The 72089-nt window shown below is 41.8% G+C and overlaps 1 pseudogene across 1 annotated transcript; it reads right to left on the bottom strand.

Moving 5' to 3' along the window:
• Positions 1-23134: 23134 nt before the first annotated feature.
• LOC309801717 (piwi-like protein 3) lies at positions 23135-57991 on the bottom strand (annotated as a pseudogene). The gene is made up of 15 exons: positions 57672-57991; positions 45866-46062; positions 43766-43877; positions 37456-37582; positions 37132-37249; positions 36301-36415; positions 34946-35124; positions 34432-34504; positions 28589-28773; positions 28360-28463; positions 26303-26373; positions 25790-25943; positions 24963-25083; positions 23951-24104; positions 23135-23269 (listed from the first exon to the last, which is right to left on the bottom strand). The product of its transcript is annotated as a piwi-like protein 3 (transcript).
• Positions 57992-72089: the final 14098 nt, after the last annotated feature.

Below are 72089 nucleotides of genomic sequence, written 5' to 3'. Positions count from 1 at the left end.
TTCCCTTGGAAGAGGTCGCATAATCAGGCTTTGTGTTGATTTCGCATTCTGTTCGTTAGAGACAGAACAAAGTAGAATGATTGGCTGGTACAGGGAAAGCAGAAAGAACTTTCTTCTATTTTGGTGATGCATCCCATAATAAGGGTTGAAAATGAGACTGGAGGTAAAAACGTGAAACTCAGAAGAGCAAAGGAGAGAGGATATTGTTTCTTTGAAAATATTCTTTCAGTGTTGGCCCAGATGAAATATGAAGCTGAGGAAATTTTTTTTAAGTGATGATTTTTGTGTTAACAATGTGAGTGTGGAATTAGTAAGAATCAGAAAGCAAGCATCCTTTTCCACCAAGGACTTGGGAGCAAGTGAAACCATAAATACTCCCTGCTCTTGGAAACCCTTTTGGAGCAGTAATCAGAGAAGGGTAAAGGCAAAGCCTCACAGCAGAGGTGTTCAGAGCAAAGGGATAGGAGGAGAACAAAAGGAGAGTGGATATTTTTAGAGCTGTCATTTTGAAATGTACCTGCTTCTGATTCAGTGCTGCTTTGCTACTGTGTTGATCCCGTGGAAATCCTCAAAGCAGGAGCAGCCCTATTTTAAAATAATAAGGTTAGAGCAAGTGACTTGAATCCAGGTCTCTTTAGCTCAAGAGCACAGAGGAGAGTGTGAGGAAAGAGTGAGGCCACAAGGAATTGTTCACTGGGTACATTTTCCCCAAACCTCACTAACTGGGAGAAACTGACCACTGGATTATGTGGCTTGAAGGAAAGCAAAAATGTTGAAAGCAAAGAGTGTGGAGCTTGTTTAGAAAGCAAGCTCTATCATTTGGTCACCTGCTGATGATAATAGCATCGGCTGAGTCCTGACCATTTACAATGAAGGCACTTCTGTAGGTCATAAGTTCCAGGAGGGCCAGAACTGAGTATGTCTGTTTCAGCATTTAGCATGGTTTAGCATCTTAGAGCCCGGTACATTATTGGCATATAGTAGACTTAAAAATGAATATTTGTGGATTGTCTGAATGAGTGGATGGATGTGTGTGATTCATATCCTATTTGCAGGTCCTATGCCCTACAGTGGATTTTCTGTGTCAGATTGTGAAAGTATTTATGACGGGGATTGGCATTGTTCCCTATTTTATGGATAAACATTACACATGAAAGGACTTTACATTGACATCCCAAAAACCTCATAGGAATTACTTAACAAAAAAATAAACTTGGATTCTGTATAATTTCTAATTTATAAGCTGGCCAGGACACTGGTATTTCTGCCAGTCCTCTGGTAGTTCGGATGATGTCCCCATGATGACCCAGGCATAATCAGAATGGCTTTAGGATTTGGGAGCCAAAATGTTCCTCAGTATTTACTGCTTTGCTAGTCCATTTAAGAAAATGGACTATGGATAAAATAGCTTCAGACACAATATGGCATTTTATGATTTAGCATGAACTTTGAGAAATATAGAGGTTATCTGAAGCCTGCAGTGGTAAAGTTCCCTCTGCTATCGAAGTTATTGTCTTTAAACAAAGATTCTACATCAGTATTTATATATATATAGATAGATATATTTTATGATATTCAGGTTAATTTCCTATTCTCTCTAAGGAAGTAATTGGTTGGTTGGTATGAGAGATAGTGTGGCTTCCAAAAGTGAAAAGTATTATTTTGTTGTAATTTCCGGCTACCTAAGGATGGGAGAGGCTCAGGACACTGCAGTCAGTATATTATGTGGAGCAGGTTATATTGTGGTTTATTTGTGACCTTTTACATGTTTATTTTCTATTCAAGTTTGTGTGCTCCTTTTTGAATTTTCGTAGATAAGTGTTTTGTAACTTTGGAATACTTGGAGTTATATATATATAACCTTTATATATATATATATATATATATATGTATATTTTAACATATTAGTTAAAGCCATGGAGAGTGTACTAGTCTACCTAGGTTCAAATTCTGGCTTTACCCTATGACTTCCCTGTGGCTTCCTCTGCTCACCTATTAAAAAGGAGTATAATAAGACCGCTGTGGTGAGTTATATACTAAGTGCTATTTAAGCATTTGCTATAATGATTATGTATACTCGAAGGCAAGGAACTTGCCCCTTGATCGTCTCTGTATTCCTACTGCTTAAGAATTCCTAGTGCTTTTCTAGTGCATTGTCTTAGGATAGAGATAGCTCAGTATAGTTTTTCTCACTATAAAGTACTGTTAAGTTGAAAGTCTTTGCTTGTGTACTAATAATCTATGACATATCTGCTGAGGAGAAGGAAAGGAATAGTTTTTAAACTGCAATGGATAACAAAAGATTGTATGATGTAATGCCTTTATTATGTAATTATAAAACTAACAAATGATCATTGTAGGAAATTTGAAAAACTCCTAGACAAAATAGAGATCAACAAAATTTGGAGTAACTTTCAGAGTGTAGAATTGTCCATGAATATTAGTGCTTTCACATTTTCCAGGACTTTACGTAGACTCTGTTTCTTAAGAGTCTATTCATGATATTTTATTTTAATGATGTTTTCATCATGGGGACACACACACACAGAAATCTGTTAAAAAAAAGAAAGACATGTAAATCACTGATCTTTCAGATAGCCACATGAAATAAAGTGAGAAAGGTCAACAAGCTGAAAGAATGTGGAGTAGCATCTCCTTAATCACTTACATAATTCTGATAATTACCTCTTTGTGGGTAAAGTAATTAATGGGGAATCTAATTCAAGAAAAATGTATGAACTTCAAGCCTTCTCGAAGCCAAGTATTTCTTTCCACAAAAGGTTACTTTCCACGGCCGTGCTTCCTTATTACCTGACAGGGAAAATGTATTGTATGGCAAAGGATCTTCCCAAAGGAGGGTGCTTCCCACACTGATTGTCATAAATGACTTTGGAATTACTGTTGCTGTATTACCAAAATCTTAAACTAGGATATTTTTTAACAAATGCGGTCCTTAGTTAATTTTTAGAGCTACAAACTGTCAGATGGCTCTGAAATAACAATTGTCTGGCTATTCTTCAGGGTGATCACAATATGGTAATGACCTTGAGGTATCACTAAAAAGCAGAAAGGTGTGAGTCTTCCTTTGGTTGCAGAGTGAAATGCGAGTTGGAGTTGGAGTTGGAAAAGAGGCCGACAACCAAGTGATACAGAAGGAAATGTGAGGTCATTAGTGAAAAACCAGGTTTAAGTTAAGGTGAAGAGGCATGAGGAAATGGTGAGCTGTTACAGTATTACAAAGATCATGAAGAAGCATATCCATGAATGTGGTTTGTATTGCAATCTGCTGAAAAAGAGACAATATCCTGGCCTGACCTTCATGGAGATTATATTTTATTGACTCTGATAATAGATTATTGTTAAAAAGGGCCTCCTATAAATTATAACCATGCAAAGGCAGCAAGATAATTTGCTTTTTCTTTATGTATGTGTTTCTCATTCCTACTCACTTCTCTCTTAGGTGAAGAGAAAATCACAAAACACAAAAATGTCAAATCTCAGCTATTCATTTTCAAAATAATTGTTTTTCAAAATTCCAATGGAGGCAATAGGTTAACTGTTAAGATTTGTAAGGCTCAAAAAGCTAGATTTTTACAAAGTGTAGCTAAATTTTATTCCATAAATAATAGATTTGGAAAGAATATGTGATGATGCAAAGTTGGAAAAAGCTGGTTTTTCTTCCGTAAATGACTTCACTGTGTTGGGAGAAGAGGCAGAGAAGAAATCAAAGTAATTTAACATGGGGTGAGATTTTCTGATAGGAGACTCTAGTGCTTTAAAATAGACTAGATAATCCTCGGGATAATCTGAGGGTAGAACAGACCAGTGCCTCATTTCCAATCTGGTACCCTGGAAGAAAACAGTTTATTTCCTTTGAGGTCTTGAGAGGTACTTCCTCTGCATTGTTTTGTTTTTTGTTCATTTTGCAATCAACCTTATTAAGGTATCATTTACACACAATAAAATGCAGACATTTTTAGTCAACGGTTCAGTGACTTTTAATTAATGTATACATTTGTATAACTACCACCCCCATAAAGATAGATAACAATTCTAAAACCCTAGAAAGTTTACTCCTAGGCTTTTGCAAAAGTATCCCCATCTCCCACCCCAAGGCAACCACGGATCTGATTTTTATCTTTAGAGATGAATTTTGCCCAGTTTAGAATTTCATGTAAGTTGAATAATACAGTAGGTGCCCTTTTGATCTGGCTTCACTTGCTCAGCATATGGTTTTTGAGATTCATTCATGTTGGGATGTTTTAAACCAGGACTTTAGCCTGGGTGGCTGATGTTGTCTGAAGGCACCTTATAGGTACATCTGAGTCTCTGGCATTGTCACTGTCTGTTCTTGGCTCAGTATTTTCAACTTTACTAAGAAGCACAAGGTTGAAGTAAGGAAGATCATTGTCAGTATAATGGAGGTGAAGTGGGTTCTGTTATATAATATTCTCAGAATAAATTGACCTGCTTGGAATCATTGTGTTGATAATTGACAAGGATACTCTTCCTCCAAAAACCTTGATACTATAAAACTTCTAAAGGACGCTGTCCTAGGACTCTTTTAGTTTTCATTTTTTGGGAAACATTTGTGGAAAATTGAAATGCTCACAACCTGAAAGAAGCAATTATTCACCTGAAGGCTAACTCTGCTAAAGTTGAGTTGTCCAACCTTTATATGCTGATAGAACCCAAATAGCCTTGCAAAACAATGCTCTCTTATTGGATATAAGCATATAGATTGTTTAAGATGGATGTGTATATGCAGTAAAGTGAAAAAACAAAGAATCTTTGAGTTTTCCTTGCTGTTTTTTTTTTTATTTTTTCACTTACACTTCTATATCATACGCTAATAGTTTAGGGTAACCTCAGGTTAGTTTTAGGTCCACTCTTTACATAAATGTTGAAGTACTCCATACCCACCTTTTTTCTACCTTCCTTCTTTTCTTCCATCTTTCCTTTCTAACTTCTTATAATCCATTATACTTAATCCTGCATTTGTTGAGGTGGCAATTAGTGTAGGAAAATTGAAAGCAGTGTGAAATTTTGTTGTTCAGAATGCATTTTGACCAAATTCTATATTGAGAAAAGGTCTGAATTTACCCACAGTAACCCTTTCTCAGCATCTTTGAATAAAGGCCATAGAAACTGGGCTTTATATAATATCCTGACAGGTATGTAGAATTCATAGCAATTGCCCTCAAAGAGCTTAACTAGCATAGATGCATATGAATGCATTTAATGATTACTTTATTGGCTGCAGTGCCAACATACACAGTCTATTTTGTTTTATATCATTATCATTACCTGTTTACCACTGTATACATTGCTAATGGTGTGATTTCTATGGCTTGTGAATTTCACGGACAAATAGTATGTAACTTATTACACACTTTAGTGTAGAAGATAGAGACTTCATAAATTTTCGTGTGCTCTTTGCCCCCTTTGGAATGTATTACACTGAGATCAGGAAAAGTAATAAATTTATTTCAAATGTACGTGATAGCTGAACATCAATTAGGACTGATGGGAAATATTTATTCTTCCAGCAACATAACAGTTTTTAAAGACTAAGCCATTGAGTGTGGAGTTACTGAACATGGGACTCAGTTCACTGGGATCCCTTCTTAGAAAAATAAAGGAAAACTTGAATTGGATATGTGTGGCTTATTCAAGTAGTAACTAATCAGCTACATCTTGGTTAACTTAATTTGTCACAATGATTTGGTATTTTATTAACTCCCTTCCCCTTCTTCCCCTGACTCTCCCTAGAATGGATCATGAGTATGTTAAAACATACTAAGTCGTCTTCTATCCCTGTTAATCTAAATACAAAAACACACTTTCCTTATCCAATGTAACTTACTGTCTTTTAGAGTAGCTGTGGTTTTAATTCTCTACAAAATTAAAACCAGCAAAGAGAAACATTTTCAAGGAGCCACCACATTGCAGAGCTTTAGAAAGAAGACTTTAGACTTAAGGGCAACTATATCATTTTATAGCTAAAGCACCTGAGACCTAAAGTAGGAAGGTAACCATCGAGGTGAGGGAAAGGGGTTGAAGATCAGGTTTCAAGCTGAGAAAGAGTCTACAGGGACTCAATCTGAGCAGGTCAAAAACTGAAATGAGACCACGAATGTTCTGGGAAGGCTGGCATCTGGCCTCAAGTGTGGGATTCAGACAGGAAGTGGGCCCGGGGTGAACTGAGCTTCTGCAGTAGGCAGAGAAGTCCACCTCATCTCTGGAAAGTGCCATTAACATCAGGGAGTTGAGGGGAAAGAGCAATGAATTCCAGTCCCCCTGAGAAAGCAGGCCAATCTGATTAACTCTGAATTTAGGCTTATTTCAGATACTTCTTGAGAAAGAACTTGGACAAGAGCAAATCCCGCACAGCCTCTTTAAATCCATGCCCAGTATTTTCTGGTGGAGCTGCTTAAACCCTCCAAGTGACTCCAGTATTTTAATTTCACGCTATATTTAATTCCGACAGTTCTATGATTGATTATTTAATGGGCAAATAAGTAGGGTCACAAAAGAGTGTGAATGTATTTTACAGGATGAGGATGGGTGGAGTGGAGCAGTCTGGAATAGGGCACCAATAAAAAGGGATCTTGGTAAATAAGAACGTCTATTAGAAATGGAGAGGAATTTGCAAGGAAATTAGTGCCTGACACCACGCCCTTCTCTCTGCATGTTTAGAAGCTAGTTTCTAATTTTATTTTCATAGGAGATGTCCCTGTGATGAATTGTCTTTTACCTCCACACTATTTATCACGTGACATATTGTGAAGTTTGTGTGAGAGAAAGTAAGTATTAGCATTTGTCTTGGAAGCAGCTATAAACATTTCCTGGAACAATCTAGGGTAGAAGGCAAAGGAAAGGAAGGTGGAAACAAAGGAGAAAGACAGCTAATGATGCTGGAGTCTCTCGCTGGGATTTGTGATATCTCTTTTTGAAACTAAGTACAGAAAGTCAGAACTTGACTGATTGTTTCTTGATCACGGTTTGTTTTCATTTTTGTTTTTTTCTTGCTCTCTCATCAGTTATTCCAGCCAGTGCTATGTCATTTTCAGTTTCATTAAGCATGCCTGTCTTGTTTCCATTTGCATTATTCATGCAAACGTTGATTGAACTGATGACCCCGAGTTATCACGGAAACATTAGATACACCAGTGGATACATTTCTTAATTTTAGAAAAAAATTACCGAGTGAAGGTTAAAATAACTCCTCTTAAATTTGTCATTTAAAAAAAACTTCTCCTAACATACAATACCTCATTGCCTAATAATGCCAGATAAGTGAAGAATACCTATGTATTCATGAATGCAGGCTAGTCTGTATATTTTTTGGCAGGTATGACCATTACCGAGGGTAACGGCCTGGTTTGCTAGCCATGTCCTGTCTCCTAGAAAGTTGTAGTTTCTGTTGTCTTTCAGTTGGTCCATTGGATATCAGAGGTGAATTTATAAAACTATACTTCCCTTTACACTTACTTTGTTTTGTTTTGTTTTGTTTTGTTTTTTACTTGAAGTATAGTTGATTGACAGTGTTGTGTTTCAGGTGTACAGCCAAGTGATTCAGATATATATATATATATATATATATATATATATATATATATCTTTTTCAGATCCTTTTCCACTATAGGTTATTACAAGGTATTGAATATACTTGCCTGTGCTATAGAGTAGGACCTCGTAGTTTATCTACTTTATATATAGTGTACACTTACTTTGTGTGATCCAGGCTGGTCAGACCACATAATTATTTTCACTTCTGATATAATTTTTTCAGGTTCAACCTCAAATCTTTGATAAGAAGATATTTTAAAACAAGGTTAGCATGTGTGTGCTCTAAATCCAACAGTAGTTATTAGAGATATGGTTTTGCACTAGGTATTCCTCTCTTTTTTGTTCTTGGCCAACCAATTGAAAATTAGCTTTTATTTTCTGGTTGGTTTGCTAGATGTTTATGACTATAATAAAAATCTTAAATTTTGTCTCATATCTTAAAACACAATCTGAATTAGCAATGGATATTGTGCTATACATAGGGGCTGTGATATAAATATAGTTTCTAACTTCAAAAACATATAACCTAGAAGGGAACACAGACACATATGCAGCAATTATGGCAACTGCATTTGTTTACTAAGTGAAGTAGTACTGAGATGGATAAAGTGCTAGCAAGCCTTGAACAGACAAATCAGCTTCAAAAATAGATGTGCAGTTCTTTAAAATATTTTAACATTTTTCCAGCTACATGTAGAATATAACTTAACATAAAAACGGTATGGGTTTGAGGATATGGGGAGGGGGAAGTGTAAGCTGTGACAAAGTGAGAGAGTGGCATGGACATATATACACTAACAAACGTAAAATAGATAGCTAGTGCAAAGCAGCTGCATGCATAGCACAGGGAGATCAGCTCGGTGCTTTGTGACCACCTGGATGGGTAGGATAGGGAGGGTGGGAGGGAGACAAAAGAGGGAGGGGTTATGGGGATGTATGTATATGTATAGCTGATTCACTTTGTTATAAAGCAGAAACTAACACACCATTGTAAAGCAATTATACTCCAATAAAGATGTTAAAAATAAATAAATAAATAAAAGAAGACTGACTCATCCAATTAAAAAAAAAAGAAATTCTCTCGTCCTGGATTCAAGAGAAGGGATGAAGTAAAAGGGTGAGGAAGAACAAGAAGAGGAAATGTGAGCGTGGAGAGGGTAGGAGGAAGAGCAGAAGGCAACTAAGTGTATGTGCTTCCCTTACCATCCCTGACTTTTTTTTTTTTTTTTGGCGCTTCAGGAAAACCCAAAAGCCAGAAAAGAGCACAGAGGTGGTCACCACTGCGTGTGAACAAAAAGGTGGAGACAAGAGAATGGTGGTAATCTGCGCAGGCAACTGGAGGATGACCTGAGTGCATCTCACCAGGTAACAGTCCCCGTTCCATAGAACCCCTGAAGATGCCAGGCTCTTATGTTTAGAGGGGGGCCGGAGGCGTCTGTGGGGTCACCACATACATCACTCCTGGTGGTGGTGTTCACATTGTGTTCTTTGTAAAGAGTGTCCCTGGTGAGGTTCAACATCTCCCTCTGCAGGACCCAGCCTTGCCCTCCCAACCCGCCAAGGTCAGCAGGCAACATCCCCAGTTAATCACCAGGTGTGGTGAGATATCTGGAGTGGCCTTGGTACCCCCTAGTTCAGGCCTCCTGGGGAAAGGGTGAGGAGGACAGAGGCACCGGGGCTTCTTCTCATGCAAGAAGACAGCTCACTTGGCCCAGCGCTGCTGCGTCCCTGTGGGCACGCGGTAGCCCTGGTATCCAGTAGGGGACACTGCAGGATCCACACCTGGCCGGGATTTTCCCAACCCCTGCGGACCACTCAGCCTCTGTGGAGCCCCACTGAAAGGCCTGGGTCACCTCATGGCACCATTTCTCAACCTGAGGTTCTATAGATTTTTCATAGATGTGTAAAAATTGAATACAACACACACAAAAAATGAAGGCAATTCAAGGCAATGCTCATTTAGGATGAATTGAAGGACCAGGATTCCAAATTAATTATGACCTTAAAATTAAATAACAAATACATCTGGTTTTATTACACTCTGAAAGGCAGTGTCTTCTGTAAACTTTTCATGTTGGGATATAGCAAAGCTATAAAATTTATGATTCTATTACCACAGCATCAGGATATTTTTATTTTTATTTTTTTTTCCTTCCCTCTTGCATCTCCCTCCCTCCCACCCTCCCTATCCCACCCCTCCAGGCGGTCACAAAGCAGTGATCATCAGGATATTTTTTAATTAAAAAGCACTGGCAAGTTTGGCTGGGGTGTTAAAGAAAGAAAAATGAGTATTAGGGGAAAAGGGAACATTACGGTTCTCTGCCCACTTCCACTGTGCTGGTCTCATGATGGGCCGTGTTGTGTGTGGGCTGGAGGGACAGGGTCACTACTCCCACCTGTGTCATCAGACCTCCCACTCCTCACAGTGCCTAGGTGAGAGGGACCCACACTTTTCACCCTGGAGCCCCAGGGCCTCCCCTTTCCTCTGCATCACTTTCACTGTTCAGGGGACCAGTCACTTGAACGCCGCCCAGCCAAATGCCCAGGTTAAATCGCCCCTGTAGGACATCTCTCTCTTATACCAGAACACACTTGGCAAAGAGCAGCAAACAGGCCTCAGTGCCCTGAGGATGTGAGCCCTGTGGATGTCAGGGCCCAAAGTCACTTCCAGGGTCTGAGTAGCCCCCTGGGCCCCACACACCGACCCCAGGGAGCCCACCTCCCCACTGATTCCAGTCCCTGCCTTTGTGTGGCAGGTTCTGGTCTGACACCTGTGAAGACCGTGACCTGGAGGCCTCAGCCTGAGACTCAGAGGGGATGGAGCTTGTGCAGCGTCTGGCAGCTTAAATGAGACACGAGGCCTAGGAAGGAGGGCCGCCTCTCTGCTCCCCCTCCGCTCCTGAGTCAGCTAGTGAGTGCCGGTTACTTCCTGTCAGAGCTGTACAGATTTAGCATTAATTTTAGATATATGTTTTATTTTTAACACTGGAGGCTCTTACATCAAGCAAAATTGATCTCCTCCTTGGTTTATTTTTTAAACATTTCTATGTAAAATAACACACAAGTATAGAAAAGCACTCTCCGCAAAGGGAGGGCTCAGTGAATTACAATGGGCGCTCCACTCTGGGGAGCAGTAGTTTTTCCCTCTGTAAAAGCCCAGATGCTTCTGAGAAGCTCCTCTCAGCTTCCTTACTCTGGCCCCAGACCTCGACAGCGGAAATCCCAAAGGGACTGGATTCTCCCAGCCCTCCAGCGCCCTCCACTACTTTCTGATTGTGCTGCCACACTAATTTTGAGTTATTTGTGTGTAAATCACTGCACTTGGAATATACACGGAGTAACTGATTTCATTCTTAGAACAGAATAAGTTAGCACTTATTCTTCTCCCCTTCTACAGGGGGCTGTGAGGGTGCTGGGGATGTCCTGTGTATTGAACTGGGTGTTGGTAATAGATGTGTTTATATTTACAAGACACCATAAAGCTCTACACTTAAGATCTGTGCCCTGTACAATACACCAAGTAAACTTCAATTAGAAAGAGATGCAAAAAAATTTCCCCGCAAAACAAACTTCAGGCCCAGGTGGCTTCCTCTGATTTCTACCAAACATTTAAGACAGAAATGATGCCCGTCTCCTACACACTCTTCCAGAGAACAGATACAGAGGGAACACACCCACACTGCTTTCATCAGACCAGGAGAATACTGATGTCATACCAGCAGCAGATATTACAGGACAGGAGAAATTACAGGCTAAACACTTCTGAATGTCAATGTCAAAATCCAAAAGCAAATGTTAGCAGTCTAAATCTAGAGGTTTTCAGAAAGGAAGGAAACTGGGATTTCATGGCAGTATTTCCAGTGGTTGATGTGGACAGGATCACTGGGTGTTTGCGTGGAGAGAAGGGACAGTGCCATCGGGTTAGTGGAATGAACATTTGGTGACAGAGATTGGGAGGGCCTGGGTCATCCTCAGAGACAGTCCTGGGATGGGATCTCTAGGCTGTGGCTATGGAGGGGTCCCTCTAGGAGGACATGGGCCTCTCTCCTGTGCCACTGCAGGGTCTAGGGATGGATGAGGAATTTGTAGGGGCTGGATTTTGATGAGGAAGGATGAGCAGGGAAGGTGCGCCCTCAGAGCCGGTGCAGCCACGGCCCCTCCCCAGCCGGGCTGTAGCCCAGGCTACTCAGACAGTTGCTCACATCAAGAGTCAGGCGACAGTGGGGCACGCCAGCTTCACCCACTAAACCACCAAGCACAGCCCAGCAGGCCACTGTCCTCATTAATCAGCACTAACTGTGCATCCAGGGCTGGTTGTTGAAGACCAAGCTAATTTGTTAGAGACGTGCCATGTGGGCAGCTGGCTTGGAGAGACCAGGCCTCTGGGCCACGTGGAGACAAGCCAACCACTGGTCAAACCACCAGGAGGCTCACCCGGTGTGTGAAGATGCTGAGGGAGGAGGGTCGTAGATGGGACCCCCTGATCCTTCAAGGGACCCTCTTTCAGGGATATTTAACAGCTGTGGAGTCAGGGATCAACATGTAAGGGAGGCAGCTGGATCAGGCATGGGCCCTCCTGTTGGCTCAGACCCCTCCTGTCCTTGGAGCAACCATGGGGCAGGCAGGAGGATTGGGGGGATGGAGGGAGGGGAGCCCTGGGCTCAGGAGTCCAGGGCACCATCTAGAGGATTCAGGGGTTCAGTGATTTCTGTCCCAGGGAACCAACTACATTCCTGTCCCACATCCATCTGTCATCAGCTTTGCGACTCTGGGAAAGTCACTTAAAATCTCAACATTTTAGTGCCATGTACCATAAAATATGGATCACAGCACCTGCCGTGAGTTCCCCACGGGGCTGATGTGGGGATCACAGGAGATGATAACAGATATTCTTCACAAGCTCTAAAGCATCACACCCATAACCTTCCCTGCTCCCCTGCCCTGTGGCATCCAGGTCCCCTCTCTGGAGGCAACACTACCACATTTCTTGCTTATTCTTCCAGACATTTACTATTTGAACACTTAGGTAGCACTTATGAAGTACCCATCATTTTTCGTCAGGGTCTACCTGATTTGTTGTATTAAGCTTCATCATATAATACTAGTAAGTGGGCCCTATTAACATTTCCATTATCACAGAACAAGGAAGTGAGCACAGAGGGTCTGCATAACTTTCCCAGGTTCACGTGGCTTCTGGTATGATTTGAATCCAGACCATCAGGCACCAGCCCCCACTCTGTTGGTCACTGTGCTGTGCTCCCTTTCTATATTATCTCACTAAATAAAGTCATGTCCCCGTGCAGTCAGCCTGCTGGCTAGTTTAAGTGCACACCACATTGCAACACCCTCTTCTCAAGCCCAGCTTTGATTCACTTGGCTCCCCTAAGAGGCTGGTGAACAAAGAGAACAGACGTGTGACCTGGGAATGAATTGACACCTCCTCATGGTCTTCTCCCAGCAACATATCAATAGTTCTCTCAATTTTTCTTGTGTTTTCCAGGATCATGACTTGGGTACCAAGAAGAAAAGGAAGATTATAAAGGAATCAAACACAGGATGCACAAGAATACCTTCTGCGATCAAGATAATCTGTTGGCCATCCGCAGCGGTGGTTCAGACACATCAGAATCAGCATCTGGCCAAACAACAGGGTACAGACACAAATAGCACCCCCACTAACCACTCCACCGAAGGTACTGTGGAAATAATACCAGTAAGTAGATTCAGGAGTAATGGCTGTAGTTTGTACAGCAGAGCCTGGATCTGGCTGAGGGAGGATTGGGCAGGGAAGGTGCCCACTCAGAGCCCATGCAGCCACTGCCCGCTCTTAGCCAGGGCTTAGTCCAAGCTGCTCAGATGACTGGGCAGTTTCTAGTCAGTGAGACCCTGGGGGGCTGTAAACTTCATCTGTTAAGCCACCAAAACACCAGCCCAGTAGACCCTGTTCCCAGATAATGAATATTAACTGCTCATCATCCAGGTTTGGTCAGTTGAAGATGATGCTAATTCTCTGTGCAACTGTCATGTGGGCAGTTGGTTTGGAATGTCCTGGGTTCTGAGTCGTTAGGGAGTCAAGTAGACTACTGGTTATTCAGGGTGGTCACCTGACCACCAGGAAGTCTCACTGCAAATCAGCTGCTAGAATCCAGTGCTGAGGGGGAAGGGAGGGGAGATGCACACATATTTGGATATCCCGCTCCATCAGGGGGTCTTCATTTGGGGGAAAGGCATTGTATTTGGGGTCAGGGATTGAAACGTAGAGCCAGGAGGTGGGTCCCGATTTGAGCCATTCTCTTGGGCCCGGTACCTCCTCCGAGTATCAGCTGTCTCCCTGCAGCATCCTTGGGGCAGGAGGATGTGGGAAAGGGAGTGAGGAGAGCTCTTGGTTTGTGTATCCAGGGCATGATCTCATGTCCACGTGTTCAGGAATCTCTATCCCCAGGGAATCAACTCCCTCCCCTGCCTCAGACCCATCACTCCTCAGTGTTGTGACTCTGGGCAAGTTACTCAATCTCTCTAAATTTCAGTGCCCTGAACCGTAAAATATGGGCCACAGCCCCTACTCTGTCCACCCCACAGTGCTGATGTGAGAATCCCAAGAAATAACAGATTCTCTCCACTACTGAAAGTTGAGTATTGACGTTTCTCACTATTATTGTTGAGGAGTCTGTTTCTCTTTTCAATTCTGTCAGTTTGCTTCACGTATTTTGGAACTATCTTGTTAAGTGCAAAATGTTTATAATGTTTCCTCCTTGAGAAATGGACCCTTTTGTCACTCTAAAATGTCCTTACTTGTCTCTAGAAAAAAATTGCCATAATGTTTTTTTTTGCCTTATATGATAAAGCCAGTCTAATTCTCTTTTGGTTAATATTTGCTTGATATACGTTTTCCCATCTTTTTTCTTTAGATCTCTTTGTATCTTGAATTTAAAGTGCAACTCTGTAGATGGCATATAGCTAGATCATAGCTTTTTATCCATTCTGCCAATGTCTGCCTATTGGAGTCTGTAAACTATGTATGAATACATTTAATTTAATCACTAATCAGGTAGCATTGAAATCTGTCATTTTGCCATCTGTTTTCTGTATGAGTTATATCTTTTTGTTCTAATATTCCTCCATTGCTGCTTTCTTTTGTGCTGGGTATTTTCTAGTGTACCAATTTAATTCCCATGTTGTTTCTTTTACTATAGATTCTGGGTTATAGACTTAGTGGTTTCCCTGGGGACAATTAACATCTTAATTTATAGCATTCTAATTTGGATTAATACCAAATTAATTTCAGTGACTTAAAGAGACTTTACTCATCTGTGGATCTGTTCCATGTACCCTTCTGTATACTGTTATTGTCATATAAATTACATATTTTATACATTGTGTGTTCAGCAATGTAGATTATTATATTCTTGTAAGCGTCCTTTTTAAGCAGATAGAAGAAAATAGTACATTGTTTATATGTTTGTACTATATACATCTTATGTACTTATATTTACACTTTCTTTTATATTTACATATGTAACAATTTCTTCATGTAGATTTGCGTTACTCTGTTGTCTTTTCATTTCAGCCTAAAGGACTCCATATTCCTTATAGGCCTGATGATAGCAATGGATTTATCTGGGAATGTCTTAATGTCTTCTTCATTACTGAAGGGCATCTCTACTAGAGAATTCTTGGTTGACAGTCAATGTCTTTCAGCACTTCATTTTTTTTTTTTTTTGGCCACGCTGCAGACAGCTTGTGGGATTTTAGTTCCCCAACCAGGGATTGAACCCGGCCCCTCTGCAATGAAAGCGTGGAGTCCTAACCACTGGACTGCCAGGAAATTCCCTGTTTTAGTACTTTTACTACGTCATCCCACTGCCTTCTGTTCTCCATGATTTTTAATGAAAGTCGACCCTTAAACTTAGTGGGGAGCCTTTGCCCGTGATTAGTCACTTCTTTCTTGTTGCTTTCATGATTCTCTCTTTGTCTTTGACCTTGAACCATTTTATTGTGATGTGGGCTTATTCAACTTGATGTTCATCGAACTTCTTGAATATTGATTGTGTTTTCCATCAAATTTGGTGAGATTTTGGCTAATACTTCACATGGCCTCCCTTTCTCTCTCTCATGTCTTTTTGGGACTCTTCTTTATGCATGTGTTGGTATGCTTGATAGTATTACCCAGGTCTCATAAGGCTCTGTTCATTTTTCTTCCCTATCCCCCCCTTTTTCTAACTTACTGTTCATCAGACTGGAACTCAGTTAACCTGTCTTCAAATTCACTGATTCTGTCTTCCTCCTGCTCACATCTGTTCAGCCCTATTGTGGGTTTGTGTCCCCCCAGTTATATATTAAATCTCTAATACCCAGTACCTGTGACAGTGTCCTTATTTGGAAATAGGGTCTCAAGTTAAGATATGGTTATATGGGATTACTGTGGGCCCTAACCCAATGGCTGTTGTCTTTATAAGAGCAGGGAAGTTTGGATACACAGACACAGAGGAAAGAAGGCCCCGTGATAATGAAAGCAGAGATTGGAATGATACAGCTGCAAGACAAGGAAAACCAATGAGTTCCAGAAAATACCAAAAGCTAGAAAGAAGCGAGGAAGAATAATTTTCTAGATCTTTCATAGGGAGCATAGCCGGGCCTACAGCTTGACTCCAGACTTCCACCCTCCAGAAGTGTGAAACAGTAAATTTCTGTTGTTTTTAAGACATGTGGTTGGTAGTAATTTGTTACAGCAGCCCTGGGAAACTAATCTAAGCCCCTCCAGTGAAATTTTTAGTTATTACTGTCCTTTTCAACTACAGATATTCCACTTGGTTCTCTTTTATAATTTTATCTTCTTTATTGCCATTCTCTACTTCGAGGAATATAATTTTCATACTATTGTTTAGTTTTTAAAATATGATTTCTTTTAATTCTTTGAACATACTCAAAAAATGTTCCAGGGTTCATAGCAGCACTATTTACAATAGCCAAGACATGGAAGCAACCTATATCTTCCTCAACAGATGACTGGATAAAGAAGATGTGGTGTATATGTGTGTGTATATATATATATATATATATATAATGGAATAATACTCAGCCATAGAAAAGAATGAAATAATGCCATTTGCAGCAACATGGATGGACCTAGAGATTATCATATTAAGTGAAGTCAGACAGAGAAAGACAAATATCATATGATATCACTTATATGTGGAATCTAAAAAAAATGATAGAAGTTAACTTATTTACAAAAATAGACTCACAGACATAGAAAACAAACTTATGGTTACCAAAGGGGATAGCAGGGGGAGGGAGTAGAGATAAATTAGGAGTTTGGGATTAACATATACACACTACTATATATAAAGTAGATAAATAGGAAGGACCTACTGTATAGCACAGGGAATTATATTCAATATCTTATAATAACCTATAATGGAAAAGATTCTGAAAAAGAACACACATATATATATATATATATATATAAACTGAATCTTGTTGCTGTATACCTGAAACTAACACAACATTGTAAATTAACTACACTTCAGTTTTAAAAAATGGTTTAAAAAATAGCTGATATAAAGTATTTGTCCATTGTCAGGAGTTTCATGAAGATACTGTCTACTAGGGCTTTTTTCCCCTTGTGTGTCAGCCTGTTTTGGGGGGTGGCGAGAACACCCCCAGGCTATGTGATTCTCTCGCCGCCCTCAGTATATTATCATACTAGCTGCTATGATTTATTACCATGACAGCACACGAAGCAAAATAAGCTAAGGGTAAAAGTGCATGAAGGAGGTCCAGAGGAAACCAGGCACAGGCTTTTAGGAATCCTGCTCCAGTGGAGTCACACAGGCACACTGAACTCCTCCAGCAAAACTTGTGACAGCACATGTGAAATGTTGTCTTCCAGGAAACCTCATTAGAGACTGTGTGCCCAGAGGTTGTTACTGGGGGCTGGTCATTTAGTCATCCTCTGCCTAGCACATACCTAAACTCAAGAATTTCAGCAGGAAAGAGATGTTCAACATAAAGCACAGTGTTTGCAACAACAGCTTGGGCACAGTGAGCCACTTTGACTGGAGAATGGTGGGGACTGTCTTGATTCCAAGTTCCCAGTCTCGAGCCAAGGGCCAACCTAGCAAGCAGGCCTTTCTAAGGAAAGCAGTCTCAGCCCTACTATGTCAACTCTTTTCTGGACCACGTAGGACACTTTTTTTACTTTCTTCTTTTTTTTGGTGGGGGGGCATAAACTGGACATTTAAATTAATATCACATGGAAACTCTGAGAATCAGATTCTCACCCTTCCCCAGGATTTGTTGTTATGCTGTTTTTTTGTACTTGTTTTTTTTTTTTGTTTTGTTTTTTGCAGTACGTGGGCCTCTCACTGTTGTGGCCTCTCCCGTTGTGGAGCACAGGCTCCGGATGCGCAGGCTCAGCAGCCATGGCTCAAGGGCTCAGCCACTCCGCGGCATGTGGGATTTTCCTAGACCGGGGCACGAACCCGTGTCCCCTGCATCGGCAGGCGGACTCTCAAGCACTGCGCCACCAGGGAAGCCCTTGGTTTGTTTTTTGTTTTGGGTTTTTTTTTTCTTTTGTTGTTTTTTTGCTATTGACTTTTCTGGGGGAATTCACTAAAGTGTATTCTGTGTCGTGTGTGACCACTGTCGTCCCTGTTTGGTTACTTGGTGGTCATTTGTTGACTGGATAGAGATTTCATTAACAGCCTGGAACCAAGAAGTCACCCAATCTTTACTGAGGGGCTCTGTGAGCATGGGGATTTTTGTCTTAACACTCAGCCAGGCAGTGGAAATCCCCACCTAAGCCTTCACTTCCTGCTTGTGCAGAATGGCAAGGTCAGCCAGAGGTGAGAGCTTAGAACCTTCCCAGGTCTTTCCTGAGCATGTGCACAGCCCTGAGTATGTGAGCCAATTCCTCATAATAAATCTCCTTCTATCTCTTTTTGTTTCTCTAGAGAACTCTGACTAGCTCAGGCTCCACATGACCTCTACAGCCAAATGCATACTTCTTAGAATGTGTCAACTTTACAACATGGCTGCACCCTTCCTTCATCTCATCCAGACACATCTAGAGTCACTTCTCCTGACCCTGTCCCTACCGCCATCTGCCACACTTAGGCCCAGTGCAAATTCTATTATTTACTTGGATGAACAACCAAAAATTTTTTTTTCTGTTGTTGACATATGCTGTTACCAACACCTAGAGCATTTCCCCCCTCATTTCTCCTTCTAGCTCATTTCCATAAATCCTAAAGATATCACCCTCTGGGGTCAGGTTTCTGTGTCCTAAATGCTTCCCCCAAGCCCAAACCCTCACTGGGGATTTAACTCAATTTGTGCTCCCAAGGCACCCTTCTAATTCTCACACCGTTGTGTTCAGGGACTGGTAGAAAAAGGTGAAGGTGGGGCTTTGGAGGCACAATTGAAGAGACTGACATCCAAAAACATAAGCTGTGTGAGAGCATTACTCTTCTAGCGTTAGGGACCCCAGGAAGTGGCCAATATATGCTGTAATGGTGGATAATCCACAGGACTGAAAAATTAGATCATTGCATGGAATTGAAAGATTGTTAGGAAGAAGTTGGGTAAGTAAATGTCCCTTTAGCTATTCTTGGCATTAATTGTTTACAGTTCCTTTATGGAAAAAAATCGGAGGTTAAATAAACATTTAACCTAGCTCCTCTTCATTAATAAATACATGTAATACACATCATCAAGTAGATCCCAGTAGGTTTAGAACTGTGCTGCATATAAATATTTTTGAATGAGTAATTCTAAACATCCTTAACTGGATTTATTGAGTTTTGTTGGCAGTCCCAACTTTAAAAAGCCCCTTCAAGTACCCAATATTGTCTACTCCATATCTCCTCAGGGATCCATTGCTCCCCGATGCTCTGGGCAGCGAGTAGGTAGCCTGAAGCCCAAAGGTCTTTCTCTCACTTCCCTGTGGACCTTGAGCACAATGCAAGCACCAAGCTGCTGTCCCATGCTGAGCACTAATAATTAGCCTCATCTCCAGGCTGGAGACCAGAGAGAGAGAAGCCAGTCTGCCTTGACCCAGAGCCCACGAATCTCTCTGTGATTCCTGAGAGTGGGTTAACATACTTGTGGGTCAGGAGTGTGAGGACACAGCCTGAGTGTTGCTGCAGCCAAGCTGCTCCCTGGTTGCCCACATTGTTGCTATTTCCAGTACAGGTGATGGTGGCCATCTGTCCTGGGCCCTTGGATGCTGAGGGTGGCTAAGTCAGCCCTGCCTGGGCCAAAGACCCTAGAGGGAGAGAGGGAAGAGTGAGCCAAGTGAATGAGGGTACAGGGCAGAACTGAGGGGTCCCCCACAAATATTCCACCCAGAACAGGTCAGCCCTCACCTATGCAGAGAGGGAGGAGAATGATGAGGAGAGGGGTGCAGGTCATGGGGCAGGTGCTCAAGAGCTGTGCTGCCTGAGACTCCAGTGGGTGCTCCCCTAAGTCTCTCTTATTCTGAGGCACCCATTGGAGGAAGGAGTTCCTACATTCACATGTGTCCCTGTTCCCCGACACGCTCAGCCCTGGACAATGTCTCTGTGGCAGGTTAATGGCCCCTCCAAAGATGTCTATGTTCTAATCCTTGGATTCTACCCAAATGTTGCCTTATATGGGGAAAGGGAATTAAGGTTGCAGATGGAGCTAGGCTGCCTATCAGCTAACATTAAAATAGGGAGAATATCCTGGATTATCCAAGCGGTCCCAACATCTTCACAAGGGCCATTAAAAGTGGAAGTGGGAGGCAGAAGAGTCAGTGTCAGTGGGATATGAGAATGACTCCGTTGGCCATTGCAGGCTTTGAAGATGGAAGGGGGGCCAGGAGGCAAGGAATGCAGACAACTTCTGGAAGCTAGAATGAAGGAAACAGACTCCTACAGCCTCCAGAAAGGAATGCAGCCCTGCTGATATTTATTTTAGCCCAGTAATGCCCACATCAGACCTCTAACTCAGAGTCAGGAAATTCATTATTCTTAGATTATATATTATATTGCTGCTTAGGCCAAATTCATTCCTAAGCTACTCAGTAACGTGAAACTTAGGTACTATGATACACTGGAGAAAGTTTATCTATAAGCCTTTGGAACAATAAAGCTTTCTCCTAGGAATATATTTTGTTTGTTTTGTTTTTTTGCGGTATGCGGGCCTCTCACTGCTGTGGCCTCTCCCAATGTGGAACACAGGCTCCAGATGCACAGGCTCGTGGCCATGGCTCACGGGCCCAGCTGCTCTATGGCATGTGGGATCTTCCTGGACTGGGGCACGAACCCGTGTCCCCTGTATCGGCAGGTGGACTCTCAACAACTGCACCACCAGGGAAGCCCACTTTCCCCTAGAAATATTTGATACCCAGTTTCCTTCATCTAATTTATAAAGGACTAGTAGGCTAATAAAGTCAGATGGTGTCCTGGTCACAATATTTCTATTCATCTTACAAAAGCAACAATTTTTTCTAATCAGTAGATTAAGAAGCCCAAGACCATATTTTTAATAACAAGACTGAATTCAGTGATTTTAACATGAATACCTTTATTGAATCACATTTTAAATTTATAATTCTAGACATTATAGTTTTGTGAATAAATAATATTTGTATTGCATTTATAAGAAATGTTCAGAAAGTTCTCATTACTTTGAATTTGTTCCAAGTGATTTTTGTAGCTCTCTAGAAATGTACTACCATAAATGTATTATCATAAATCAAATTCTAGCTTTAGAAAAGAATGTGTTATCTTTAATCATGGAGACCATATCCTATATTATATTTATCATTATTAGCAATACAGCTAGGTAGGACGTTACCTGGATTACAGTATATTTAAAAGAATTGTTTTAATTTTGTTTCTTATAAGATGGGTTCAAATTGCAAACCTAAATTGATTAACCTATAATCAAAGCAATTATATTGTTTTTAAACATATCCTTTTTGATGTATTTGAAGCCCCCTAACTACCCCACCTCAAAAAAAAAACACTCTAGGAGTATAAGAGAACAAAAGTTTCACATATTGTTTTTTAAATAAATAAATAAATAAATTAATTAATTAATTATTTTTGGCTCTGTTGGGTCTTTGTTGCTGTGTGCGGGCTTTCTCTAGTTGCGGTGAGTGGGGGTTACTCTTCATTGTGGTGCACAGGCTTCTCATTGCGGTGGCTTCTCGTTGTGGAGCATGGGCTCTAGGCGTGTGGGCTTCAGTAGTTGTGGTGTGTGGGCTTAGTAGCTGTGGCTCGCGGGCTCCAGAGTGCAGGCTCAGTAGTTGTCACGCCCAGGCTTAGCTGCTCCACGGCATGTGGGGTCTTCCCAGACCACGGCTTGAACCCGTCTCCCCTGCATTGGCAGGTGGATTCTTAACCACTGAGCCACCGGGAAGTCCCTCATATTGTTTCTTAAGTCTATTTAAAGATAGTTTTAAGTGGAGAGAGAAAAAAAATGTGTCTGCTTTCAGGAAAAACATGATAGCTTCATTTAAACAACTTATTCAAGACTTTCTTCTGATGATGATACAGCTAACACAATAATGTCACTCTTAGACATGCACAAGAGAATGAATTAAACAGAAATGCTAACAAAGCCCTTAATTTACCTTCTTTGTGGAAAAAGTGACAAAATATTACATTCCTGAGCCACCAACTTTTAAATCGCAAAGCTCTCCTTACTGCAGCTCCACCAGAAAAAATTCAGATTCCCATGCAGGTACAAAGAACAAACTATTTCATACATAGGTTGTTTCTTTCATACAAAATATTACACACAAATAAATTCCCATTTAATTTTGCCACTTTTATGTCTTTGTTGTCCTTGAGAAAAAGGATGTTACAAAAATAAAGTAGGTATGATTTTCCAAGTAGAATTTACTTGTTCATAGATATATATATTCTCCATGTGACTAATGACCAACCTTTTTTAAAAAATTTATTTATTTATTTATTTATTTATTTTTGGCTGCGTTTGGTCTTCATTGGTGTGTGCAGTCTTTTCTCTAGTTGTGGTGAGTGGGGGCTACTCTTCATTGTGGTGCACGGGCTTCTCATTGCGGTGGCTTCTCTTGTTGCAGGGCATGGGCCCTAGAGTACGTGGGCTTCAGTAGTTGTGGCATGTGGGCTCAGTAGTTGTGGCGCATGGGCTTAGTTGTGCCACGGCACGTGGGATCTTCCTGGACCAGGGCTCGAACCCGTGTCCCCTGCATTGGCAGGCAGATTCTTAACCACTGCACCACCAGGGAAGTCCCCCAACCTTTACAATTAGAGCAGCATTGCTTGGAGTACAGAATATTCAGGCATGTTTAATCATAAAGTCCTTGTAACACATTTGAGAGGTAAATTGTAAAACAAAACTCTCACTGTCAGTTCTCCCGCCTGGAGAAGAGAAGCCTCATGTTAAGTTAGTGGTAGTATTGAAAATAGCATAACACACTTGGAGTCTCATCCATGTCCAGTCAAGAATGGTTTTAAACTCTGATCGTGCATCTAGGAAAAAAATTTCAGATGTACAGATGCAGAATGAGAAAATAAATTTACAAATTGTGGTTTTCAACATCCCATCATGCTTTCTTCTCTATGTTAAAGGTAAAAGAGACTTTTGACAGAGATCCATGTGGTTCTTGGTGAAGACTCTGGCCCACCAGGTAAGCCAGCTTATGGGCATAATGGCAAGGAGCAGGAACTCGGATGATACCCTTTAGGAGAAAGATCAACTAAAAATTTTTTTTTACCTTTATATCTACTTTCCCTAAGTTTAAATTTTTATGGATATCCAAGGTTCAAAAAGTAGATTCAATTTTGAACAGTTTCACAGATCTGAAGGAAAATCAGTATCAAAAAATACCATAGCCATTATGGAGAACAGTACGGAGCCTCCTTAAAACTAAAAACAGAGCTACCATATGACCCAGCAATCCCACTCCTGGGCGTATATCCAGAAAAGATGAAAGCTCTAATTCAAAAATATGCATGTACCCCAATGTTCATAGCAGCACTATTTACAATAGCCAAGACACAAAAGCAACCTAAATGTCCATCAGCAGATGAATGGACAAAGATATGGTAGGTGTATACAATAGAATAATACTCATTCATAAAGAATGAAATAATGCCATTTGCAGTAACATGGATGGACCTAGATATTATCGTACTAAGTGAAGTAAATCAGAGACAAATATTATTTGATATCACTTACATGTAGAACCCAAAAAATAGCATACAAATGAACTTATTTTTATTTACAAAGCAGAAACAGACTCACAGCGACAGAAAACAAACCTATGGTTTCCAAAGAAGAAAGTGCAGGGGGGAGCAATAAATTAGGAGTATAGGATTAACAGATGCACATTACCAAATTAAAGAAAAAGAATACTTACTAAAAAAGTGTAATACATGTGGCATAGTATGTAAGTTAGACTCTGTACTGCATCTGGGCTCAAGTAAAGCATGTCATGGATGACATTATAATGAGTGGGAGTGCCAGTGCCAGTGCCTTCTTTCACAGACTGACTCACAATAAAAAAGTCATACCTAGAATTATAGAACATAATTGGTATCAAGCTTATTTTAGAAGAAAAACAATGTAGCAAACCTAGTCTTTGAAGTAACAATTTACAGAAATCTATGATACAGAGTTTCCTTTATATTTAGAAGCCTGGCTAAATTTTGAGCAATGATTTGCTAAAGCAAATCCACAAAGGACAGTGAAATCATTGACAATAACACTCATGGGATTTAAACTCACAAGCATATGCACTGATGCCTAGAGGCAGCAAACATCAAATTATCATGTTAGACATGGTCATAGGTAATGTGATTCAGAGATTTAGGGAAAGATCGGAATATCCATCTCTGCAAATCACCAGAATATATTCAAACTAAGTTATATAAGTGGTAAGGTTAACCAATTTATTGTAAATATTGAATGTTTATGTCATTTTATGTTATACTTTATGTTAATTGTACTTTTCATTTGCTTTGTTTTCTTCAATCCTTTCATGCCTTCTACTAGAAAAATCAATGTTTCTGCCTTCAAATTTAATTCATTTCTCCCTATCAGTTGGTATGAATGTCCTGTTTTATTTCTTGCTGTGGTTTTGCATAACTTTCTTATTTGCATAATTCACTTAGAAGTCTAAAGTTAACCAGAAGTTCTAGCCTTCTTCCTAACAACTGAATCATAGAACGATCAATAAATATTTGTCTGTTTTTAAAATTCTCTGAAAAACAAAATGATTGAAGACAGAAAAAATTATCATCTAATATACCTATCATTTTTAACCTTCTTTAGGTCAATTCTTCCTTTCTCGTCCAAATCATGCAAACCTTAAAAAACTCTGTTACTATTTAAATAAAAAGGAATCTTTAAAATAAAGAAAGATGGCTTACCATTCCATCCTAGTCACCTCTAAATCAATAACTGTTCCTGGAGATGGATTGTCAAGTCTTCATCCTTTTCAATAAAAAATCTGATGTTTGTTTCTTCACCACGATGAAAGTTAGTCTGACACTTAAAAGATTAAGATCAATGTCACTCTGTTTGCTTTGCATTATCTCAGAAGCATTCAGAGTGTCGAAAACAGCCCACACATAGGAGCCATTAAAAGGAGTCTGCAGATGGTATCTCTCCACACACCCCAATTTTACTGTCTTAGCTCCAAGAGCCTGATTCAGGAAGTAAAGGAGGAGGTTTCTATTCATAGCCATTCAGATCCTAGGGGAAGGGTCCCTTCCTCCCAAAGTCAGGATTACTAGTACTGTCTGTGCTGGGCGCCAGGCTTCACTGACAAACAGGTGAAGCCAGAGAAGGGAACTGAGAGGAATCCCCAGTCCTGGGACGTACAGAACTCCAGGATAAAGGAGCTGGATAGTACAAACCATTGACAGGCTATGTTCATGGATTTTTAGGAATATCTGAGGTTAGCAAGCCCTCCTCCATCAAGGTTTGGAAGGAGATTAGAAAAAGAGAAGAATCATGCGGTTCCATATGGGGAAACAACCTGCTACTGCAAGGCTTCAGTTCTGCTTTCTCCTCTGACATGGGCATGGAACACAAAGTGGGAAGGGTCTGTTTTTTTCTCCCCACCCATCCACTGAAGCCCTCTGTATCCAGCTTTCCAATTCACACATCACAACTGTTGTAGATATTTCCCCCTGCCCCCGGAAACTAAAATGTAAAGCTTACAAAATCTGCACTTAATGAGTAATATACCCACTTGTGTCCTCTGTAAGCATTTTCTAAGTAGGACTCCATCTGTTTTAGTTCTTGGTCAATCAGTGCTTGAAACTGTCCATCTCCCACTCCAACTCGATGCACAATGGTAGAATGTGGCAGAGATGAATTTTGTTCATACCAGAGCTTCAAGGCAGCTGAAAGGAAGTCAGAAACACATATAAATAAACCATAACTTGGAACAAAGTGGCCACTGTTTTTGACAACTTCTATGTTCATTTGTCAACATGGTAGCTTTCAGGACACTGCTTAAATCTTCAGTCTAGTCCATACTTAACAACAGTATGAAAATTTTGAGCCAGATAATTCTTTGTGGTGGTCAGGGACAGGGAGTGTTGCTGTCCCATGCATGGTAAGACATTTAACAGCATCCCTAGCACTCTATCCCCTTTGTGACAATGAAAAATGTTTTCACTCATTGCCAGATGTCCCAGGTGGGGGGACAGTATCTCCACCAGTATAGACTCAAGCCCTCCAGCTTCCACCAGGCACTGACTATGCAAACAGGTTGTCAGCCCATTGACAAGCTCCTGCCCCGATTGCTGGATGATGCATTGAGAGAACCACCTGTATGGAGAAAAATAAGCCATTAGTTTGGAAAACAAGATTAATTCAGAATCAAAATGATGAAATTAATCCATGACCAAAAAAAATTCACTATCAGTGGTTGAGGACCCAATTAAAGATCCATTCTTCATCCTGCTGTAGAGATCCAAGTATTGGTCTCTTCACATATCTTAGGCATTTTGTAACATTTTGCATGCACACAAAGAGTAAGAATGGAAACATTTGTTAACATTAACTACAAATTATACATGCTTTGAATACATATGACTCATATTGTTTCAGCTCCTGGGGAATTCCACAAAGTGCAAACCCAGTGTTTTTCTGGAGACTCCTACTTCTAGTTCAATGTCTTAAACAATGGTTCATCCATATGAATCTGCTTTGGAGGGAGCAGTTTGCTTCAAAACAGTAATAGCTATTGTGACCACTGCTCAATGTATCAAGTAAAATCACCTGTTTGTCTAGAGTTTCTATCCCCTTATTGCGTTTTTGTTTACTTCAGAGTATTAGGATGACCTGATAGGGTATGATGTATGTTTGCCTCTTCATCTGAATCTGTACTCCGATGGATGGGATCAGGTATTTTGGCTTTACATTTTCACTGCTGCATTCTCAGTATTTACACATAGCAAGTGCTCAAAAATATCTATTGCATGAATGCAAGCTTAACTTTTTACCTATTATCACAACATTTTCTACTAAAAAAGGCAGAGTAAATCCATGTTACTGTATTTAGAGTATGACTGGAAAAAAAAGATCCTTAAAGGATACTGTGGAATTATACTTGGTGGGCCACAAACAACATTGAACATAGTGGTGGTTTGTGACTGTCCCACATACCATAATGCACAAGAGAAGAATATGCAAACCCATCTGCACTATGGGTTTTATTTTCTACTCTAAGCACAGAAAAAAGAAGGTCCCTGGAGAAAAGGAGAATCATAGGCTATAGAAGCACATCTCCTTATTCAGGTACATTATATACAAATGTATGAAGACAAGATCTTATGATACCTACAGGCCACTAGGTATGTTCCCATAGGTGTCTTCACCCACGTATATCCTAAGTGCTTCCTCATGTGTCCCTATGCAGAGGCTCACTGATCAAATCCTGCGGTTGGCAGAATTCTACCTGTCCTCATCCTTGGAACTTGTGAACATACTGAGATCTAGCCCCTGTGATGATGTTATATGGCACAGTTGACTTTAGGATAAGGAGAGTCTCCAGATGGATGATATCCGACCTCATGAGCTCCTTTAAAATCAGCAAGTTTTCTTTGGCTGATGACAGAAGAGGAAGATGGAGAGATTCAAAAGAGAACAAGAGCACAGTGTGAATTGGCGGGTTGGAAGTTGGAGGGGAGGCAAGGAGCACATCAGAAGGAATGTGGATGGAACTCTAGAAGCTGAGACTAGCTGTAGGTGACAGCCAGCAAGGAAGTGGGGTCCTCTGTCCCACAATCACAAGAAAATTGGCTCTGCCACATCGGCGTATGCTGGGAAGAGGATCCCAAGCCTCCAGGTGAGAATGTGGCTTCTGTGACACTTTTAACTTAGCCTTGGGACTTCCCTGGTTGTCCAGTGTTTAAGAATCTGCACTTCCTCCTCAGGGGGCATGGGTTCAATCCCTGGTCAGGGAACTAAGATCCCGCATGCTGCACAGTGCAGCCAAAAAACAAAATCTTGGCCTTGTAAGGCCCTGAGAGCCACGCAGTGCCCAACATCTGACCCACAGGACTGTCCATGGTCATGTGAGTGTCGTCTTAAGCTGCCATATTTTGTCATAGTTGTTAGGCAGCAATAGAGAATGATCAGAGGCTTCCATACAGAATGTTCTGGGAGCCTGACTTTGCCAGAAGATCAGGAGAGCACATCTCTAAGAACAACTTGCCCATGGAGCTTGCCAACAATGTGTGTTAGGTCCGCCTCTCCTATCTGGCCTCCAGATAGCTCCCCACTAAACACTGTCTGCCAAAGCTTACCCACCGCATCAAGTCTGGATCGATGCTTGCCACAAATCCTGCGACTGACTTCCGTCGATGTACAATACCATGGAAACAATCGATAATGATGAACATTGCATTCTGCAACTTAAATTTTAAACCAGGTAGCAGCTTGAGTTAGAACACAAAGCAAATTTCCAATTAAATAGGACCTTAACAAATTCTACCAAAGACAGATGAAAGCAAGAGAAGGCAACAAAATCCCCACGTACTTCTATATCCACCTTCCAGAGGGCACCTCCTAGCTTGCAGTTCATCTGTAGGGCAATCTTTGTAGTGATGGTCTCTCTAAGGTCCGTTTCAACACACACTGGCTTGGAATCGGGTAACTGACACACAGATATCTTTTTATGCCTTCATAAATTTCTTTATTTTCAGTGGGCAGCAAGAAAAGGACCTTGAAAGAAAGCAAACATGACATTCCCCAAAATGCAAGAACACAGTGATGTGAGAAATGGATGCGTGTCGAGGAAGCTATATAGGTGGAGCACTGACAAAGTAGAGACTATTTATTAAATAGATATCTGAATCCATGAGGGTGAAGGGTCTAGAATCACACTGCATTCAACAAGTGTGAGTGTGAGTGTATGGAAGAGACAGGCTGCGAGACAGGCATTTGGCAATATGCATCGATCCTTTAAACTTGCAAAACCCTTTCATCCTAGTCATTCCATTCCCAGGAGTCATTCCATTTCCAGAAGTTTATCATGAAGTCAATATGGGTGGGTTAAAAACACAGACTGATCTATACCATCCTCAGGACAGTCACCGTCGATGGGATGATGGCTCTGTGTGGGCACTTCCCAAGCATTCTACTTGATTCACTTAATTCTCTCACCAATCGACTGAGATAAATACTATTATCTGCCCCCACCAGCAAACAAGCTTGGGGGCTGTTATGGAAACTGCCTGATTTACAAGCAGCAGAGCAAGTTTCCAAACCCTCGCCAGGACCTTCAGTAGGACACTGAGCAGTTAGGAAGAGAGGCTACTGCTTGCCTTGTTTCTGACTAATGGGAAAAATCATCAGTATATTCTTTTGAACATAATGATGCTTATAGAAGTTTTTGGCAGACGTTCTTTATCAGATTAGGATAATTCTTTTCTCATTGTAGATTAAGTGAGTTTTTCTTTTCACATGAAGAAGTATGAGATTTTATTAAATGCATTACCTGCATGGACTAAGAAATATTCACCACACTATAATTCACCACACTAACCAGTTTTTTTGAAAAATATAAACAACCTATTTCGAACTTAGTGGCCCACTCTAGCCCATGGTGTTCTCCTAATATTTCCTTAACCACCAGCAAATCTCTAATAATGAACTCTATTTATTCCTAGTGTTGTTGAGACTTACTCTTTTTCTTTATTCTTGACAGTATCTAATTTTAACTTTTCCAAAGCTTTAGATTTATTTGCAGATTGTTTTCTATTTAGTTTCTCTTTTTACTGTTGATTTCATTCATTCTATTTTACTTTGGTTGACTTGGTTCTTGGTGCATTAAAATCCAGACTTCATTCCCAGTGTATTCGTCAAGGGCTGTTGGTCTCATTTCTAGTTTGCTGTGTCACCCACGTTTTGATGCCTAGTACTTATTTATATAGTCCCTCGGTTGTAAGAGTTTAATAAATTTCCATTATTCTCTCTAATATCACTGTTACTTAAAAAAATAATGGTTTCTTCAGGTGTACGTGGTTTAATGATTTCTAATTGTAATGTACTGTGGTCAGTGTATGTGGTCGATAGGATCCTGGTCCTACATTATTTGGCTAGGTTTCTCCAAGCCCAGTGTGATCAGTTGAAGACAAAGACAAAATGAACTTATAGATGCACTTTTAAAGAGCACCTAATCTTTTGAGTCCATATTTTATACACACACACACACACACATGCATGCCCACGTGCACGCACACATCTCCCTGTCTCTCCTTCCTCTCTCTCTCTCTCTCTCTCTCTCTCTCTCTATATATATATATATATATATATATATATATATATATATATATGTGAGTAGGTTAATAGGTCAAGCTTTTAGGTACAAGTTTAAAATCTTCTAGATTCTGTTTTTTTTTTTTTAATCTGCTGATCTGAGTTTCCTGAGAGTGGTCAGCTAATATTGTCTCCTAAAATTTCAGCTTCTGGAATAGCATGGACCTGTCTCCTCTTAAGAGCTATTCAAGCTGATGAAGATATAGAAACATGCCTGTTTCAGGCTCAGCCAGTTTAACAAGGCAATAAAGAATGATAGGATTAAGATAGGAGAGAAGTAGGGACCCAGAGAGGTGATCCCAGCAACTGAGGCTGCATTCTCTCCTGAGGTATCTGCCCATCCCAGTAAACATGGCTGAGAGGTTGGGAGGCTCTGAAAAGACTAACAGCCTCTCCTCAAAGAGGGAGAAGGACAGAAATCAAAGACCAGGTCCTGCCAAGGAAAGGGTACTCGTGTTAAATCTTGAGCCTACCACTCTAAACAGATTCGATTTATAATACTATGCTTTAAAGACATGAAGCTATGAGAATGTTCCAGCTGATGGTGGGTGTGTACCACCTTGGTATAACCATTTAGAAATCTGATTAGCAGCATCTAGTGACAAGGAACATTCTTCTCCCAGGTACATCCCAGCAGAAATGCATACATATGAGCACTAAAGACAAGTACAAAAGTAGTCATGATAGTAGTCATGATTATTTGTAGTAATAGCAAAACTACAAATATCCCAAATGTTTGACAATAGGATGCATTAAGTTAAAAACAATGGGTTACTATCTAGAGCAAGAGAACAAAAAACTACAGCTACACCCAACAAAGATAAACCTCAATGCTGAGCCAAAGAAAAACCAACACAAGACTGAAGCCACATGGCTCTTTAGGTAAAGTTCAAGAACAGACAACATTAAGCTATGGTGATAAGAAGTCAGGGAAGTAGTTTCTTTCGTAGGATAGTGAGTGTGAAGGGGACAAAGTGAGCATCCAATGAGATTAAAAGATTATGATCCATTAAATAAGAATCCATGAGTCTGTGTTTAAATAAGTAAGAATGAAGAGCTCTTCCTTATAATAAAATATCAACTAATAAATATAGAAGGGATATTGGAAACATAGACATCACTATTTGGTGAGACTATGTTAACTAACAACTGTTTCAGACAAGAATCCTCAATGGATGCTAAAATTAATGAGTGAAACTTCAATGAGAAACAGAACATTTGCATAGTCTCAAAGTGTCGCACCATAATAACTTTAATCAATTACAAAGGGATAAAACAGTAACTTTATAATGGTGAAACCTACCAGACCTCAACTTAATCAAATGAGCAAAATTACAATGACCAGTTAATACAGCAGAAACTAACACAACACTGTACATCAACTAAACTCTAATAATGATAAAAAATTATTACATGGAGAGCTGATGACTTAAACCATGAAAAGAAAAAAAAAAGACCAGTTAAATCAACATCATGGTCTTCCAAATATGATGGATTTAGTAAACCATAGAATACTTCTGTGATATTCTGCAAGAATGCATTACCTGAATCTAGTCATAAGGAAATGGGCAAACCTATATTGAGGATTGTTCCATAAAATAACTGGCCAGTACACTTCTAAAATGTCAAGGCCATAAAACCCAAAGACAGATTGAAGATACTTCCCAGATTAAAAGAAGACTGAAAAAGCCTGTTGGTTAGATGCCTCAGGTGACCCTTGATGGACCAAAGAATTTATTTTGCTGTAAAAAGGAATGATTGGAAGAATTTGGATTAGGGGTATAGATCAGATAAATGGCTCAGGAAAAAACATATATATACACATGTAACTACTATGAATAATGACACGTGTATATATATACATATATATGTATATATAGTGAGAAGGAAAGAATGATTATATGTAGGTAGATATAGAGAGGGAGAGAATGATTATAGGAATGTGCTAAAATTTACTGGTTGGGAAATCTGGATGATGGTTATTGAGAGATTTGTACTGTCTTTGCAACTCTTCCTGTAAGTCTGAAAATATAAAGTGAAAAGAAAAAAGTTTTAAAATATTCAGGAAAATAGATAGTGGAGGTTTTAGATTGGATTGGTGTGTACTCATTTTTAAACAGAAAATTTGTAAAAGATTCTCTATTTAAAATAACAGGGACTATGTTCACAGTTGCCATTTTTACTGCCAATATCTGATTTTGAGGAATAGGTTATTAATGTTATGTGTAAGAGGGCTATTTTTATTCTTTTAGCCTTAAATTATTAATACAGTGCTAGATTGCTTTTCCTTCCTGGTTTTAAAATTGTCTATAGTTTACCTATGCTTTTATTTCCTCTATTTCTGCCTTACTCCACCAGCTCACACGTTTATAGGAATTAAATTCTTTACTATTCCCAAACTATGTGAGTACTTATGAACTCTTGGTAGTGTTACCACCAATTCATATTAATATTTGGGAAGTTAATGTTTAATTTGGGATATAATATAAATATTTGACTTGATGTCTTCCCATCACATTCAGTGGATTACCTTACACAGCCTGGTTCTGGCCCCCACCCAGCGCCACACAGCGTTTGAAATTTGTGAGCCACATGGCTTCACCCCTGCTTATATACGAGAATTCCCCTCTGTTCCTGGTCTAGGGAGACTTACATTTGTGCCAGAAGATGTTTTACACATAATTTCCAGTTCCTATTTTATTGGTCATTCCCAGTTGTTTGGAATGCATAAGATTGTAGGCATGCTCTCCCCACCATTTGAAAAGATACCTTAAAATATTTAAGGGACTGCCCTGAATAAAAGATATTGTTCCAAAAAGCAAAACTAGGATAAATTAGTAAAAGTGGGGCAAATTCCCATTCAAGTTTCAGATAAACTTTCTTAAGAGAAATTCCCACAATTAGAAAGGCAGTCTTTCACTTTCTAGGCAGATGCTAAATGAACAAAGAAAGTCATGTGATGAGTTGGGATGCAAACCACCACCAAGGCCTCTTGAACTCCATTCTAACACGTGATGCTTTGCTGAGTCCCACCAGAGGCTTCCTTGACCTAGCTGAGCATTTAAGGCTACAGCACCAGAGAAGCATGAAGCATGGCATTCAATCAAAGTAACAGGAAGCAAGACACAGATTTAAGAACAGGATTTCAAAAGTAAGACATTTCATTTGAGTATAATAATGGCTCACAGAAGGTATCCTTCAGAGTAGCCTACAAGGTTGCTTGGTAGAAGCTGAAAGGAGAGAAAAGTCTAGGCTCTATGGAAAAGACAAGAGGAGGAATATCCTGGTTTCAGGATCAAGAAACAAAGATCCCTTTTAAGAGCATCCTGGGGACTTCCCTGGTGGTCCAGTGGGTAAGACTCCACGCTCCCAATGCAGGGGGCCCAGGTTCGATCCCTGGTTGGGGAACTGGATCCCGTATGCCACAACTAAGAGTCCACATGCTGCGACTAAAAGACCCTGCATGCCACAACTAAGAAGCCCACATGCCGCAACTAAGACCTGGCACTGCCAAGATAGATAGATAGGTAGATAGATAGATAGATAGATAGATAGATAAATATAAAGAACATCCTGGATGATGAGGGAAGAATGGGAGATGAGTTTGGGAAAAGAATCCAAGGAAGAAAGGAAAAAGATGTTGCTTTAGTAATTCAGATACAACGTAGTGACAACAGATGGGAGAAAGGAAAAATCCCAAGAAAAATACCAGACAAAAGAAAGAACACTTACTGGAAGAGAACAGATCATAGACTTTGCAGGTTACAGCTGGAGAGAGAAATGATGAATGTGTGCCTACCATAATCCATATTACTTAATATTTGTATGGTGTTTTTTAATCTGAGACTTAAAAGATAATTCTAAGTCCTCAAGCCTAAAAGAATGAGCATAACATGGTGATATTAAGTAGTAGCTTAAACCCCAAAGTCTGTATTCAGCTACATTATAGGGGTAAATTTATATTTTCTGGCTGGTTTAGGAAACCAATGGCAACATCCAAATTCTAAAATACATACAAATGCAGCTCACTAAGGACGGGGCACACATCAAATAGACACTTACAATCTGTGTTTTTTGTGAAGCATGTTTTTCAAAGGTGCTTATATAAGAATGGACTGTATCATCTGCTTCAAGCCTAGAAAATAAGTATTTCATCTATACTTCAAAAGTAATGAACAGTGAAACATGTCACATTTTATACAGCCAATGAAACATGATATAAAACAAGGCAAGATAAACTGCCAAGGTAAGTATTTCAGTTGAAGGTTTTTAAGACAAAAACAAGTTCAATTTTTGGAAACAAGACTGGGAAGTAGTTTTTGCTATTCCCTCCTCCCCCGTCCACTCATATCAAGTTGCTAATTCTCATGTCTTCAAGATGTAGCCCAATAGCCAGAAATCCATAGATCACAAAAGCCTGATTTAATATGTGTGGGCTGGAGCAGACTTTACTTTTTTGCTTACACACTTTCAGAGTTTGGATAACGTGACAGATTCCTACAATTTAAGAAGTTTTTCCACTTTCAAATTGCCAGCAATCGATTTTGAAATTGTAGATAATTTCTGCTCTACTTACAGTTTTGCATTTCTGACAATTATGCCCATTTTGGGTGTGATTTTCTGTAGATTCTGCTGAAAGGTAAGGGCTGTTCCATAATTTCCCTTAGTGTAGAGTATTAGCCAATGATCCAGTGACATTGCTCTAAGTACAGGTACCCTTGTGTTTCTTGACCAATCTTCATTATGGTTGTCAAACTGGAAGAGAATTCCAAGACATGGTATAAAACTTCATTAAAAAAAAAGAAAACCAACATCATCTAATATGCAAAGGCAATTATCCATTTACAATCCTTTCCACTGTAAATCTGTGCTATCTCCCATTGAAACATTACCATTTTAAACTTCAGCCATGACAAGATTTTTTAAGTACTTTAAAAATAAGTTTATTATAACTAATGAATACAAAAGCTGACATGTTTTCAAACATGTTTGCAAAAAAAGTAAAGCCCTCCCTTGTTACCCCTCCCCACAAGATACAGAGTAAGAACTTGGACAGAGTTTTACATGAAATCTAAACATGAAATTCTCATTTGTCAGTTGATCCTGAAAAGCTCCAACACATTATATTCTAGGTAAAGGTCCATTAAAATTAAGAAATCAACAAACCACTTGCTTTCTACTGTCATTATAATGCTCATTCAAAATGCTGAAGGACAAGAACAGGTAACATAAGATTGCACGTGACAGATATTCAAAGTTCACGGATCTATGAAATCACGAACAACTGAGATGAGAATCCTGGGGGTGGAATTAAACGCTGACTTAAAAAGGCAGTCCAGGTCTTCCCTGGTGGTGCAGTGGTTGAGAGTCCGCCTGTTGATGCAGGGGGCACGGGTTCGCACCCCGGTCTGGGAGGATCCCACGTGCCGTGGAGTGGCTGGGCCCGTGAGCCATGTCTGCTGGCCCTGCGCGTCCAGAGACTGTGCTCCACAGCGGGAGAGGCCGCAGCGGTGAGAGGCCCACGTACCGCAAAAAAAAAAAAAAAAAAAAAAGGCAGTCCAAGGAAATCTATGTACATTGTAGTCTTTCACATCTGGTCTAATGTCAGCTATTTTTCCTTAAGATATAGGTTAGTCACACTAGAATACCATGGGTTATTATGATTTTAGGTATTTGACTCTTAAGGATACATTTGGAAGATCATTTTACTATGAGAGAATGTGCACAATACTAATAAAGATATAATACAGAGTCTACTATATGCCAAGCATGTTACCTGTATTCTTATTAAATGATGGCTTGTCCTCTCATATGGAAATGACAGGTAGTCTGAAAACAGCAGTCATAGTTATGACATGACCGAGTTAGTTCCCCTTTGGGTTGTTACTAATTTGACCCAACTTTGACGTGACAATTCTGCAGCTGTCTTACAATTCTTCTTCCTTGATGAATTCTTACATCTTGCAAAATTCTTCCAGAAAAGAATAAAAACTCTGTCTCAAGTTCCAAATTCCAGTCTCGAAGCTCCTTTTGCACAGTATTATTTCTGAAAGAAAAAATATTTCCACATGCTCAAATCCAAGAAAATATGCAGAGGCAATTATCCATTTGCAAAACACAAGTCAGTGTTCCTCTCATCTAAAGTTCCTTATTGCTTGTGTTTTGTGTCAAGATGCTACAGGTAAACTCCCTAAGACTCAATCTTGTCTTTGTTCTCACATTTGTGCAGACACTTAGAATCTATTTCATTCTTAGCCCCTCTTGGCCTCCTCTGACACTGCAATGACAGAAAAAAATAGAGTTGCACCTCCCCACTCCCCAAATATCACTTTCTTCCCAATCGTCACTTTTTTTTTTTTTTTTTTTTTTTTGCGGTACGCGGGCCTCACACTGCTGTGGCCTCTCCCGTTGCAGAGCACAGGCTCCGGACGTGCAGGCTCAGTGGCCATGGCTCACGGGCCCAGCCGCTCCCCGGCATGTGGGATCTTTCCGGACCGGGGCACGAACCGTGTCCCCCACATCGGCAGGCGGACTCTCAACCACTGTGCCACCAGGGAAGCCCCAACTGTCACTTTTTAATTGAAGAATCTGAGATGCCAAGTGATCCACACAGGTCTCCACTTCACACACACAGAAAAGTAGCACTTACCCTGTGCAGCTTGCAGGATCTTAGTTTCCTGACCAGGGATTGAGCCCAGGCCCTCAGCAGTGAAAGCATGGAGTCCTAACCACTGGACAGCCAGGGAATTGCCACGCACTTACTCCCTTAAAGCATCCATGAATGTTAGCAATTTATGCTGCCTTCTACCTGGATCCATCCTCATATAGGTGGACTACTCTCTCATCATTCTGTAGTCTTTATGCAGGTCATCCGTTAAGCCTTAAAAAAAAAATCCGAAAGATAACACTCCAAACTAGCAAGAATAGATTTCTATTAGAGAAAACTTAACTGTTGTATCCGGAAGAAGAAGAAAATCAGAGAGAGCAAGTCTGGGTCATGTGGAGTCTTGTGAAAATCCTGTAAAGTAATATTGGTGACTTTAAAGAAGGGCTCTCTTTTATGAAAATGGTATAAATCCACAGTACCTGTCAGGTGGCATAGCTCAGGAACCAGCATTATAGGTTGATGGAGTGTGTCCTGTCGGCTCATTTTCCATTTGCCCTTGGTGATCAAAAGTGGCTGATTTAAGGTAGTGACCACTGTACCACAGTGCTGTTCAACAGAAAAACGAACACTGGCATGCCTATTAGCAAAACCTTAGTAACATCAAATAAATAGGTACAAAAGTGCATTTTCGGATCACAAATGGAGGCCTAGAGGTGTGGTGATATTGTTTCCCCCAGTTTAAGAAAGCCTCCAAAACACTCTTAATATTCTCTTAATTTGATGTCCCAGGGATCACTTATAAACATAGATGGCCAAGGAGAGTAGAACACCCACAAAACATAATGGAATCATTGTGCTACCCTTTTTATTATAGATGTAGATGGGTGAGACTTGTGTAGTATGTTTTTCTCACCACAGTAATGCCTTGAAAGTTTCTAAAACATATTGAGAATTTTCAAGAGGATTCCTCTACTAATGGGGGACAAAAAAACCTGGCAACTTTTTAGAGTGGCAATTCCAGATCTATTCCCAACATTCCTCTTACTTTATTTCCCCTAAACCCTTAGTCTCTGCTTCCAGTAGGGAAAGGCATCTTCTAAGACATCACATACAGAAGTTCCTATCCCTAAGGCAGCAAATTCTTGTACAACAGAGTGACTTTACTCCCCAACACAAAGTGGAGATTCTTTGTAGATCTTCCTAAGCTGCTTATTAGCAAGGTCCTCATCAATAAGTTAACCACATGAATTCTGGTATCATCTGTCATTTAAGCATCTGAGAGCTTCAAAAGGAGTTCCAACTTTGGGCAAGAAGACTTCAAATCGAGGTTTCATGGCTCTTTTCTTTTCAAGCTGGGTGGCTACTATTAATTCTCATGCTATTGTTGCAGATTATATATTTTTTCCTTCAAGCACTGTAGTTATTTGAAGGCAGCTAAGATTCACCCCCTATTTCCTTGTCCTAGACCCTTCTTTAAGGAGGGCACTTGTGCAGGTATATACATGCATGTAGAATCATGGCATCATTTTAAGCTTCATCCACAGCTCCTATCACCCAGTTTATCAAAGCCTTTGGACATGCTCTTCCTCCTATAGAGAACTTTAGAAATCACACTTCCCATTTCTTATAGCTTTTGTAAAAAATAAACAAACCTCTAGGGAGGGTGGGAGGGAGATGCAAAAGGGAGGGGATATGGGAACATATGTATATGTATAACTGATTAAATTTGTAAAAAAAAATAAAAAATAAATAAAAATAAAAATAAAAAAATAAACAAACCTCAATTAAATAGAGTCAGGAGACCAGAGGGGGAGCTCTCTCATACCCTGCCATGATAGCAGAGCCCAACAGGAAGAAGAAAGACTTCTCTTCTTCCCAGGCAAGACCTTGGCCAATGAAAAGCCATGGTCTCTTTGTTTACTAAAGCCCTTCCAACTTTCTTTTCTCTTCTATGAAAGGGTTCTCCTGTCCTCCTCAAGTGGGACTTGCACATGGCTCACCAGGGTTGCAGACCCCAAATTGCAATTCTCCACTGATCCCAAATAAACCCATCTTTGCTGAAGAAGAAACCTGCAGTCTATTGTTTTAGGTCCAAAAAACAAATCAGTCCTGTTGTCCCTATTTCCATTATTTGAAAGGTAGGATTGTGCCTACTTTCTAATGCCTCATCTATGAATTCAGCAGTTTTTCCCAGATCTCATTATGAGACTCTTATGAGACTCAGCTCCTACCAGGGCATCCTGAGACTACCCTAGTCATTCAAATATTTCAGCACATCCATTTCACTCAAGTAAATCTGCTGGAACCATTTTCTTATGTTTACATGTAAGACTCTATATATCAACACATGCTGAGAAGGTAGTTTGCCTTAATGTGACACACTCTCTCAAATTATTACTAATCCCACTACTCTCTGATTCTAACATGCATGAATTATCTATTACAACCTATGTGTATGAACTACTATGTGTCAGTCATGGTGTAAGGTATAAGAGATATGTATTGCAAAGAGCAGAATCATAGCTCTCCTAGTCCTATGAAACTCATAGTCTATTGGGGAGGGGAGAGATTTATAAAAATCACCCAAATATATAATTACAAATTGGGATAAGTGTTATGAAATACAAGTACATAACAGAAAAGGGTGACCTCACAGAGGCCTGATGTTGCAGGTCAGTGTATGCATGGGAGGGAGGGGTACTGTTGGGATATCCAGAATGGCTCTTTTTTTAAAAAAATTATGAAGTATTGTTGATTTACAATACTGTGTTAATTTGTGCTATATAGCAAAGTGACTCAGTTATACATATGTATATTCTTTTTCATATTCTTTTCCATTATGGTTTATCACAGGATATTGAATATAGTTCCCTGTGCTATGCAGTAGGACTTTGTTGTTGTTCCATCCTATATATAATAGTTTGCATCTGATAATCCTAAACTCCCAATCTTTCCCTCCCCGACTCCCTCCCACTTGGAAACCACAAGTCTATTCTCTGTACCTGTGAGTCTGTTTGTTTCATAGATATGTTCATTTGTGTCATATTTTAGATTGCACATATAAGTAAATCATATGTCCATCGACAGATGAATGGATAAAGAAGTTGTGGTGTATACACACACACACACACAAGTGAATATTACTCAGTCAGAAAAAAGAATGAAATAATGCCATTAGCAGCAACATGGATGGACCCAGAACGGCTCTTCTTAATCAAAGATCTTTGAGATAAAATTTGTAGGATGAACAAGCAAACATCAGCCTAGGTGGAGGAATCAGCACACATAAACTGAGAAGGAGAGAGGTCCTTAACTCTCTCACAGCCTCACCTCCCTTACTTCCCCAGCTTGCATTCCATAGCCTGTCACAATCACGTCCTCACAAATGCCATTCATTCCTTCACTATGCCTTGATCATGCTACGTTGGCAAGTCTCAAACCCTGGTAAAACCCAGCTGTCTGTTCTGCCCATGCAACCAACAACCAAACCCTGCTGACTGGTTCTAGAGTTAGTCTGCCACAATCTAAAAGGGGTGTTCTGTTCAGATTCCCTAGTTATGCTTCCTACCCGTTCAAAAAACCAGCATTTCACTTTCTCATCTCTTCTCAAATCTGCTATACATCTCCCTCATCGCTGCCCATCAACTAACTCAGCCAATGGTCTTGCTTCATACTCACTGAGAAGTGAATGTCTGAGGATTCAGACAGGAATACACTTATATTCTGCCCAGTGTTTGCCTTCTCTCTACACATATGTATGTTCTTCTTGCCCTCTAATTACTATGGAGGATGTGTCCTGCTCCAGAAAAGGGTCTGTAATCTCTACTACAGCTATGGATTCTAACCTCTTCTTTCCTTCAGGGATTTTGTTCCTATCATTACCCCTCATTTATCTTGCCTTCCGTATTAACAATTTCTCCTTCTCTAGTTATACCAGGATAAACACACACTGTAGTATTCTCTGACTTAAAAAAATCCTTCATCTACATAGCATTTCTCTTCCCTTCTATGCAAACATTGCTAAATTTTTCCTTCAGTACCCTCCACCTGGACTTCAATGCCCACCATTACACAATTTGCTCTTGGCAGTGAACTCCATGCTATGAAACTCAATATACTCTTCACTGTGTATTTTTCCCCCAGCTCTATTGAGGTATAATTGGTATACAAAAATCTGCCCATAATGTGTACAGTTTGGTGAATTGGGGCATATGTATACGCTCTCATTTAACCTCATCTTAACATTCTACAGAGACGCATATCTTTCTTTCCTGAAATATTACATTCTCTTGGTCATCTATATATTCTGCCTAGGTGACTGCATATCAAAATCCAAGACTAGGTAAGAGCTAATAATTCCCAAAATGAAAACTCCAGGCTTTACACCGTGGGACTCCAGACTCATCAGCATGCCCAAAGAGCATACTTTTTTTACCCCCTTTGGCAGAGAGATGATACTGAACTCACCACATCTGTACACGAAAGAAAAGAGTGTCCACTTAGGTAGGTTCAGGCTATAGGACTGAATTTTAACAAAGAAATATGAGTGAAAGTAGTGCATTAGCCTATCACTTTCAGTCTAAGGGACCTAAGAGCCAGTATGCTGCTTCTACCTCTTTTCTTCTAACATGACAACCTTGGAGTCCTCTTGTTGAGATGGTAGAGCCACAAAATGGTAACAGATGAGATCACTGAGTCTCCCTGACTCTCATTAGACTTTATTCAAGCCAGAAATAAACCTTTTAAAATTAACTTACTGATATTTCAGGTTGCAATTCCATCTGTGCCTATCTCATCCCAGAACAATCTTATTACACTTATTACAACCAAGCCTTCACTATGTCCTCTCCATTTTCACCCACTTCTCCCATCCTGCTCCAGGCCACCATCATCACTTAAGTCAACTGATTTAATAACCTCCTCACTGGTTTTCCTGCCTCCATTTTTACCCCCGTACAGCCCATTCTCTGTATATTAGACAGAAATCTTACAAATATCTACATAATATGATTTTTTTTTTTCTGTATGCGGGCCTCTCACTGTTGTGGCCTCTCCCATTGCGGAGCACAGGCTCCGGATGCACAGGCTCAGTGTCCATGGCTCACGGGCCCAGCCGCTCCGTGGCATGTGGGATCTTCCCCGGACCGGGGCACAAACCCGTGTCCCCTGCATCGGCAGGCAGACTCTCAACCATTGCACCACCAGGGAAGACCTACATAATATGATTTGACAATAAAATCCAATTTACTTCTCTAGAGAACACTCCAGCCTAGTTTGGGCTCTGGGTACACCATGCCCACCCCAAAAATAGTGCCTTTGTTCTACCTCTTCTCCCTCATCCGTACCTAGCTCGCTCCTTGCTGCCATTTACATATCAGCTTCACAGAGAAGATATCCATGACCTTGCAGACTAATAGCCACCAGATGTTCTCCATAGTACCACCCAATTTTAATTATCTCCATATCCCTTATAACTATTAGAATAGTTTTCTTCTCGTTTGTCATCTCTCTGTCTGCCATGAGAATGCAAGTGCCTTAAGAGCTGAGAACTAAATAGTCTTACTAATGTATACCCAAGATATACAATAGGCACTCACTAAATGCTTTTGGGATTGAATGAACAAGTAATAAGTGTGGAACACAAATGAGGATAATGTCATAATAACCCTCCCTTGAAGGGATGTCAGAGGGTTATGTACCTGCAATTGTTCCAAGTAGCTATGTTTTGACTCCCAGTATAATACAAGCTTTCTTAAAAAAAAGCATCCATCTATAAGTTCTTTCCATTTGCCACAAATATCTGCCATTCCTTCAATTACCTTTCTCTCATCTGCTAAAGCTAGAAAACCAACCTCACCAACTGGCCTGAGTTTATTTGTGAGCACTCAAATTAAAAATAGAGGAGGGAGGGCTTCCCTGGTGGTGCAGTGGTTGAGAGTCTGCCTGCCGATGCAGGGGACATGGGTTCATGACCTGGTGTGGGAAGATCCCACATGCTGCGGAGCGGCTAGGCCCGTGAGCCATGGCTGCTGAGCCTGCGTGTCCAGAGCCTGTGCTCTGCAATGGGAGAGGCCACAACAGTGAGAGGCCCGCGTACCACAAAAAAAAAAAAAATTAAAAATTAAAAATTAAAAAAATAGAGGAGGGACTTCCCTGGTGGCACAGTGGTTAACAATCCGCCTGCCAATGCAGGGGACACGGGTTCGTTCGGTGGTCCGGGAAGACCCCACATGTCGCAGAGCAACTAAGCCACCACAATGAGAAGCCCGCGCACCACAATGAAGTGTAGTCCCTACTCGCCGAAACTAGAGAAAGCCCGCGCACAGCAACGGAGACCCAACACAGGCAAATATAAATAAATAAATAGAGGAATCCATGAATTATGAGATTTAGCACATAACAGACATCATCTCAGATTGTAACTGGTCATTTTTTCTTCTTTTTGAACCAAGTTCTGTAGGGCTGAAACTCCTACATAAAGTTCTCATTTCTGAAGTCTTACCATGTTTTATTTCTACCTAACAATCCATCTACATGGTCAAAACATCCATAGCCACTTCTAAGCCTGACAGGGAGGGCCATCTTGGAGCCATTCTAATTATGTGACATTACCCTATACACAAAACACTGAATACATGGATAACAGATATAAGCCACGCTATAATACCCCAAAAGGAGAATATATACAAATACATATATATGTGTCTAACTAAGACTTGAGAAATATACTTAATTGTATAACATGAAAAATTTTAAGACAAATATGTTTGAAGAAATAAAATTTCATAACTCCCTGTAATAGTCTACAAAGGAGGTTTCACTGCCATCCGATCTTGTAAATGTAGAGCTGGGAGACTTCTCCCAAGTAATACCATCCACCCTATAGGTTCTGTTGTCATACCTGTGGAATAAATGTAATATGTGGTATTATTCCTGACGTTATTGCATGAAACCATGTAAGAAAGAAGTGGTTTAAAATCCTACAGGTAATTGCAGGATATATATAGCTTTGTTAAGATTAATTCACATAACATGCAATTCACCCATTTAAGTGTGCAGTCCAATGGTTTTTAGTATACTTACCGAGTAATGCAATCATAACGCGATTTTAGAATATTTTCATCACCCAAAGAAGAAACACCTGAACCATGAGCAGTCACTCCTTGTTTCCACCCAATTCCCCCAGTCCTTAAACCACCACTAGTTTACTTAGTGTCCCTATGCATTTGCCTACTCATCACATTTCATATAAATTGAGTCAAATAATATGTGATCTTCCCTGACTGGCTTCTTTCACTTAGCATAATATTTTCAGGGTTCATTCATGCTGTAGCATGTATTGCTACTTCATTCCAGTTTATTGACAAATAATATATCATTGTATAGATATACCACATTTGTGTTTATCCGTTTACCAGTTAATGAACATTTGGGTTGTTTATGCTCAAGCTATTATGAATAGTGATGTTGTGGACATTCATATACCAATTGTGGTGGATATGTTTTCATTTCTCTTGGGTATATAAGCTGGAGTGGAATTGCTGGGTCGTATGGTAATCCTATATTTAGCACATTGAGGAAATGCCAGACTGTTTCCCAAAGAGGCCATACATATACCAGCAGTGTATAATGGTTGGTTTCAATTTTTACACATCCTTGCCAACAGTTGTTAACATCTTCCTTTTTAAATTTTAGCAATCCTAGTAGATAGGAAGTGGCATTTCATTGTGGCTTTAATTTGCATTTCCCTCATGGCTAATGATGTTGAGCATCTTCTCATGTGATTATTGGCCATTTGTATATTTTATTTGGAGAAATGTCTATTCAGATCCTTTGCCCATTTTTTAAAGTTGAGTTTCTTTTATTGAGTTGTAAATATTCCTTATGTATGTAGATACAAATTATTTACTACATGTGATTTGCAAGTATTTCCCCCTGTTCTGCCAGTTGTCTTTTCACTTTCTTGACAGTATACCTTAAAGAACAAACATTTTATTTGGTTAAGTCCAATTTATTTGTTTCTTTGGGCATTACTTGTGCTTTTGGTGTCTTATCTAATAAGGTTTTTGCCCAACTCAAAGTCAAAATTTACTCTTATGTTTTCTTCTAAGAATTTTATATTTTTACCTCTTTTAGTTAGGTCTATTTTGAGTTAATTTTTTAGTGAATTTGAGTTAATTTTGTGTATCCTGTGATGAAGGGGCAGGTGAATATCCAGCTATCCCAGCAATACTTGTTGTAAAGACTGTTCTTTCCCTGATTGAATTATCTCCATACCCTTGTTCAAGTCAACTGACTATAAAAGTGAGGGTTAATTCATGGATTCCCTATTCTGTTTCACTGAGTTTTAGGTCTATACTTACACCAGCGTCACACTGTCTCGGTTACTGTAGCTTCATAATAAGGTTTGAAATTAGAAAGTGCGAGTCTTCCAACTTTGCTCTTCTTAAAGATTGGATTTAAGGTTACTTAGCCAAAACATCCTCTTATCAATTTAAGATTTCTGGTGTAGAGGGAGATTAAAAATAAAAGCTTCCTTCGAATGGAAATTTTCTAGTAGATTGTAATTAAGCACCAATTTTTAAAAATAGCTAGACAGAGAAAGGAAAAGAGAAATTTGGAAGATGCGTACTCTCTTGAGTGCAAGTGAGCGTTCAGAGCCAACAACTGAGTTAACAGTAGGCCTCACAAGAGCCTCAGAGTTTACAACTGACACATGTTCCTCTCCCATGCTGTACAACCAGATGAGAAAAATTATCCAGTGATTCTTGCCATTTTCATGCTATTTCTACTTCTGAATGTCTACATTTAATCATTCAAAAACCCTAGGAACATCTCTAATGAAAAAAAGTCAAAGTGATTGGATAGGTTTCCAAAAAGCAGACATACTTTGTAAGAACAGATGACCCAACTAATTTTTTAAGAATTTCTCTTTTGCATCTTCTCCTCTGGCTTTTTCACGAGTGTGTGATATTAAATCATAAGCAGTTTCCATTCGGAGCAGTTTATGGCTCACATCAGCACAGAGGGTAAGACCAGTTTCATATGGAAGAATGGAAGTAATATAGCCAGGCCAGATTTCCGATCTGCAAATAAGTTAGATGTGGGTGTCAAGATCCCAGCTCTGGACGTAAATCCAGGTATTAGGGAACCTAAACTCACTGTCTAAAATTGAGGCTTTTAGAGTCAGTTTTAATCTCTTATTTTTAATAATCTCTGGTCTTTTGAAGGATCTTCAAACAGAGATTTTTACCAGATACACTAGTTATAAGTAATACATCATCTTTGTTAAACCATTTTTATTATCACCTATGGGCTTAAACTATTATCTGTACTCAAATGTGAGGATATATATGATACATACATATGTAAATTATATACACGTATACCAAGGAGTAATACATACACAGAGACACAAGTGTGATGACTGACAATATTTTCAGAGAAATTACCCAAGTAATCAACCAACATACCTGCTCAATTTGAAGACCCATAAAGGACTTTGGGGCATTAGTGTGAAGAGGGCTTCCTTTTGCGTTTTGTGTATGTGTGTTATTTGCTTTGACACTGTGGTTAGGCTAAAGTAGCACTATTCTGGGTTTTCATCTTTGGCAACTATTTTCTCACCAAGAAGCTTTTTTATTGGGTTGATGCCAAATGAGTATTTGCCTGATTCTTCCTGTCCTGATTCTTTAACTATTTTCCTAGTTTGGACAGCCACAATTTCGTTAGTATGTGTTAATTTCACCCTTCAATGTGGACACACTTGAAGCGAAGTGAACTCCCACCACACTGATGGTAGACTCCATCTGAGCATGCTCAAAAGAGCACAGAAGTTTGTCCATGGGGAGGGTAGTATCAGACGCTGATTGACAGTATCTGTGTTGTAGACCAACTTAAGGGAAAACACATACGGTTCTTACCCTTTGCTGCTCCTGATAATAGGCAATGGCAGGCTCTGGATCACAATGTTTGAACCCAGCAGGAATAGTTTTGCACTCTATGTGGCATGACTAGGATAAGGGGTATATGTATCTTATCTAGCTTGTATCTTCTTTTCTATGCTACACAAATACAAGGCTGTCACTTTCTGAGACAATAAACTTTCTCTGGATGTGACAGATTCAAAGCAGATGCCAAATTAGAAACATTTCTGAATTAGGTGATTTGGGTGCCTTGACCAGGTTTAAGAAACAAAACTGTTTTTCTTCTTGGTTTCACATTTAAACAATATGTGTTAGTCTAAACTATATGACCAAAAAATAGAACTACTAAAATAACAGGCCCTGGGCTTCCCTGGTGGCTCAGTGGTTGAGAGTCTGCCTGCCGATGCAGGAGACACGGGTTCGTGTTCCGGTCCGGGAAGATCCCACATGCCACGGAGCAGCTGGGCCCGTGAGCCATGGCCGCTGCCCCTGCCGTCCGGAGCCTTTGCTCCGCAATGGGAGAGGCCACAACAGCTAGAGGCCTGTGTACCGCAAAAAACAAAACTAAATAAATAAATAAATAAAATTACAGGCCCTTATCATTATTATTTTGATATAATAAATAATAGAGGGATATTGTTTTACTACTAATTACCAGCATTTAGTAATGACAAGCTAAACATTAAGCCTTTAGGAAATTTGTGAACTCCTTCATTTCTTCCAATAAGTCTGTCAGATTGGTACCAGTATTTATCACCATTGATGAAGAAACTCAGTTTCAGAGGAAGACACTGAGGCACAGAGAGGTTGAAAGGAACTTGTCCATAATTGCCCTAGCTGCTATGCTAGTCTGCTTCATCAGCCACTATCACCACTATCACATTTACTTAATTGGGCTCTAGATTCAGATAAACAACTTTTCCTGGTTGCAAGGAAATCATTTAACAAGCCCAGATTGCAATGCTTGAAATGCAAGTCTGAGCCCAAATCTTAGAACCCCAAACCATGTGATCACTAAAAATACTGAGTATCTATTCTGCGCTGTATAATAGGAGTTTGCTTTTAAAATAACAGGTCCTATTAGGAATAAGTGTACAAATGACATTCTAGGAGGGAATATATCCAACAGGTGTTTTCAATTCCTTTAGTGGCAATGAAAAAGTATGAAGGCATTTCCTGCAATACTAAATGAGCTGATTTGCTTTTGGTGGGTGAACACTGAACTTTGCTTACAAAACTTAACCTGAAAGCATTTTCTAAGTATACTGCTATTACTCTACTAAAAGTTAGCCTTGTTATCTCCTTTAACAAACAAGAATGGTAAGACACAGTCTCAGTTAGTATAGTATGGATAAATCATTTTTGGTGTTGGGTAAACTTGTACCTTAATGAGTGTCTTCAATTTTGGGAAGACATGAATTCAGAATTGCCATTCTCTATGCACATTATTGCCATCTAAACTAATTCCAGCAAGACATAGCTATAGTTAGGTAGATCCTTTCATAAAATGATGCAGTCACTCAGGAATACTTTATAACGTAAAATGACTGGACAGTCAGTAACCAATGAATTATCCTAATGCTGATTCATCTGAGAGGTCCTTTATTCCAATGACTGCTGTTGCTATCCTTCTCTTTTCCTTTTGGGATTAAGAACTATGCACAAAGTCTTACTTACTCTAAGGTTCACCTTGTACCTCTCCTGTCACACAACTCATCATTTTCCCCATCATATGCCACCAAATGCCAAAAAAAATCTGAGCACTCTGCGGTCATGGCACAGGTATTTCTAAAGAGATGAACACTTGTTAAAAAATCATTAATCTGAGAATAAATATATGGGGAAATGATTGGAATCAACTGAAACTATGAGAGGCCAGCAGGGCAGATATGTGTGTGTCTGTATGTGTCTTAAAGAATAATGTTCTCTATGAGAAAAAATGCTTTAGTGCCCCAAAACTTAATCCAATTAATATCCTGGAATATATTTCAAGACCACTTGTATATATGTGCATGTACATAATTTCAGCATTGTATATTGTTTGTGTTATGTTCTCCCTTCTATTCATGGGAATATGTTGCCTTTAAAGCTTAACTTTTCTTGTCGATTTTGTACATGGATGAAGGTTCACACAATAAGATAACTTCAAGGATTTCTTTCTCCAATACCATTGATATGTATTCCTATTACTTAATTTCTTTTTCATTGATTTGCAGATGACAGTCCAAGATAGTTCTGCCAATGGAAATCACAGGACTACCAAGTATGGCAAAGACTTTGGAACAATTAGAGTGTGTTTTCATGGTCTGCATCAGAATTCTACAGATGGCTTTTGGCTGAATTGGCAGTGAAATGAGAATGGAAAGTTAGTGTATCAGTTACTTTTCAGTTTGGTATTTTTTCTTTTCTAGTATTCTACTATGTATTAGAAATTACATAAAAATCAGGAGAAGAGAAATGGTTAAGAAAAATATAACCTGTCATGTTAACGACATTCAGCACTTACCTAGACTCACAGGTACCACGAGAGAACATGAGAGCTGGCTTGTGAGAACTCACTTTGTTCTAATTCCCTCATTATATTCATGAAAAGCTTTGAGGCTCAAAGAAGGAAGTGACCCTGCCAGAAGCATACCATGAATCAGTGATGAAAGGGAGACTCCTTGGCTTCTGTAGAGCCATGTCTCTGTGCACAAGGTGTTAAAGAAGCATTAGTTAAGTGCCCCTTTACCTAACAACGTGGAGCTTAATCATTGGGTTTGGGCTTCTTGTCTCTTCTTTTCTTTTGCTTTCTCTTTTACATCCTTGGGGGCCTTAGGTTTTAGTTGCTCTCTTGAACTGGATTTAGAAGACATTTATTTTCACTAGCCCTTATTTTTTTGGGATTGTTGGCTGAATTTTTAAGAAGTTGGGGAAGGATACTGAACTGCCAAAAGTTAACAGATTATTGGCAAAGAAATAACAATAATTATAATGCCAATTTCTCTGGGTATTCCCTGTGTACTTTAGGGGTAGAAATAGTATTTGAAAAGTGATTTCAAAACGTGCAAATATTACCTGTGGGACATAACCTACTGGTTAAGACCACTAACTCTGAAATTAATTTGCCTGGATCTTTTTCCCCCAGCTTTACCACTTATTAGTGGTGGGACTTCAGGAGTGTTTCTTCTTTGTTTCACTTCCTTTTTAAAAAACAAGGGGTTAATAACCTCACCCATTCTACAAAGCTGTGGCATGGAGTTAATACATGTAGAGTGGTTAGGAATCTATGCCACTCTTAAGTCTTTTAAAATCAACCTTACTATTGTTGTTACTATTATTATTATTTCGTTAGCTGTCCTTGAAACAGTTTGCCAGCAGTACTCACTTGTTTTTCTTTTTGTTGTATATTCTCTAAGCATTCTACCAAACCCTAAGTGGCTGGTTTCAGATATTTTACACCTCTTTACCTGTTTGTCACAGCAAAAGTAAAAGGACTTTGGCTCACCTTGATCAAATGAACCAGAACTTTGGTTTTCTCCCATTCATACACACTGGTAAACAGATGTGAAAAAGCGACTCCATGGGGCTTTCAGTCTGGAGCCAAACATCCAGGCTCTGTGTAACTCAACACTATTATGAACACATGTGGGTCCCTTAGGTCCCAAAAGAATCTCAACTAAGCCCATCATTATTTCAGGAATATGAAGAATGCTTTTTGTGAAGTGGTTGAACATAACAGAAATACAAGAAAAGGCAGAGATGTTTCGTATCACAGCTTTTTGAGAAATGCTCAGAGCTCTAAGATGTAGCTGACAATTTCCGCATCAGGTAAAGCTTTCAAAGTTACCAAAAATTTCACCATAAATATGTTTTTTCATCAATGGCAATAATGTGGTGACTCTATTGCTCAATTCCACACAGCATCAGCATTAAATACATGAAAAGGGTAAGTTAAAATATCTGTATGATTGCTTCTGACATAACACTGAGAGCTCTTTTATTTAGGTACTCCATCAGTTATAATGTGGAACATTAAGACAAATTATTTCTAAACACTAACAAGCAATGTAGCAATAAGTGGCAGACAATCAAGGGGAATTTTGCCATAGCATGGTGTTTATTTTGGTACAAGCAAGAATGCAAATCCAAAGGATGTAATTTAGAGGAAACTCTTCCTGTCTATTCTCTAGGAACTAGAACAGGGAGAATGAGAAGATGATTGTGGGTAAGTCAAACCGTTTTCTCCTAATTACAGCTGAATAACTGGGAGCAAACTCCCATGGAAAGTTGTGATCTGCTTGAAGAGAACTAGGAGGGTGCCCTGGTTAGGGTCTTCCATATACAGTTATTCAAGCTCAGACTTGATCGTCTGTCAGGGATGTTACAGTAGGGAGAGTTTTGCTGTAGCTGTGAGACCAGCAAGATCACTTCCAACTCTAAAACCTACAATTTGAATCACCAACACCAGCCGTCATTAAGCACGACCTCAAATAACTCCAAATCTGTTCATCTACTCACATCTTCTTTACCCAGTCAACAGACCTCAAGTGATTACTACATGCCAGACACAGTTCTAAGACACAGAATAAGAGATAAGAAAAGTAACAACCTCTGTCACTGCGGGGCTTGAGTTCTTTGGGAAGAAGTTCATCTAAATACAAAGAGACACCAAAGATAATATTTGTTTTTATTATTATTCTGTGAAAGAAGTAAGGTAATCTGATAAATTGGGACTGAGTTAGGCTCGTAGGACAATCAAGGAAAAAATATCTTTAAGAGATGAGTGCCAAATAGAAAGGAATCATTTATGGACAATTTTTCTGTAAATATTATTTCCAAGACATGGGAACAGCAAATACAAAGGCCTTGAGGGAAGATGAAGCTTAACTACAATCAAGGAACAAAAGGAAGCTACAAGGTAAGGTCAGGAGATAACCACACAAATTTATACCAGCTGGTCCCTAACTTCAAGTCTACGTGTATATATTCTTGAGGTGAGTTAAGACATATATATCATCCAAAAAACAAAAACAAGTTGACTCCAAAATTACCCTGGAAATTCTGAGTGAGAGTCTTTACAAAGGCACAACCATATTAAAGATCACAGCCATCATTCTCCAAACTCCACTCTGGCCGTCACTTGCAGGCATTTAACAGGGGTGGTTTAATTTCCTCTCTAAAATATTGTGCAGGAAGAACAAACATCCTGGCATGTCTGCACCGTGCACCTAGTGTCTCACAATTGAAAAGTAGCTGGAGCTCACCCTGCTGATGGCTTTGCCGGTTTTTGTTTTGTTTTGTTTTGTTTTGTTTTTACCTTTTATTAAGAGTCCCATCTCTTTTAAGAACTGGGATATATTTTTTGAGGGAAATAAAGTATAGGAAAATTCAATGGACAGAGATCATACTGTACTTGACTTTTCTGTTCTTTGCTACATTTGTCGAGACAAACGTCTGTTCTTAGCCTTTTTTAATGGCTCTGTTAAATATAACGGACACACGGTACACTGCACATACTTAAAGAACACAATTTAAGTTCTGAACTATGCATATACCCATGGAACTGCCAACACAATCAAGAAAACGAACATATCCATCACTTGCAAGTGTTTTTATGCCTCATTCATAAAGCCCCTTTTCCCCCCTCACATTCCACCCCTCCACATCCCCAAATGGCCACTGATATGCTTTCTATCGTTATAGATGTGTTTGCATTTTTCTAGAAATTTATATAAAGGGATTCACACAGTGAGGACTCTTTTATCTGGCTTCTTTTACTCAATGTAATCATTTTGAGAGTAATTCATATTTTTGTGGCTATCAATAGTTTATCACTTTGTTTTGCTGAGTAGTGTTTCACTGTATGAGGATACCACAGTACGTTTATTCATTCGCCTGTTGATGCGTGCTTGAGGTTGTTACAATTCTGTCTATTAAAAATAAAGATGCTATGATGATCCATGTACAAGTCTTTGTATGAACATATACTTTCATTTTTCTTGCATAAATATCTAGGTGCAGAAAGGCTGGATCATACGGTAGGTGTATGTTCAACTTATAAAGAAACAGCCAAACTGTTGACTGAAGTGACTATGACACCTTCCTTCCCACTGGCAGTGTAAAAGACTTCCAGTTCCTACACTGCCTCACCAATAAGTGGTGTGGTTGGACTTTTCTAATTTTAGACATTCAATAGGAATGTAGTGGTATCTCCTGGGGCTTTCACTTTCATTTAGCTAATAATTGATTACAGTGAGCAACTTCCTGTGCTTATTTGCATCCGTACACCTCCTTGGCAGGATCTCTTTTAAAATATTTTTACCCATACTGTTAATTTTTAAAATTTTTTCTAATTACTGAGTTTTGAGAGTTCTATATGTGTTAGAGATACAAGTCTTTTCATGTATATAATTTGTAAATATTTTTTTCCAACCTGTGGCTTTTATTAATAATGGCTTCCAAAGATGAAACCCAATTTATCACTTTTTTTCCTTTATGGATCTTGTTTCTGGTATCATCTGTAGGAAATCTTCACTTAACTCAAGGTCAAAAAGATTCTGTCCATGTTTTAGAGATTCATGTTTTCATCTACATTTAGTTAATTCTTTATATGGTGTGAAGTAGGGATCAGAGGTCATAATTTTGCATATGGCTATCTATGCACAATATCCGTGTACTACATGCTTCTAGCATCATTTGTCAAAAAGACTATCCTTTCTCCTCTAAATTGGCTTTGAACCTCTGTTGAAAATTCAATTGTCCTTATATGTGTGGATATGCTTCTGGGATCTACATTCTATTTGATTGACCTATTATATCTGACTCTTGGTTATAATATATTCTTCCACTGATTTCTTTTCACTTGCTCATGTAAATAGTCTCCCAGTAATATAGCCTTTCCATTTGACTGGACATATCTAGGTATACCTGAAATGCATTTGATAAATCGATGGAATTTGCACTCAAACTAGGGTTACTTTCCAAAAACACTTAAAATGTTGAGGTGTATAAACGATGTATTCTACAGCCTTCCTGCCTCAACCAAGTGTATGTTAACACATCCCCACAAGCTATTTTGCATGTGTATGGGGCTGTAGAGTCTGGGGAGTATGAGAGCGGTATGTGCTGTCTATCCCAAAAGATCATCATAGGAGGCAAAGGAAACATTAAGGAAATAGATAGGAATAGTCAAATGCCAAATGTCAAAATATTTCTCATGTGTTTTTAATGTTTACATTGAGATAAATAAGCAAATTATAAAATACAAAACTTCACAGAATATTTCAAAATGCTCTTTTTTGCCAGATGCAACAAGATACTAGGAATAAATAGAGGAATTTTCTGGAAACAGCTTGTCTTTCCTTTTTTTATCACCATCGAGTGATGGGGTTGTATTTTATTCAGTGTCTTGTACATGTGGGTGCGAATAAAAAGGAACTTCTCTCAAAAAGAGAAATGAGCAAAGAATATGTGTTGTCAACTTGTCTAAAGCATTTTTTCATGTTCTGACTCATTTTTCTTTGTATTGGCATTTCAAGGGATTTTGGTTTTTAATTTGACTATTCAAAAACCTTGATAACTTCAGTGAAACTCCATGAAGATAATATAAACAACTGTAATGGAAAATGAAAAGATGATAATAGCAACCAGCACTGTGATATTTCTTGTCAGTGTTCTTTACTATTTAAATAGTAACAAATCCCATATTAATTTGTCTTTTCGAACTTTGGCCTTTACTTTGGTGGAATAAGTTCCTTTTGCTTTATTATCTGTTTGCAATTAAAAACAATTAATGACCATACTTTGATATGATCATCTTAGAGTTGTATAGAGGGAGGATAGTTATGCAACTACTTATATATCTATGGGTTCAAAGAAGTTTAAAGGCTTGATATTTGAATCCTGTGGAATGCAGCCTCCTTTCCCAGAGGGAAATGAACATATACATGTACTTAATGTAGTTTAAAATAAAGCAACACCTGTTCGTAGAGGCACCTTCTATTTCAGGCATGTTTAGGCATAGGGAAGGGGAACAACAGCTATAAAATATAATTCTTGTCTATAAGGAGTTTACAGTTTAGGGGGGTTGAGGGCTCTCAGTGACTCAATGAGGATGAGCCTGATGCACGTGGCTACAAGGTCACTCTTGAATAAAGTCTGCTTTAGGAAAGACCAGCCTACTCTTATTCTGTTAACCTCTTTAATGTGGTGTCCAATAAACCTGAATATCAAGCTCAAATGCCACTTTAGAAATGTTTCCAGGGGTGCTAACAGCCAAGAAGTCAATATGATTCCTATACACTTGACACAACTCACCAGAGGTCTTGAATTCGGTGAGCATATTGACCTCTTTTAAGAAGGATCACCACTTAAACTTCAAATGCTAAACTTCTAAGAGAATGAAGTAAGTAATAAGTGATATTCAGGTTCAGAGGTGGAAGAGAAAAGAGGTCTCACCTTGAGTAGAACATTTTGTTGGATTCTCCAAAGTGGCAAACAATAAGGAGAACATTAACCAACTAAGACTCTGAATAAGTTGATAATTAAGATGAAAGCCTCAGATGGAGGTCATAATGTCCCCTAGATTTAAGGATACACTTAGGCTGAAAGGGAAACTATTGAAAAAGATATAGAAAATGCTAAATATTTCACAAAAAATTTATTAGAATAAAACAACTTAGCAAAGTTTGCAGAGTAAGAAATCAACATATACACATCACTTGCATTTCTGTACATTAACAATGAACAATCTGAAAAAGAAATTAGGAGAACAGTTCCATTTACAATACCATCAAAAAGAAGAAAATAATTAGGAATAAGCTTAACGAAAGACATGAAAGACTTGTACACTGAAATCTACAGCATTGGGCTTCCCTGGTGGCGCAGTGGTTGAGAGTCCACCTGCCGATGCAGGGGACACGGGTTTGTGCCCCGGTCCGGGAAGATCCCACATGCCACGGAGCGGCTGGGCCCGTGAGCCATGGCCGCTGAGCCTGCGCGTCCGGAGCCTGTGCTCCACAACAGGAGAGGCCACAACAGTGAGAGGCCCACGTACCGCAAAAAAAAAAAAACAAACAAACAAACAAACAAAAACTACAGCATTATTGAAAGAAATTAAGGAAGACATAAATAAATGGAAAGATACCCCATGTTCATGAACTATTGTTAAAATGTCCATATTATACAAAGCTATCTACAGATTTAATACAATGCCTATCAAAATCCCCTATTTTTGCAGAAATAGAAGAAACGACCCCAAAATTGCTATGTAACCACAAAGGACCCTCAATAACCAAAGCAAACTTGAAGACCTCACACTTTCTTTTGAAATGAAGTTTTCTTGTTATTGTGGGTTAAAAATCCAAAGTCCTAAATGTCCATAAATTATCCTCCCAAATTTATATTTTGGTTCATTCTCAGTGACAGGGCTTTCGGTACCTGAGCGGCATTGAGGGTTCCTTCAATATCTGTAGCTTGGACTTCTGTCACTGACATGGTGTGGGTATCTCAGAGCCTTGGTTGTTTTATCAGTTTATCACGTCCCTCATGAACAATGCTCAGGAAGGCCCCACGCTTGCTTGGTTTCATGCTCTGCTACTGCTGTCTTGAAATTCTTAATAATTTTATCTTTGAACTTACGTTTTGTAAGGAACGTTTATGGGATGATAAAATGTACGCATGAGCAGAGGAGACACGTGCAATATGTGTGCCTGCCACCATTCCTGCTGCCCCTGCACATCTAGTTTTTACCCTGCTTATGGTGTGCTTTCCATGACATGCTGACTTGCTACCATTTGGAGTCTTACTGAGTTCCACCAGAGTTCTGTGCTACTGGTCACATCCAAGACTAAGTGAACATGTTAACAGCTTCGGGAAGCCATGCTTTCCATCTGAATATGAAATTACTTCTAACAGAGAAAGGAAGCAGTTCTTTTTTAAGAAACAAGAATGTCTAAGGAATCTTATCATATCCTTTCTTACTCGTGTTACCTCCCAATATTAGCCAAACACATCTGCTGAAAAAGATGACATATATGAAAAAGAGAAGAGAGAAAAATATGCTAACGGATTCCTAATTACCCAAATGCCCCATATCTGTTTCAGTAAGTATCATTATATATTATGGAAATTTTTCTCAGTGACAGAGAAAGACATCCTGGCTGAACATCCCTCTGCCCATGACACAGAGATGATGGTCTACAGCTACCTTGAAGGCGTTGGAGCCCACTTTACCCGTCACTAATATTAATGGAGGACAAAACTTCATATTCCGTTTGCTCTGTATTTGTTACAGCACTTCTTCCCTTCATTAAAATGGATGGCCCATAATTCAGTCTGTAGTGTGTGTATCATTGGAAATTGAACAAATTTTTGTTGGTTTTATTAATGCCATAGGTTTCTAGGGAGGGTCTACTCAATAACTAAGTCTAGTTTCACAGTTACAAATAAATTATGATGTAACTTTGCATAAATTAAGTTCATCATAAAGGAAGGATACTGAGAGCTGCTACTACCCCTTCACTGAGGGGCTCTTGTAAAGCGCTAAATAAAACAACAGAGGTGTATATGAGTGCATATATTTTCTATATTTGTACACACTTAAAAAGAACTCTTACAAAATGCATTATAAAAACCTTGATGCTGTGTGTCCCTAGTTCCCAGCTCTCTCATTAAAACTATTGAAATGAACAAAATGTTATCTATTAGGATAGCTATCAGAGTACTCCAAATACTACTTCTGCCCTGAGCAGGTAGTCAACGTTAGGAATCTGGTACCATCCAGTCACCTCCCACTTCCTTCCCCAAAGGAGAGGGAGGTGAAGGTCCCATCCCATGCCATGGTGTTCTCTGCCCCAACCGCATGCTGCTCCCTGCTGCTGGAGAGGCCAACAAAAGAAGTGCTGGGTGAAGACCACCAGCCCAAATCACCAGGCTCACTGATGGCTGGGAAGGAGCTGCAGCGTGAAAAGTCTTCACGCATCCCATCAAAAAGCTCCTCTTCCCTGGTATCTACCAGCAGTAGGCCCTGCAAGGGGGATTCCCCTGCCGCTTTTTCTGCCGCTGCCAGGGCTGAGGTCACTCCCATCAGGGATCGAGGCACTGACATGGGATCAAGGTGAGCTGTCCCCTCCTAAGCTTCTGCGCTTAGCTGCTGCCAAAAACCCAGGCACCTTGGAGAAGAACACTGACTGTCAGTGGAACAAGATCCTGAATCATATTAAGGACGGTCAAGGAAGACTGCAGTGCCCCTCAGCCTGCCCCTTCTCTCTCCCCACCTGCCTCACACACTGCAGACTCCCTGCCCACGGCCACTCACACTTTGCAGGTCCCTGCTGCTACCACCGCCTTGGCCGACCTATATTCCACGTCCCTCATCCTGTCTGCCCCTCCACCTTCCCCAACACCTAATATTGATCAGGAAACAAGATACACAGTCCCTAAGCTGCCAGTCCTGCTGATTCTCTTCCTCCTTCAGCTTCTGATCCCATTTTGGGAATTCCACTAAAGAAGAATGAAGGACCTTTTCATTCAGTCACAGCCACACACCTCTTATTTCTGAACTCCCCACACCTCCTAGCATCCAGGCTTTCTCCTTCCAGCCACCATTCCACGAAAAGGAACCCCCAACACCTGTTTGTGTAGATTCTAGCCCCCCTTTATACTTACTTACCCCTCTTCCAGTCCCTACCATCAATCCCCCTATTTTAACCGGGCGGCCAATAAGTTCTATGGGAATCCCTTCCACCAGCATGGCCACGGCATCGGGAAGTTTCACCTTCCAGTCTACTGCACACTCTGATTTATACATGGACACGACAGCCTCTTCCCAAGCTGTAATTTTTAGGTCTCTCCCAGGTTTCAGGGTGGAGCAGAGGCACCCTGCAGGGGTAAGAGTGTCCATCACCGCACATCTGCCGATGGTGCCCTAGGCCACCCCAATTTTAACCATCCTTTTGGCCCCCAAACCAAACCACAGCCCATATTTGGGACCACTCATGGGCAGCAGAGGGCCTCTCCCCCTGGTGTTCCTGTTTTCCCAGCCCCCCCATTTACGGCTTCAGCAGAAAAAGCTCTGACAAAGAACCTATGGACAACATACCTCCTTCCCAGGTTGTCATTTTTCATTCGACTCCTGTTTTCTCAGTCCCACATTTATGCCTTCAGCCAACAGAAGCTTTGACACTGAACCTAGGGACACCACACCTCCTGCCCAGGATGTCATTTTCATTTAGATCCTGTTTTCACCAGTCCCCCATTTATGGCTCCGAGGGCAGTAGCTGTGACACTGAATCTATGAACACCACACCTCCTTCCAGGCTGTTATTTTCCAGTCGGCTCCTGATTTCCCCAGCCCCCCATTTACCGCTTCAGCAGGCAGAAGTTCTGACAGTGAACCTATGGAAAACACACCTCCTTCCCAGGCTGTCTTCTTACATTGGGCCCGTGTTTTCCACAGCCCCCAATTTAGGGCTACAGCAGGCAGAAGCTCTGACACTGAACCTATGGACAACACACTGCCTTCCCAGGCTGTCATTTTCATTGGGCTCCTGTTTTCCCCAGCCCCCCATTTCCAACTTCAGGAGGCAGAAACTCTGACACTGAACTTAGGCACACCACACCGCCTTGCCAGGCTGTCATTTTCGACTCGGCTCCTGCTTCCCCCAGCCCTCTATTTATGGCTTCAGCAGGCAGAAGTTCTGACGCTGAACCTAGAGACACTACACATCCTTCTCAGGCTGTCATTTTCCATTCGGCTCCGGTTTTCCCAGTCCCCCATTTAAGGCTTAAGCAGGCAGAAGCTTTGACACTGAACCTATAGATAACACACCTCCTTCCCAGGCTGTCATTTTCCATTCGGCTCTTGTTTTCCCAATGCCCCATTTACAGCTGCAAAAGGCAGAAGCTCTGACACTGAAACTGTGAACACCACACCTCCTTCACAGGCTGTCATTTTCTCTTTGGCCCCTGTTTTCCCCTGGCCCCCATTTAGGCTTCAGCAGGCAGAAGGTCTGACATTAAACCTATGGAAAACACACCTCCTTAGGAGGCTGTCATTTTCCATTGGGGTCTTGTTTTCCCCAGCCACCCATTTCCAGCTTCAGGAGGCAGAAGCTCTGACACTGAAATTATGGACACCACACCCCCTTCTCAGGATGTCATTTTCTATTTGGCTCCTATTATCCCCAGCCCTTTATTTACAGCTTCAGCAGGCAGAAGCTCTGACACTGAATCTATGGAAAACACACCTCCTTCACAGGCTATCATTTTCCACTAGGCTCCTGTTTTCACCAGCCCTGCCTTTACGGATTCAGCAGGCAGAAGCTCTGACACTGAAACTATGGACAACAAACCTCCTTCCCAGGCTGTCATTTTCCATTCGGCTCCGGTTTTCCCAGCCCCCCATTTACGGCTTCAGCAGGAAAAGTTCTGACAAAGAACCTATGGACAACATACCGCCTACCCAGGTTGTCATTTTTCATTCAACTCCTGTTTTCCCCAGTCCCCCGTTTATGGCTCCGAGGGCAGTAGCTGTGACACTGAACTTATGGACAGCACACCTACTTCCAGGCTGTCATTTTCCAGTCGTCTCCTGTTTTCCACAGCCCCCCATTTACCGCTTCAGCAAGCAAAAGCTCTGACACTGAACCTATGGACAGCACACTTCCTTCTCAGGCTGGCTTCTTACATTGGTCTCCTGTTTCCGCCAGGCCCCCATTTCCGGCTTCAGCAGGCAGAAGCTGTGACACTGAACCTACGGAAAACACACCTCCTTCCCAGGCTGTCATTTTCCATCCAGCTCCTCTTTACCTCAGCCACCCATTTAGGGCTTCAGCAGGCAGAAGAGCTGACACTGAACTTACGGACAACACACCTCATTCCCAAGCTGTCATTTTCCATTAGGATCCTGTTTTCCCCAGTTGCCCATTTACGGCTTCAGGAGGCAGAAACTCTGACACTGAACTTATGGACACCACACCCCCTTCCCAGGCTGTCATTTTCTATTTGGCTCCTATTTTCCCCAGCCCTCTATTTACAGCTTCAGCAGGCCGAATCTTTGACACTGAAGCTATAGAAAACACACTTCATTCCAAGGCGGGCCTTTTCCAATGGCTCCTGATCAACCCTTCCCCCCATTTATGGCTTCAGCAGGCAAAAGCTCTGACACTGAACCTATGGACGACACACCTCCTTCTCAGGCTGTCTTCTTACATTGTTCTCCTGTTTCCGCCAGCCCCCCTTTTCCGGCTTCAGCAGGCAGAAGCTCTGACACTGAACCTATGGAAAACACACCTCTTACCCAGGCTTTCAATTTCCATTTGGCTCCTGTTTTCCCCAGCCCGCCATTTGTGGCTTCAGCAGGCAGAAGCTCAGGCAGTGAACCTATGGACAACACACTTCCTTCCAGGCTCTCATTTTCCACTCGGCTCCTGTTTCCACAAGCCCCCCATTTCTGGGTTCAGCAAGGAGGAGCTCAGACACTGAAACTATGGACAACAAACCTCCTTCCCAGGCTGTCATTTTCCATTCGGCTCCTGTTTACCCATTCCCCCATTTACAGCTTCAGCAGGAAAAGCTCTCACAAAAAACCTATGGGCAACATACCTCCTTCCCAGGTTGTCATTTGTCATTCGACTCCTGTTTCCTCAGTCCCGCATTTATGCCTTCAGCCAACAGAAGCTATGACAATGAACCTAGGGACACCACACCTCCTTCCCAGGATGTCATTTTCATTCAGCTCCTGTTGTCCCCAGTCCCCCATTTATGGCTCCGAGGGCAGTAGCTGTGACACTGAACCTATGGACACCACATCTCCTTCCAGGCTGTCATTTTCCAGTCGGCTCCTGTTTTCCCCAGCCCTCCATTTACCACTTCAGAAGGCAGAAGTTCCGACACTGAACCTATGGAGAACACACCTCATTCCCAAGCTGTCATTTTCCATTAGGGTCCAGTTTTCCCCAGCCGCCCATTTAAGGCTTCGGCAGGCAGAAGCTCTGACACTGAAACTGTGGATAACACACCTCCTTCCCAGGCTATCATTTACCACTCGGTTTCTGTTTTCCCCAGCGCAGATTTACGGCTTCAGCAGGCAGAAGCTCCCACACTGAACCTAAGGACAACACACCTCATTCCCAAGCTGTCATTTTCCATTAGGGTCCAGTTTTCCCCAACCCCCATTTACGGCTTCAGCAGGCATAAGGTCTGATACTGAACCTATGGACAACACACCTCCTTCTCAGGCTGTCATTTTCATTGGGCTCCTGTTTTCCCAACCCCCTATTTACGGCTTCAGCAGGCAGAAGCTCTGACCATGAACCTGTGGACACCAAACCTCCTTTACAGGATCTCATTTTCCATTCGTCTCTTGATTTCCACAGACCCCCATTTATGGCTTCAGCAGGAAAAGCTCTCACAAAGAACCTATGGACAACATACCTCCTTCCCAGGTTGTCACTTTTCATTCGACTCCTGTTTTCTCAGTCCCGCATTTATGCCTTCAGCAAACAGAAGCTGTGACACTGAACCTATGGACACCACATCTCCTTCCAGGCTGTCATTTTCCAGTTCGCTCCTGTTTTCCCCAGCCCTCCATTTACCACTTCAGCAGGCAGAAGTTCTGACACTGAACCTATGGAAAACACACCTCCTAGCCAGGCTATCATTTTCCAATCGTCTCCTGTTTTCACCAGACCCACCTTTAAGGATTCAGTAGGGAGAAGCTCTGACACTGAACTTACGGAAAACACACCTCCTTCCCAGGCTGTCATTTTCCATCTAGCTCCTTTTTTCCCCAGTCACCCATTTAGGGCTTCAGCAGGCAGAAACTCTGACACTGAACCTATGGACAACACACCTCATTCCCAAACTGTCAGTTTCCATTAGGGTCCAGTTTTCCCCAGCCGCCCATTTAAGGATTCAGCAGTCAGAAGCTCTGACACTGAAACTGTGGTTAACACACCTCCTTCCCAGGCTATCATTTACCACTCGGTTTCTGTTTTCCCCAACGCCGATTTACAGCTTCAGCAGGCAGAAGCTCCCACACTGAACCTAAGGACAACACACCTCATTCTCAAGCTCTTATTTTCCATTAGGTTACTGTTTACCCCAGCCCCCCATTTACGGATTCAGCAGGCATAAGGTCTGATACTGAACCTATGGACAACACACCTCCTTCCCAGGCTGTCTTCTTACATTGGGTTCCTGTTTTCCACAGCCCCCCATTTAGGGCTACGGCAGGAAGAAGCTCTGACACTGAACCTATGGACAACACACTGCCTTCCCAGGCTGTCATTTTCATTGGGCTCCTGTTTTCCCCAGCCCCCCATTTCCAACTTCAGGAGGCAGAAACTCTGACACTGAACTTAGGCACACCACACCGCCTTCCCAGGCTGTCATTTTCGGATGCGGCTCCTGCTTCCCCCGGCCCTCTATTTACGGCTTCAGCAGGCAGAATTTCTGACGCTGAACCTAGAGACACCACACATCCTTCCCAGGCTGTCATTTTCCATTCGGCTCCTGTTTTCCGCAGCCCCCCATTTACAGCTTCAGCAGGAAGAAGCTCAGATACTGAACCTATGGAGAACACACCTCTTCCCAGGCTGTCACTTTCCATTCGGCTACTGTTTTCCCAGCCCCCCATTTATGGCTTCAGCAGGCAGAAGCTCTGACCATGAACCTATGGACAACACACCTGCTTCCAGGCTGTCATTTTCCATTCGGCTCGTTTTCCCAGTCCCCCATTTAACGCTTAAGCAGGCAGAAGCTTTGACACTGAACCTATAGATACCACACCTCAATCCCAGGCTGTCATTTTCCATTCGGCTCTTGTTTTCCCAATGCCCCATTTACAGCTGCAAAAGGCAGAAGCTCTGACACTGAACCTATGAACACCACACCTCCTTCACAGGCTGTCATTTTCTCTTCGGCCCCTGTTTTCCGCTGGCCCCCATTTAGGCTTTAGCAGGCAGAAGCTCTGACATTAAACCTATGGAAAACACACCTCCTTCGGAGGCTGTCATTTTCCATTGGGCTCCTGTTTTCCCCAGCCCCCATTTCCAGGTTCAGGAGGCAGAAACTCTGACACTGAAATTATGGACACCACACCTCCTTCCCACGCTGTCATTTTCTATTTGGCTCCTATTTTCCCCAGTCCTCTATTTACAGCTTCAGCAGACAGAAGCTCTGACACTGAAGCGATGGACAACACACATCCTTCCCAGGTGGTCATTTTCCATTTGGCTCCTGATCACCCCTGCCCCCCCCATTTACGGCTTCAGCAAGCAAAAGCTCTGACACTGAACCTATGGACAGCACACTTCCTTCTCAGGCTGTCTTCTTACATTGGTCTCCTATTTCCACCAAGCCCCCATTTCCGGCTTCAGCAGGCAGAAGCTGTGACACTGAACCTACGGAAAACACACCTCCTTCCCAGGCTGTCATTTTCCATCTAGCTCCTCTTTTCCCCAGCCACCCATTTAGGGCTTCAGCAGGCAGAAGCTCTGACACTGAACTTATGGACAACACACCTCATTCCCAAGCTGTCATTTTCCATTAGGATCCTGTTTTCCCCAGTTGCCCATTTACGGCTTCAGGAGGCAGAAACTCTGACACTGAACTTATGGACACCACACCCCCTTCCCAGGCTGTCATTTTCTATTCGGCTCCTATTTTGCCCAGCCCACTATTTACAGCTTCAGCAGGCCGAAGCTTTGACACTGAAGCTATAGACAACACACTTCCTTCCAAGGCGGGCATTTTCCATTTGGCTCCTGATCACCCCTGCCCCCCATTTACGGCTTCAGCAGGCAAAAGCTCTGACACTGAACCTATGGACGACACACCTCCTTCTCAGGCTGTCTTCTTACATTGGTCTCCTGTTTCCGCCAGCCCCCCTTTTCCGGGTTCAGCAGGCAGAAGCTCTGACAATGAACCTGTGGACACCAAACCTCCTTCACAGGATCTCATTTTCCATTTTTCTCTTGTTTTCCACAGACCCCCATTTACGGCTTCAGCAGGCAGAAGCTCAGGCAGTGAACCTATGGACAACACACTTCCTTCCAAGGCGGGCATTTTCCATTTGGCTCCTGATCACCCCTGCCCCCCATTTACGGCTTCAGCAGGCAAAAGCTCTGACACTGAACCTATGGACAGCACACTTCCTTCTCAGGCTGGCTTCTTACATTGGTCTCCTGTTTCCGCCAGGCCCCCATTTCCGGCTTCAGCAGGCAGAAGCTGTGACACTGAACCTACGGAAAACACACCTCCTTCCCAGGCTGTCATTTTCCATCCAGCTCCTCTTTTCCCCAGCCACCCATTTAGGGCTTCAGCAGGCAGAAGAGCTGACACTGAACTTACGGACAACACACCTCATTCCCAAGCTGTCATTTTCCATTAGGATCCTGTTTTCCCCAGTTGCCCATTTACGGCTTCAGGAGGCAGAAACTCTGACACTGAACTTATGGACACCACACCCCCTTCCCAGGCTGTCATTTTCTATTTGGCTCCTATTTTCCCCAGCCCTCTATTTACAGCTTCAGCAGGCCGAATCTTTGACACTGAAGCTATAGAAAACACACTTCATTCCAAGGCGGGCCTTTTCCAATGGCTCCTGATCAACCCTTCCCCCCATTTATGGCTTCAGCAGGCAAAAGCTCTGACACTGAACCTATGGACGACACACCTCCTTCTCAGGCTGTCTTCTTACATTGTTCTCCTGTTTCCGCCAGCCCCCCTTTTCCGGCTTCAGCAGGCAGAAGCTCTGACACTGAACCTATGGAAAACACACCTCTTACCCAGGCTTTCAATTTCCATTTGGCTCCTGTTTTCCCCAGCCCGCCATTTGTGGCTTCAGCAGGCAGAAGCTCAGGCAGTGAACCTATGGACAACACACTTCCTTCCAGGCTCTCATTTTCCACTCGGCTCCTGTTTCCACAAGCCCCCCATTTCTGGGTTCAGCAAGCAGAAGCTCAGACACTGAAACTATGGACAACAAATCTCCTTCCCAGGCTGTCATTTTCCATTCGGCTCCTGTTTTCCCATTCCCCCATTTACAGCTTCAGCAGGAAAAGCTCTCACAAAAAACCTATGGGCAACATACCTCCTTCCCAGGTTGTCATTTGTCATTCGACTCCTGTTTTCTCAGTCCCGCATTTATGCCTTCAGCCAACAGAAGCTATGACAATGAACCTAGGGACACCACACCTCCTTCCCAGGATGTCATTTTCATTCAGCTCCTGTTGTCCCCAGTCCCCCATTTATGGCTCCGAGGGCAGTAGCTGTGACACTGAACCTATGGAAACCACACCTCCTTCCAGGCTGCCATTTTCCAGTCGGCTCCTGTTTTCCCAGCCCCCCATTTACCGCTTTAGCAGGCAGAAGTTCTGACACTGAACTTATGGAAAACACACCTCCTAGTCAGGCTATCATTTTCCAATCGTCTCCTGTTTTCACCAGACCCACCTTTAAGGATTCAGTAGGCAGAAGCTCTGACACTGAACCGACGGAAAGCACACTCCTTCCCAGGCTGTCATTTTCCAGCTAGCTCCTCTTTTCCCCAGCCACCCAATTAGGGCTTCAGCAGGCAGAAGCTCTGACACTGAACCTATGGAGAACACACCTCATTCCCAAGCTGTCATTTTCCATTAGGGTCCAGTTTTCCCCAGCCGCCCATTTAAGGCTTCGGCAGGCAGAAGCTCTGACACTGAAACTGTGGATAACACACCTCCTTCCCAGGCTATCATTTACCACTCGGTTTCTGATTTCCCCAGCGCAGATTTATGGCTTCAGCAGGCAGAAGTTCTGATACTGAACCTAGAGACACCACACATCCTTCCCAGGCTGTCATTTTCCATTCGGCCCCCGTTTTCCGCAGCCCCCCATTTACAGCTTCAGCAGGAAGAAGCTCAGATACTGACCCTATGGAGAACACTCCTCTTGCTGGCTGTCATTTTCCATTCGGCTCCCGTTTTCCGCAGCCCCCCATTTACAGCTTCAGCAGGAAGAAGCTCAGATACTGAACCTATGGAGAACACACCTCTTCCCAGGCTGTCACTTTCCATTCGGCTACTGTTTTCCCAGCCCCCCATTTACGGCTTCAGCAGGCAGAAGCTCCGACCATGAACCTATGGACTACACACCTGCTTCCAGGCTGTCATTTTCCATTCGGCTCCACTTTTCCCAGTCCCCCATTTAAGGCTTAAGCAGGCAGAAGCTTTGACACTGAACCTATAGATAACACACCTCCTTCCCAGGTTGTCATTTTCCATTCGGCTCTTGTTTTCCCAATGCCCCATTTACAGCTGCAAAAGGCAGAAACTCTGACACTGAACCTATGAACACCACACCTACTTCACAGGCTGTCATTTTCCATCTAGCTGCTCTTTTCCCCAGCCACCCATTTAGGGCTTCAGCAGGCAGAAGCTCTGACACTGAACTTATGGACAGCACACCTCATTCCCAAGCTGTCATTTTCCATTAGGATCCTGTTTTCCCCAGTTGCCCATTTACGGCTTCAGGAGGCAGAAACTCTGACACTGAACTTGTGGACACCACACCCCCTTCCCAGGCTGTCATTTTCTATTCGACTCCTATTTTGCCCAGCCCTCTATTTACAGCTTCAGCAGGCCGAAGCTTTGACACTGAAGCTATAGACAACACACTTCCTTCCAAGGCGGGCCTTTTCCATTTGGCTCCTGATCATCCCTGCCCCCCATTTACGGCTTCAGCAGGCAAAAGCTCTGACACTGAACCTATGGACGACACACCTCCTTCTCAGGCTGTCTTCTTACATTGGTCTCCTGTTTCCGCCAGCCCCCCTTTTCCGGGTTCAGCAGGCAGAAGCTCTGACAAGGAACCTGTGGACACCAAACCTCCTTCACAGGATCTCATTTTCCATTTGTCTCTTGTTTTCCACAGACCCCCATTTATGGCTTCAGCAGGAAAAGCTCTCACAAAGACTCTATGGACAACATACCTCCTTCCCAGGTTGTCACTTTTCATTAGACTCCTGTTTTCTCAGTCCCGCATTTATGCCTTCAGCCAACAGAAGCTTTGACACTGAACCTATGGACACCACATCTCCTTCCAGGCTGTCATTTTCCAGTTGGCTCCTGTTTTCCCCAGCCCCCCATTTACCGCTTCAGCAGGCAGAAGTTCTGAAACTGAACCTATGGAAAACACACCTCCTAGCCAGGCTATCATTTTCCAATCGTCTCCTGTTCTCACGAGACCCACCTTTAAGGATTCAGTAGGCAGAAGATCTGATACTGAGCCTACGGAAAACACACTCCTTCCCAGGCTGTCATTTTCCAGCTAGCTCCTCTTTTCCCCAGCCGCCCATTTAGGGCTTCAGCAGGCAGAAGCTCTGACAATGAACCTATGGAGAACACACCTCATTCCCAAGCTGTCATTTTCCATTAGGGTCCAGTTTTCCCCAGCCGCCCATTTGAGGCTTCGGCAGGCAGAAGCTCTGACACTGAAACTGTGGATAACACACCTCCTTCCCAGGCTATCATTTACCACTCGGTTTCTGTTTTCCCCAGCGAAGATTTACGGCTTCAGCAGGCAGAAGCTCCCACACTGAACCTATGGACAACACACCTCATTCCCAAGCTGTCATTTTCCATTAGGGTCCAGTTTTCCCCAACCCCCATTTATGGCTTCAGCAGGCATAAGGTCTGATACTGAACCTATGGACAACACACCTCCTTCTCAGGCTGTCATTTTCATTGGGCTCCTGTTTTCCCCAGCCCCCCATTTCCAACTTCAGGAGGCAGAAACTCTGACACTGAACTTAGGCACACCACACCGCCTTCCCAGGCTGTCATTTTCGATGCGGCTCCTGCTTCCCCCGGCCCTCTATTTACGGCTTCAGCAGGCAGAAGTTCTGACGCTGAACCTAGAGACACCACACATCCTTCCCAGGCTGTCATTTTCCATTCGGCTCCCGTTTTCCACAGCCCGCCATTTACAGCTTCAGCAGGAAGAAGCTCAGATACTGAACCTATGGAGAACACACCTCTTCCCAGGCTGTCACTTTCCATTCGGCTACTGTTTTCCCAACTCCCCATTTACGGCTTCAGCAGGCAGAAGCCCTGACCATGAACCTATGGACCACACACCTGCTTCCAGGCTGTCATTTTCCATTCGGCTCGTTTTCCCAGTCCCCCATTTAAGGCTTAAGCAGGCAGAAGCTTTGATACTGAACCTATAGATACCACACCTCCTTCCCAGGCTGTCATTTTCCATTCGGCTCTTGTTTTCCCAATGCCCCATTTACAGCTGCAAAAGGCAGAAGCTCTGACACTGAACCTATGAACACCACACCTCCTTCACAGGCTGTCATTTTCTCTTCGGCCCCTGTTTTACCCTAGCCCCCATTTAGGCTTCAGCAGGCAGACGTTCTGACATTAAACCTATGGAAAACACACCTCCTTCGGAGGCTGTCATTTTCCATTGGGCTCCTGTTTTCCCCAGCCCCCCATTTCCAGGTTCAGGAGGCAGAAACTCTGACACTGAACTTATGGACACCACACCCCCTTCCCACGCTGTCATTTTCTATTTGGCTCCTATTTTCCCCAGTCCTCTATTTACAGCTTCAGCAGGCAGAAGGTCTGACACTGAAACGATGGACAACACACATCCTTCCCAGGTGGTCATTTTCCATTTGGCTCCTGATCATCCCTGCCCCCCCATTTACGGCTTCAGCAGGCCGAAGCTCTGACACTGAACCTATGGACAACACACTTCCTTCTCAGGCTGTCTTCTTACATTGGTCTCCTATTTCCACCAGGCTCCCATTTCCGGCTTCAGCAGGCAGAAGCTGTGACACTGAACCTACGGAAAACACACCTCCTTCCCAGGCTGTCATTTTCCATCTAACTCCTCTTTTCCCCAGCCACCCATTTAGGGCTTCAGCAGGCAGAAGCTCTGACACTGAACTTATGGACAACACACCTCATTCCCAAGCCGTCATTTTCCATTAGGATCCTGTTTTCCCCAGTTGCCCATTTATGGCTTCAGGAGGCAGAAACTCTGACACTGAACTTATGGACACCACACCCCCTTCCCAGGCTGTCATTTTCTATTCGGCTCCTATTTTGCCCAGCCCTCTATTTACAGCTTCAGCAGGCCGAAGCTTTGACACTGAAGCTATAGACAACACACTTCCTTCCAAGGCGGGCCTTTTCCATTTGGCTCCTGATCACCCCTGCCCCCCATTTATGGCTTCAACAGGCAAAAGCTCTGACACTGAACCTATGGACGACACACCTCCTTCTCAGGCTGTCTTCTTACATTGGTCTCCTGTTTCCGCCAGCCCCCCTTTTCCGGGTTCAGCAGGCAGAAGCTCTGACAATGAACCTGTGTACACCAAACCTCCTTCACAGGATCTCATTTTACATTCGTCTCTTGTTTTCCACAGACCCCCATTTACGGCTTCAGCACGCAGAAGCTCTGAAAGGAACCAACGGACAACACACCTCCTTCCCAAGCAGGCATTTGCCATTAGGTTCCTGTTTTCTCAAGTCCCCATTTACGGCTTCAGCTGGCAGAAGCTCTGACACTGAACCTAAGGAAAACACACCTCTTACCCAGGCTTTCAATTTCCATTTGGCTCCTGTTTTCCCCAGACCCACCTTTAAGGATTCAGTAGGCAGAAGCTCTGACACTGAACCTACGGAAAACACACCTCCTTCCCAGGCTGTCATATTCCAGCTAGCTCCTCTTTTCCCCAGCCACCCATTTAGGGTTTCAGCAGGCAGAAGCTGTGACACTGAACCTATGGAGAACACACCTCATTCCCAAGCTGTCATTTTCCATTAGGTTCCAGTTTTCCCCAGCCGCGCATTTAAGGCTTCGGCAGGCGGAAGCTCTGACACTGACACTGTGGATAGCACACCTCCTTCCCAGGCTATCATTTACCACTCGGTTTCTGTTTTCCCCAGCGCCGATTTACGGCTTCAGCAGGCAGAAACTCCCATACTGAACCTATGGACAACACACCTCATTCCCAAGCTGTCATTTTCCATTAGGGTCTAGTTTTCCCCAACCCCCATTTACAGCTTCAGCAGGCATAAGGTCTGATACTGAACCTATGGACAACACACCTCCTTCTCAGGCTGTCTTTTTACATTGGGTTCCTGTTTTCCACAGCCCCCCATTTAGGGTGACAGCAGGCAGAAACTCTGACACTGAACCTATGGACAACACACTGCCCTCCCAGGCTGTCATTTTCATTGGGCTCCTGTTTTCCCCAGCCCCCCATTTCCAACTTCAGGAGGCAGAAACTCTGACACTGAACGTAGGCACACCACACCGCCTATCCAGGATGTCATTTTCGATGCGGCTCCTGCTCCCCCCAGCCCTCTATTTACGGCTTCAGCAGGCAGAATTTCTGACGCTGAACGTAGAGACACCACACATCCTTCCCAGGCTGTCATTTTCCATTCGGCTCCCGTTTTCCGCAGCCCCCCATTTACAGCTTCAGCAGGAAGAAGCTCAGATTCTGAACCTATGGAGAACACACCTCTTCCCAGGCTGTCACTTTCCATTCGGCTACTGTTTTCCCAGCCCCCCATTTACGGCTTCAGCAGGCAGAGGCTCTGACCATGAACCTATGGACAACACACCTGCTTCCAGGCTGTCATTTTTCAACTCGGCTCCTGTGTTCACCAGCCCCACCTTTAAGGATTCAGCAGGCAGAACTCTGACACTGAACCTATAGACAACAAACCTCCTTCCCAGGCTGTCATTTTCCATTCGGCTCCTCTTTTGCCCAGCCACCCATTTAGGGATTCAGAATGCAGAAGCGCTGACACTGAACCTATGGACAACACACCTCATTTCCAAGCTGTCATTTTCCATTAGGGTCCAGTTTCCCCCAGCCGCACATTTACGGCTTCAGCAAGCAGAATCTCTGACACTGAAACTGTGGACAATACACCTCCTTCCCAGGCTATCAGTTACCACTCGGTTTTGTTTTCCCCAACGCCGATTTATGGCTTCAGCAGGCACAAGCTCTCACACTGAAGCTATGGACCACACACCTCATTCCCAGGGTGTCATTTTCCACCCAGCTCCTGTTTTCCCCAGTTCCCCATTTAGGGCTTCAGCAGGCACAAGCTCTCACACAGAAGCTATGGACAACACACCTCATTCCCAAGCTGTAATTTTCCATTAGGTCACGGTTTTCCCCAGCCCCCTATTTA

Source organism: Mesoplodon mirus (genome assembly GCF_964341445.2).
Source record: "Mesoplodon mirus genome assembly, contig: SUPER_3_unloc_2, whole genome shotgun sequence".
Lineage (NCBI taxonomy): Eukaryota > Metazoa > Chordata > Mammalia > Artiodactyla > Ziphiidae > Mesoplodon > Mesoplodon mirus.
This window is presented reverse-complemented; position numbering and strand designations above follow the sequence as displayed.